The 62,323-nt window shown below is 41.0% G+C and overlaps 2 long non-coding RNA genes across 3 annotated transcripts; both read left to right on the top strand.

Annotated features, from left to right (window-relative positions):
- The first annotated feature begins 2,126 nt into the window (after positions 1–2,126).
- Positions 2,127–5,919, top strand: LOC125804868 (uncharacterized). 2 transcript variants are annotated; one of them, XR_007441090.1, is made up of 3 exons: positions 2,127–3,465; positions 4,646–4,680; positions 5,135–5,919. It is a non-coding gene; the product is annotated as an uncharacterized LOC125804868 (long non-coding RNA). The 2 variants fall into 2 exon arrangements; XR_007441089.1 differs by lacking the exon at positions 2,127–3,465 and having other exon boundaries at positions 4,454–4,680.
- A 12,394-nt stretch (positions 5,920–18,313) lies between these two features.
- On the top strand, positions 18,314–18,886 carry LOC125804869 (uncharacterized). The gene is made up of 3 exons (XR_007441091.1): positions 18,314–18,390; positions 18,704–18,714; positions 18,855–18,886. It is a non-coding gene; the product is annotated as an uncharacterized LOC125804869 (long non-coding RNA).
- The last annotated feature ends 43,437 nt before the right edge of the window (positions 18,887–62,323 follow it).

Here is a 62,323-nt window from a genome sequence, read left to right as displayed (position 1 = left end):
GTTGCTAAGTGCTTGCTAGGCAGTTGCTATCGATTCTAAGGTGGTTGCTAAGTGGTTGCTAGGCAGTTGCTAACGTTTTCCTAGTGGTTGTTAAGGTGTTGCTGAGTGGTTGCTAGGCAGTTGCTATCATTTCTAAAGTGGTTGCTAAGTGGTTGCTAGGCATTTGCTAACGTTTTCCAGGTGGTTGCTAAGTGGTTGCTAACCGGTTGCTAGGCAGTTGCTATCATTTCTAAAGTGGTTGCTAAGTGGTTGCTAGGCAGTTGCTAACGTTTTCCTAGTGGTTGCTAAGTGGTTGCTAACTGGTTGCTAGGCAGTTGCTAACGTTTTCCAGGTGGTTGCTAAGGTGTTGCTAAGTGGTTGCTAGGCAGTTGCTAACGTTTTCCTAGTGGTTGCTAAGGTGGTTGCTAAGCAGTTATTAGGTGGTTGCTAAGCCCTGGCTGGGGTGCCGGGGTGTCCAAACTTTTGACTGATAGCTGCTCCATACAGCAGCTCCTCCATACACTCACAGTACTAGAGGAGCAGGGGAGAGAAGGGGTTCCGTGCGCAGAGCTGCTCGTGTGTGAGTTAGAACTCTGGGCCCCCCATTCATTTCTATGGGAAAACTTCGTACGACATTTGTACGAAAACCGTACGACATATCGTCAAACCGTTAAAATTTTCGGAAAGAACACGGTAAGTTCTATAGACCGTCCGATTTTTGTCTTTGTATGTCAAAAATTGTTACCTACACAGTCGTTCAAAGTTGTCCCCCATTCATTTCCTATGGGAAAAAAAAGCGTACGTTTACGAAGTTTTTACGAAAACCGTACGATGTATCGCTTAAAAAAGCACAAGCAACCTATTCGGGTATAGGTCCTACGATACTGCAAAATTTCGTGGTTCTACGTCAAAAGCCCTAGGAGGAGATAGTGATTAAATTTTGCGAATAGAATAATAATAATAAGAAGAATAAGATTACGAAGAACAGTAAGTTGGCTTTTCCAAGCCAACTTAATAAAAAAAATAAGAAGATTACGAAGAACAATAAGTTGGCTTTTCCAAGCCAACTTAATAATAAAAATAAGAAGATTACGAAGAACAATAAGTTGGCTTTTCCAAGCCAACTTAATAATAATAATAACTAGAAAAGGTAAAGTTCGTGAACGAACTTTAAGTTGGCTTGGAAAAGCACACTAATAACGTTGAAAAATTAAATTGCTATGCTCTTAACTATTGGTTAAATGCTAAAGTCCAAAAACTTTAAGCGAAAATCCAAAGACAAAAATATTTCACTTAATGGTTCAATACCATCTACTTTAGCTGATAAAGCAGTGTCCAAAAACATTTGGATAAATAATGAAATGCCAATATTTTGGCCGATACTGTGAGATAAACTTGAAAAACCTACAAATGTTGTTTAACATTGTGTTACACACAATTCCTAAAGTAGAAATATTTGTATAGAATAATTGTAAAGCTGGAATAATGAGTTCTGGTTAAGGTGTTGCTAAGTGCAAATGCATTATGCTCACTGTAAAAAAAAAGTGTAAAAAAAAACATCTGGAAGCAGGGAGCGCCAGATTATGTCTATAAAAAACAGAAAAATACTGTCACATTTAAAACAGATATAAACTGTAAAAAAACAGTTATTGTATTTACTATGATTAACAACTATTACTGTCATTTTACAAGAACCTGTCCTATATGTACATTAAGTCTTTCACTTTTAACAGATTTTAAGTCTTATAAAAGTGTCATACACTCCTTATAATACGGAGTAATAGGTCATTTTACAAGAACTTGTCCTCTTGTCCTCTTACATGAAATATTTTCTTTTTAACATTTTTTTTTTTTTTAATGAAATGTCATACACTCCTTACAGAACGGAAGTTAGTAATTTTACAAGAATGTGTCCTATAATTACTTGAAATCTTTCACTTTTAACAGATTTTAATTATTTAAAAAGTATCATATACTTCTCATATGATATCTGTTATCTGAAGGTTGCCATCATATAAATAACATTGTATTTTGTTATTTGACAGAGTTTTCTAAACAATGTACAGCATGAAAATGTCAAAATACATGTATTTTGAAGTAAATGAAAGTATTTTTACAATAATTCGTCAATAAGATTCTTTTTGTTAAAATTACAGATTAATAACATTTATTTTAACAAAAGGAATCTCCCATCCCATTCTTTTCAATGGGGAGAAAGCCCCACTCTCTGACGAAAAAGTTCAACATAGCTCAACTTTATTCAAATGAATCCGGCGGCCGCGCTGCATTCAGCCAATCAGGGAACAGCAGGCTGTGACACCACCTACAGTCTAGCCTCACACACACAGAACAGCCACCTTTTAACCACAGAAGAGAAGATGAAAATGGCAGAATATAGATTTAAAGAACTACAGATTACAGTGAGGTTGAATAAAATTCAAAAATATTAAACTTATAATTGACTTCTTCTGTTGGTTCATTTGAATTAAAAAACGTCACAGACACGCCCACACGCGGAGAGCCGAAAGATCGGGCACAGTGACATGAGTTGAAGAAAAGTGCCAGTGGATGCATACCTTTATAAAAGAGACCAAAACTCCCATAAAAACACACACAAACACTCCTGCGCTGCCACAATACACTCCAGCCACAAATAAATGCTTGTGAACATAACAGTGTTTAAATAAATAATAATCTACGGTAAAGGAGCCCTTAAACTTAATTAAACAGTGAAACTGAAGATTATATCTGTGTTCCATTCGGTTTTAAAATGTGTGTCACTTCTTATTTACAGAAAATTGTAAAAAATATAAAACTACTTTACTGGTCTGTATATTTACACCAAAGCCTGTGTTCAATGAGTGTGTTTTTACACTAAAAGTGCATAAATTAACATTCCCTTTAAAAACAAACTGTACAGTTAAGTAAAAAACTGAGGATTCTTGTCATTTAAATTTATAGATTTTAACTGTGCTTTTACAGAAGATTTGTTGAAACAGGTGTTTTTACTGTGATTTTCAGGTATATTTTTTACATAAAATACAGCAAAAAACTTGTTTACGGTTATTTTCTGTAAAAAATATAGGTTTTTTTTTTACAGTGTAAGCTACAAGGTCTATATGGTGATAACTACAAAACTTTGTCACCTGTAGGTGGCAGTAAAGCAGTAAAAGACCCCTCCAACCTTAAAAACATAATGAAGGAGAGAGACCACTCATTTCTTCTGAAGTGCACTTGATTAGTTAATAAGCTTTTCATTTTACACCCACTGAAGCACTGAACTGTTTAACTGTAAGTCCTAAACCTCATTACCGTGTTACTCAGTGCCTTTTTCTCTGAAATAAAAATAACACTTTGTAAAAGGTATTTTACCTACATTACGGATTCATAGGGAGTAGGGAGAAGGGACCATGTTGTGAACTGGACGCGCCCCACAGACGTGCCCTAGCAGCGCGCGCAGAGGAGCGGCTTATTGCTTGGTCTGAGGTAGGTGTGGACTGGAATGAGTTTAATGTGTCATAAAGGTGAAAATACAACAAAAGACGCCACGTTTAATGTCTTCTTCGTATATTTAGTTAGAAATCCGACTAATAAATATAAATCATACCGAATTATTTAGAAAAAAAGGTTAAAATACTGTTATTTCTGTGTTTGTACAAACCTAGGTTGCTAGCGTGCTAGCTAACAGGCAGCTCAGAGTTAGCGGGCTAGCTAGCGTTAGCTCCCTCAGAATGATACAGGGAATTCTAACATTTACACTCGTACACAGACCTCAGACACCTGAATATTTGAGAAACAAAAGATAAAAAAGCATAATGAGCTAGCTAGCTAGTTAATTATTGGGTTTTTCAGTTTTTCAGGCAGTATTTTAGCTAACATTAGCAGTTAGCCATCCACTGCAGTCTGCCGTGCACTGGTTTAAACCGGTTTAATCTGGTTTAAACCAATGCAGAGTGTTCTAAAGACTGACTGAACACTACTGCAAGGGTGCTGCAAATTTTATCTTCCTCCATTATTATGTATGTTCAATTACAAGCATTTAAACAATATTTTCACAGTTTCTGTTCCTTACTGGAGTTATCTATTATCATCACTGTTCAAAACCTACCGCAGATACAATTAGTAACAAGCTCTCTGTTCTAAATATTTTTAATAAATGTATTTGACTAAAATATTCCAAAGTCTGTCTAAGGGGTGTTGTATTAGTCAGCATTAAACCTTATATGTTAATTTTAAATTATAGCAAATTAGGGTGTTAAACATCTATTTTGTTATAAATGTCATTAAATCTTAACTCAACATTGCAATTTAAAATATCACCAATTTCTTTAAAAAAGACGTGTAATAAAATTAATAAAGTAATTCATAACTAATTATTAACAATATTTTTTTAAATAGTTACTGCTGTTACAGTGTAAGTTAAAAATAATTAATTTATTTTCGGATTCTAAAAGTAAAAAAAAAAAAAGTTTTTGCCTGTTGACACACTAACAATGTTAACAACAGTGAAAATATGCCAGACGTTTTAAATGTAAATTTTACTCAGTAAATTGTGGAGTGTACTGTAATGATAAGTTTTCATCTGACATATAATTGACTTTAAATTATTTATTGTGGCTTTAAGCTCAAAAAGAGTTACTAATTACTTCCTTTTTTAATTGTACAGGATCAAGAAAGCTGTGGCGTTACAAGAAAGCACTTGTAAGTATAAACAATTGATCAATTCTAACAGTTAAATAATTCATAATTAGAAATGTTAAGATCTTAAAGGAAAGTAAAGTCGCTCTGGATAAGGGCGTCTGCTAAATACCTTAAATGTAATGTAAATGTAAAATCTGTGATCAGCCGATATTTCTCAATTTAGCCAATGCTCTGATCAGATCATATTAGGGAGATTAGGTTTATAGCAGCTCTGTAGCTCACTGTTCCATATTCAACAGCTAAATGTTACTCTTTACAAAATTCAATAGTATGTCTTTTTTTAAATCCTGCTTCACTAGCCTTAAGATTTACATTTGTTAGACAAATAATTTGTAGACTGTAATTTATGTATGTATAAAACTTTGATCTGAATGTAGTTTATTAGAAGTAGCTGTTAGAAGTTGTTAGAACAAAACCTAATGTTAGTGCAATTTGCATTTCTCTGTTTTTACAGGTCCCAAAAGTCCTTCTCCAAACTGACTCTGTTGAGAAAACGGCACCAAACTGACTCTTTTGAGAAAACGGCACCAAACTAACTCTGTTGAGAAAACGGCACCAAACTGACTCTGTTGAGAAAACGGCACCAAACTGACTCTGTTGAGAAAACGGCACCAAACTAACTCTGTTGAGAAAACGGCACCAAACTAACTCTGTTGAGAAAACGGCACCAAACTGACTCTGTTGAGAAAACGGCACCAAACTAACTCTGTTGAGAAAACGGCACTAAACTAACTCTGTTGAGAAAACGGCACCAAACTGACTCTGTTGAGAAAACAGAACAATTTGAGATAATATTGTTGTAAAACCATAACCATTTGAGATCAGACACTGTTGTGAATACAAAACACCCTTTGAAGACAGACATTTGTGAAAACTGAACCCCCTGAAAACGGAACCCTTTAAAAACACTGTTGTGACAAGATAATCCTTTGAACAGACCTTTTTCCTTATTTATCCTGTTAGTATTTTCTTGTGATTTGTTTCAGTTCTGGTGATCTAAAGAAGCAGACTATCTGAAGCTGAAGACCATCTCCATCTGGACCTTATCTGCATTTGAAGACTGTCAAACATCCACATCATTACATTTAGTTAATTTCCTTGCCATTTTATTGCTTATTCATAATTTTAATCCAACTTTCATTTATTAAAGACTGCATATTGCTTGTGGATTGGATTCCTTCTGTTTTTGAATTATATGTACACTTTATTGTTATATTAAATATTGTGTGTGGATACTAAGTTTTTTTCTGAATATATTTTAGATCTATTTAAGCCTTATAAATAAGGTTGTTTCACAAGAAACTATTTTTGCTTTTAGAAACTGACTCTAGTAAATTGATATCTTGAACCAACACACATCTTGGGTACTGAGTTTTGAAAAATAATTTGATTAAATTGAGGAAAAATATACATAGTCTTTAACGAAACGTTGTAAGGGATATATATATCTAATTTGGATAAAGGTTCTTCAATCAGAAAAGGTATTATACCCATTTCACTCTATATAGTTGTGGACATTTTGTTAGGTTGTTATTTGAGGTACTTGCTTTACAGCAGTAACAAACTAATCAAGCAAAAGTAGCTAAACAATATATTTGTGTACCCAACATTAAAACTGCAAGAACGTCTTGGACATTTCAGAGTTTACTGGGTAAGATCTGGACATTTTGTTAGGTTGTTATATATCTTGGGTACTGAGTTTTGTAAGTGTGAAAAATAATTTGATTAAATTGAGGAAAAATATACATAGTCTTTGGAAAAAACTGAAATTCTTTATTTAAAAAACATTGTAAGGGATATATATCTCAGCTGGGTAAAGGTTCTTCAATCAGAAAATTATACCTATTTCACTTCATATAGTTGTGGACATTTTTTTAGGTTGTTATTTGAGGTACTTGCTATACAGCAGTAACAAACTAATCAAGCAAAAGTAGCTAAACAATATATTTGAGTAGTGAACAATAAAATTGCAAGAACTTCTTGGACATTTCACTGGGTAAGATTTACATTTTTTATATCAAGGTTTACTGTGGTATACTGTTAAAACTAAAAAAATGCCGAAGAAAAGCAAGAAAGCCGTCGCAGCAAAGCAACGTGAGGCAGCAAAGGTAAAACCCGAAAGTGCTGAACAGCCGGTAAACAACGTTAGTACACACGTGGCCACAGTCTGTGCATTTCATAATCAAGACGATGACCGCTATGAGCTGTTTAGTAGAGGAGTTCAGTGTACCTGTAATTCACTTACATTTCTAGCAGTACACAGTGAAAATAACGACCTGACCAGCCTAAACCTTGACCAGATATTAACACAGGGTGATGCTGTTTATACTCAGGTTAAACAAACATTACTGAATGAAGGGAGGTTTCAGAGTAACCTGCTGGCATCTGATGAGCTTCCCTGTACAGTAGAGACAGACACGCAGTGTTATAGTGTTATCAAACACCCACAGAGATTTGGGTTTCTGAGAGATGAAGCCCCTCAGGGGATGGATGAGTATGTGAATTTGGAGAGAGCACTAAACTGTCTGACAGGCGATGTAACTGATGCTCTGCTGATCACTGGAGGAACGTGTGTTGCTGTGTTCAGAGATCGCTCAGGTAGATTCGGGTTCTTTGATCCTCACTCTAGAACACCTGAAGGACTAACAGCTGATAAGAATGCAGGTACAGCTGTGATGCTTACGTTTGCAAACTTAGAAGACATGACTGAAAGATTACTTATACTGTACCAGGTGTGTCTTAAACTGAAAGATTATCATCAGTATGAGCTCCTCCCCGTGTCTTTCATAAACAGAAACACAGCTACTGCTGCAGACACTACTGATAATCAAATAACAGCAGACCCCTGTCCTGATCTGCAGGCTGACATTAGACAATCTGTGGCACAACCTGTGACCAAATTAACTAAAACTCAAAAAAGGAGGCTATATTTACGTCAAAAGCACATTAAAAGAAAAGAGCAGTCCCTACAGACAGAAGGAGAAAAGAAAAGATTAAACCGGAAAAGCAAATATGCAAATGATCCTAAATTCAAAGAAATGATGAAACAGCGCAGTCGAGTGTTTTACACTGAAAATGTAAATTACAGACTTGCAAAGCAAAAGTCGGTGAAAGTGAATTACATAATAAACCCAACGTATAGAGCAAAGCAAAAACTGTACATTACCTACAGGTACAAAAATAATCCAGATTACCGAGAAAAACAAAGGTGGCATGTTACGAACAGCTACAGAAACAATCCAGATTACAGAGAAAAACAAAAACGTTATGTTACAAACAGCTACAGAAATAACCCAGATTACAGAGAAAAACAGAGACAGTACATTACAAACAGCTACAGAAAAGATGAGGCTTTTAGGCAAAGACAGAAGCAGTATTTTGCATATCGATACAGAACTGATCCGAATTTTTCTAATGTGCATTTCAGGATGAATCACAGAGAACAATGTTTACTGCGGTCAAAAAACAGAGCATCTAGACTTAATGCCCTACACAAGATACACTGTGCTCAACAAATACAGAGGAAATACAGACTAAACTACTTCCAGCTGCAGAGAAACAAACCATTACAAACACAACAACCACTAAACAATGAATGCCTGAATCCTCAAGTGCTGAAAGCTCTAGTTCAATTTAAGGAAATTATAAAAGCTGGTCCAAGTTACATTTGCACAGTCTGTCACAGAGCATTGTTTTCTGATCAGGTCCGTCTGTGTGATAACACAAACTATCAAAAAAAACCAGCAGTAGCTTCAAATTGCTTGACTGGAAAATATGTTCACATCTGTTCCTCTGACTGTAATGATAACTGTGCACCTGAGGAAAGGATAAATGAGTGGATTTGCCACAGCTGTCATGATAACTTGGGAAAAGGGAGAATGCCTTCCATCGCTTCTGCAAACAAACTCCAACTCACACCCATTCCACCTGAACTGTGTGATTTAAATATACTGGAGAGACATGTTATATCTAAATATGTGTGTTTCGCCAAGGTCATCAGTCTTCCCAAAGGTCAGCAGAGAGCCATTAAAGGTGCTGTTGTGTCGGTTCCTTCAGATGTTGAAACAACAGTAAATGTTTTACCCAGACCCAGCAGTGAATCACAGCTACTCACAGTGAAGCTGAAAAGACGACTGTGTTACTCAGGCCATTATCAGTTCCAGACCATATCCATGCAGAAGGTCCTGTCTGCCCTACAAAAACTGAAGGAAATCCACTCTGAATACAGAGACATTGTAATAAATAATGTGGAGCAGGATGAATTATTTGATGATTTTCCAGACCAAATAAATGCTGATGATATTCCAGATGAAATAGCCTTGAACATGAACTCTGACAATCAGGAATCAACAGAGCAGAACCCTGAGAGTGAACATGATGTAGATAATGAGGCTGAAAGCACAGAACAAACCACAGGTCTTGCATTAGACACATGTCTACAACCTCCAGATATCGGTCAGCATCTATTGTCGTTCAATGATGGAATATTTTGCATTGCTCCTGCTGAGAGAAACAATCCAGTAAGCATATTTAAAGTTCCTAAACTGGAAGCGATGGCTTTTCCTGTTCAGTTTCCAACTGGAGAAAACACATTTGATGAACCAGACAGACACACAGCTCTCTCACCCAGCAGATATTTCAATGCCAGACTGTTTTCTGCTGATAATCGCTTTGCAAGAGACACAAACTACATTTTCTTTGCCCAGTTTGTGACTGAAATGCATACAGCATCTTCCAGCATGTCGATCCAGCTGAGAAAAGCAAAATCAGTGACACGCGAAGGCCGAAAAATCAACAGTAGACTATTACAGGACAAACGTGAATTAGAGAAACTCATACACAATAATGAGGTCACAAGGTTCCTGCAACCAATCCGCGGTACACCAGCATATTGGCAGAAGACACTCAGAGACCTTTTTGCAATGCTTCGTCAACTGGGAACTCCCACATTCTTCTGTACATTTAGTGCTGCAGAGATGAGATGGCCCGAAGTGATCACAGCAATTAAAGCACAGCAAGGTGAATCTGTGGACTTTTCAGCCCTAGACTGGTCAGAGAAATGTGAGATACTGCGCAGTAATCCTGTCACAGCAATGCGCATGTTTGAGAAACGTGTAGAAGCTCTCATGAACCTCATTCACTCTCCTGCTCAGCCAATCGGTCCCGTCGAAGACAGTTTTTTTCGCGTTGAGTTCCAACAGAGAGGCTCTCCACACATTCACTGCTTATTCTGGGTAAAAGGTGCTCCAGAGTTTGAGAATGACCAAGATCAGGATGTTTGTGATTTCATTGACAGACACATTTCATGCAAACTGCCAGACCCAAACACAGACCCTGAACTGAACAGAATTGTATCAGAAGTTCAAACACACAGCAGAAACCACTCTAAATCATGCAAAAAGAACAATAAACACTGCAGGTTTGGATTTCCAAAACCCCCCATGAAAAAAACACTCATTACACGCCCCAGACCACCCCCTGACACTGACTCAGATGATGAAGGTGCAGAAAAAGATGAACCTGTGACACAAGCTAAATCAAAGCTTCAGCCAGTGTGGGATCTGCTAAATGATAAGACTCAGAACTTTGAAAGCATCACACAGCTGCTAGAAACTGTAAAAATGACATACAACGAATACAAAGAGTGTGTAAATTGTCTTACTGCAAGCAGTGTCATAATTATGCAACGTGAACCAAATGATTGCTGGGTAAATGGCTACAATCCATTGCTGCTCAGAGCCTGGGATGCCAACATGGATATCCAATACATCCTGAACCCGTACACCTGTATAATGTACATTCTGTCATACATTTCAAAAGGTGAACATGAGATGAGTGAATACCTGAAAGGAGTGATTAAAGAAATGTGTCCCACCACTTCTGAGAGAGAAAGCATGAAACAGGTGATGCATGCCTATTCTAAAAACAGAGAGGTCAGTGCACAGGAAGCTGTAGCTCGAACCTGCAGTCTAAAACTGAAATCATCATTCCGTGCTGTGATTTTCATACCCACTGATGATAATGCAGTAAAGATGAGTCTGCCTATGAGCTGCTTACAGGACAAAGCCCCTGATGATGAGAACGTGTGGATGACTGGATTAGCAGAAAAGTACATGGCCAGACCTGAAACACCAGAGTTTGAGAACATGTGCATGGCTGAATTTGCTAGTGAATATCGGGTTGTTTATGCAGATCAGAGAAAAGGTAAAAATGTACTTCCACTGCAGAATGACATGGGACACATCAAAAAGCGAACCAGAGGGAAACCTGCCATCATTCGATTTGCACGTTTTTCACAACAGAAACATCCCGAAAAAATTTTACGGAACACTGCTAAAATTGTACCTGCCACACCGCAGCAGCTCACAGCTTAAAACTGCTCAGTTCAACACGTATGAAGCCTTCTATGCTTTTGCCTCAGTTAAATTCCCAGGAACAGACACACTGCAGCGTGTTCACACCACTGTAAATGAGAACAGAAAAAAGTATGAAAAGCACAGTGAAGCTATTGATAAGGCTATTGAGAATTTTGAACAGAATGGTCCTATTGAAGATGCCTGGACTAACTTGGCTCCAACAAATGAACTGATCAGATTAGAGTGCATGATTGAGCAAGAACCCACAGATCCCACTGATATAACAGAAGCAGATGATGTTCCAGATTTCGCTCCATCCACATCTGATAACAGAACAGCCATGCCTGTAATAGAAGCTCCACAGGTGAATCCTGCAGTGATCAGAAAAATGTATCAGAGCCTGAATGAGACACAAGCTGCTGTGTTCTATAAGATAAGGGACTGGTGTAAAAGAAAAGTGCAGAATGAAAATCCAGAACCATTTTTTTATTATGTAGCTGGAACAGCAGGAACAGGAAAGAGTCACCTTATTAAGTCTGTGTTTGCAGAGGCCACTAAAATCTTACAGAAACTGCCATGTGTAAGAGAGGAAGCTGATATGTCCAAACCCACAGTGCTTCTGAGTGCATTTACCGGCTGTGCCAGTCATAACATTAATGGAAAAACACTCCACGCACTCCTGAAACTCCCAAGAAGCCTAAAACCTCCATATCAGGGACTTGGAAACAGTCTGGATGAGATCAGAGCAAACTTTTCTAATTTACAGATCATGATCATTGATGAAATATCCATGGTGTCTAAACCATTATTCGCCTATGTAAATTGGAGATTGCAGCAGATTAAGGGAAATGATAAACCCTTTGGTAACATTTCTATTATGGCTGTCGGTGATTTCCAGCAGTTACCACCACTAGGAAGGGCCAGGCCACTGTGTGTGTATGAGGATCATGTGCTGGACTTCTGGAGAGATCACTTTAAGATGATCACACTGACTGAAATCATGCGTCAGAAAGATGATCTTGCCTTTGCTGAGCTGCTGAACAGACTGAGAGTGAAACAGAAACATGAAGCTCTGACTGATGCTGACAGATGTATGCTGGAACAGGTCATTAAACCTATTGAAGACTGTCCCCAAGAAGCCTTACACATATTTCCTACTAATAAAGAGGTGGATGATTTTAACTCAGCAGCCATAACCACACGATTTTCAGATATCACTAATATAGATGCAGAGGATTATAAGAAAGACCCTCGATCAGGACAGATGCAGAAACAGGGTGCCCCTTTTAAAGGAGAGAAAGGTGATCTAATGGACAGACTACAGGTGGCAGTTGGTGCACGAGTGATGATCACCAGAAATATTGATGTAGAATCTGGGCTGGTGAATGGATCTTTTGGTAAAGTGGCTAAAATAATCACACAGACCCGTAACAGTGTTCCTGTGGTTCAGATGATCGGTGTTGAGCTGGATAATGCTGATGCAGGAAGGAAACACCGCAATAAAGTACCTGGAGAAACTGATAATCTCGTTTACATTGAGAGAGAAGAGGAAAGTCTGAAAAAGAAAGGAACAGTTCGAAGACAGTTTCCTTTAAAGTTAGCCTTTGCATGCACTGTTCATAAAGTTCAGGGAATGACAACTCATTCTGCTGTCGTGTCACTAAAGAAAATATTTGAACCAGGCATGGCTTATGTTGCACTGAGCAGAACTACATCACTTAGTGGACTACACATTATTGACTTTGATGAAAAGAAAATTTTCTGTGATCCTGAAATCAGCGCTGCACTGGAGAACATGCCCAAAGCTGACCTGTGTACTGTCCAGCCACTTCTGCACATTGCAAGAGACCCAAATCTGAGCTCAACACTGAAGATAATACATCACAACACAGAGGGTCTACAGAGTCATATTGAAGATATCAAAACCCATCATGAACTCCTCCTATCAGATGTTCTGTGTCTGACTGAGACTCATCTGACCGGTTCTGCTGTTCCTGACTGTCTTCAGTTAAATGGTTACAGAATGTATCAGCGTAACAGACATGTTTCCTACACTAACTACACTCATCTATCCAACAAAAGTGGAGGAGGGGTTGCCATTTATGTTAAAAATCACCTTCAGGCCCGTCTAGTGCAATATGTGCAGAATGTCACAGATCTGGAGTTTTTGCTATTAAAGGTTGATTCTCCAAAACAGGTTGTGATTGCAGTTGTGTACAGACCTCCAAACTACAGACTGTCAGACTTCATGCAAAACCTAGATGCCCTTTTGAACTTCCTGGAGATCATGGACTACAAACCTGCTGTGGTATGTGGAGACTTTAATGAAGATCAACTGAGTAACATGAACAAACCCATTCTAAACTTATTCCAATCAAAAGGATTCACACAGATTATTAATCATGCTACAACGGAGAAAAACACTATTAGATCCAGTTTTTATTTCTAACCCAAACAGTGTTGCATCAGGAATTCTAAATACATACTACAGCTACCATAATCCTGTATATTGTGTGGTATACTAAAATAGACATTATAACAAACGGAGTGTATGTAGTGCAAACCAGTATATTTAGAATACATAATAAAATCATGTATACATTTTTTTTAGGTATTAATAAAAAGAAAGTACTTACTTATACAAATAAAAACATTTATGTTGGAACAGGTCATTAAACATTAAAGAATGTCCTCCAGAAGCATTACACATATTTCCTACTACAGTTTTTTTTATAGCTGCTAAGAAAACGTTTACCAGTACTTTAGACACCATTTTTTCTTTAGTCAATCACTGTGCAACCACTGTGAAAAAAATAAAAGCTAGTGACATTACAGAAATGCATCACGTTTGTTTTTTTTAAGTACATTTTAAGTAATTGAGTGATATTTATTATATAGAACTACTGTGTAGACAAAAATAGCCTGTGGCAGTCATTCAGTAAAAAAGGAGCACGGTAGGGACATGACATTGTTGTCAAACTCTAGAAAAATGTTATTATAAATGTCATTAGCCTTAGTTCCATATGTGCACAATTAAAATACACAAATATAAAAATAATCCTTACTTTTATTTGAACACTGCCACACACTCTTTTTATCCTTCTCTCTTATTGTAGAAGAACTATTTATTTCCAGAGGTGTCAAATTATAAAGAACAAATACTTTGTTACTTTACTTAAGTAGAAATGTAGGTTATCTACACTTTATAGGAATAATTATTTTTACATCTTCATTTTTACTTTCTACTCCGTACCATTTAAAAATAGTTTGTACCTTTTCATTTTAGCTTGTTTTCAAATGTCTAACTAAGATTCTGTACAGTTTTTTACAGCTGCTAAGAAGCGTTTATCAGTACTTTAGACACTTTTTCTAAACTCTAAATTGATTTCCTGCACAAAAGCACATTTTGTTCTCACAACACAAAAACCTGGATCCACATTAACTAATTATTTCAAAACACTAACACATGTTCTCTGTTCCAGAACTACGTATAGTCAATCACTGTGCAACCACTGACAAATTAGTAAAAGCTACTGACATTATAGAAACAACTCAACATTTGTAAAAATATATGCCTAACACATCAGATGGTCAGCACGTGGCTAATGCATAGCTCCATTCAATCACAAGTGGCCAGGTGCACCAGAATGGCCCAAGGCTACACAGAGAGCCCCACCAAGCTCTCTGGCAGCCTGAGAAAGCTGTGAAAGTACCACAGTTGATCTCCTCCTGTTATTGTTTGGTGTGGGGAGGTGGGGGGGGGGGAGGGGGGTACACAGGTGTTCTTGGCTTAAATTTTCTGGTGGCAGTTGAATGCAGAGTGCTGAGAAAAGGCCAGAGACTTCAGTCAGCCAAGAGAGTTAGAGTGTTTACTCTGCATTGCTGGAATAGCCCAAGGCTACAAGCACGCCCAGTGCACCACCCAAGGCCAACCCCCTCTCTTTAAATTGAGGAACAGCAACACCTCAACAGCCACAATGGACACTTTATGGGCAGCACAGAGCAACAACCCCAACACTATGGAGACTTCAGTTGCACAGAGAACCCCTCCAACTTGCCAGGCACCCGGCTCCTCCAGAGCACTACCTAACCCTCCCCCCATCTCTCTACATGGTTTGAGGGATGGCAACACCTCAACAGCCACAGTGGACAGTCCAGGGGCTGCACAGACAACTCTGCCAAGCACCACCAGTCCACTACCAAAGCTCCCTATCTCTTTACATGGTTTAAGGGACAGCAACACCCCAACAGCCACAGTGGACAGTCCAGGGGCTGCACGGAGAACACTGCCAAGCACCACAAGTGCACTACCACCAGAAGTTTCCCATCTCCTTATCATCTCCCCATGTGGCTCATAGGAAAGCAACAACCCCAACACAACGGAGAGTCCAGGGGCTACACAGAGAACTTTGATAAGCAGCAACACAGAAAAAAACTGCATATTCCTGGCACCAAAGCAAAATACCTGAGCTGATCAGAATAATAAAACAGTGGGAATAAGTTACCCCTTTTGTTGTTGTTGCCCTTAAAAAGGAGGTGATTGTCAGTTGGGACTAGGACTATTAAGTCACACATTTACTGCACTTGAACAAAGTTGGGGGCAGTGTGACTTTGTTCTTTTGTTTTATTTAAATCACATGGCTTTTAGGTTATTTTTTGATGTATAATTTATTTGTTATTCACGTGTGTGGCAAGTGTTGTCTTGTATTATGTGTGTGTGATGTGATAAGTGAACAACACTATTTTTGCACAGTATTTATGTAAGTGTATGTTTTAGTGTGTGTGTGTGTGTTGAGTTTAGTGTGTGATGTGATAAGGCAACAACATTTTTGCACAGTATTTATGTGAGTGATGTGATTAGGCATCAACACTATTTTTTATTTAGACGTGTGTGTGTTGAGTTCAGTGTGTGTAATGTGCTAAGTGAAAAACACTTTTTTTCACAGTTTTGTATTTGAATATGTGTGTCAGTGTGTGTGTTGGTTGAGTTTAGTATGTGTGGTGATAAGTGAACAACATTTTTTGAACAGTATTTATATATGTGTGTATGTGTGTGTGTGTTGAGTTTAGTCTGTGTGATGTAATAAGGCATCAACTATTTTTGCATATTATTTATTTGAGTATGTGTGTGTTTGTTAATTTTACTGTGTGTTGTGATAAGTCATCAACACTCTTTGCACAGTATGTATATATATTTGTGAGGCTAGTATGTGTGATGTGATAAGTGAACAATACTATTCCTGCATAGATTTTTTGTGTGTGTGGGGGATGTGAAATGTGAACACCACTGTTTTTGCACAGTATTTATGCATGTGTGTGTGTGGTGGGGGGGGGGGGGGGTGTGTGATTGTTTCAATAAAAATAAATACTATGCAGAATATTTGTAAATTGTTCTCATTTTAGGGGGCCATGTTGCTTTTCCGAGTCTGAGAGAGTGTAGTTGGCCATGCTTATGTTCTTTCTGTACTTTTTTTTAAATAATACATAAGAATATGTAATTCCAAAATATTTTGGTTAAATGCTGAAATCTAAAAACTTTTGAAAATACTGAAATCTAAAAACTTTTAGTTAAATGCTGAAATCCAAAAACTTTTAGTTAAATGCTGAAATCCAAAAACTTTTAGTTAAATGCTGAAATCTAAAAACTTTTAGTTAAATGCTGAAATCTAAAAACTTTTAGTTAAATGCTGAAATCTAAAAACTTTTAGTTAAATGCTGAAATCTAAAAACTTTTGAAAATGCTGGAATCTAAAAACATTTGGTTAAATGCTGAAATCTAAAAACTTTTAGTTAAATGCTGAAATCCAAAAACTTTTAGTTAAATGCTGAAATCCAAAAACTTTTGGTTAAATGCTGAAATCTAAAAACTTTTAGTTAAATGCTGAAATCTAAAAACTTTTGAAAATGCTGAAATCTAAAAACTTTTGAAAATGCTGAAATCTAAAAACATTTGGTTAAATGCTGAAATCTAAAAACTTTTAGTTAAATGCTGAAATCTAAAAACTTTTAGTTAAATGCTGAAATCTAAAAACTTTTAGTTAAATGCTGAAATCTAAAAACTTTTAGTTAAATGCTGAAATCTAAAAACTTTTGAAAATGCTGGAATCTAAAAACATTTGGTTAAATGCTGAAATCTAAAAACTTTTAGTTAAATGCTGAAATCTAAAAACTTTTAGTTAAATGCTGAAATCTAAAAACTTTTGAAAATGCTGGAATCTAAAAACGTTTGGTTAAATGCTGAAATCTAAAAACTTTTAGTTAAATGCTGAAATCCAAAAACTTTTAGTTAAATGCTGAAATGTGTTGCTAGGTGGTTGCTAGGTGGTTGCTAAGGTGTTGCTATGGTATCCTGGGTGGTTGCTAAGGTGTTGCTAGGTGGTTGCTAAGGTGTTGCTATGCGGTTGCTAAGGTGTTGCTATGGTAACTGGGGTGGTTGCTAAGGTGTTGCTAGGTGTTGCTAGGCAGTTGCTAACGTTTTCCAGTTGGTTGCTAAGGTGTTGCTAAGTGGTTGCTAGGCAGTTACTATCATTTCTAAATTGGTTGCTAAGTGGTTGCTAGGCAGTTGCTAACATATTCCACGTGATTGCTAGGTGGTTGCTAAGCAGTTGCTAACATATTCCACATGATTGCTAAGTGGTTGCTAGGCAGTTGCTTATGTTTTTCAGGTGGTTGCTAAGCTGTTGCTATTTGGTTGCTAGGCAGTTGCTATCATTTCTAGAGTGGTTGCTAAGTTGTTGCTATGCAGTTGATAACGTTTTCCAGGTGGTTGTTAAGGTGTAGCTAACTGGTTGCTAGGCAGTTACTAACGTATTCCAGGTGGTTGCTAAGTGGTTGCTAGGCAGTTGCTCTCATTTCTAAAGTGGTTGCTAAGCTGTTGCTAGGCAGTTTCTAACGTTTTCCTGGTGGTTGCTAAGGTGTTGCTAACTGGTTGCTAGGCAGTTGCTATAATTTCTAAAGTGGTTGCTAAGTGGTTGCTAGGAAGTTGCTAATGTATTCCAGGTGGTTACTAAGTGGTTTCTAGGCAGTTACTAACGTATTCCAAGTGGTTGCTAAGTGGTTGCTAGGCAGTTGCTCTCATTTCTAAAGTGGTTGCTAAGCTGTTGCTAGGCAGTTTCTAACGTTTTCCTGGTGGTTGCTAAGGTGTTGCTAACTGGTTGCTAGGCAGTTGCTATAATTTCTAAAGTGGTTGCTAAGTGGTTGCTAGGAAGTTGCTAATGTATTCCAGGTGGTTACTAAGTGGTTGCTAGGCAGTTACTATCATTTCTAAATTGGTTGCTAAGTGGTTGCTAGGCAGTTGCTAACGTATTCCAGGTGGTTGCTAAGTGGTTGCTAGGCAGTTGCTAACGTATTCCAGGTGGTTGCTAGGCAGTTGCTAAGTGGTTGCTAGGCAGTTGCTAACGTTTTCCAAGTGGTTGCTAGGCAGTTGCTAATTGGTTGCTAGGCAGTTGCTAACATTTTCCAAGTGGTTGCTAAGTGGTTGCTAGGCAGTTGCTAATGTATTCCAGGTGGTTGCTAGGCAGTTGCTAAGTGGTTGCTAGGCAGTTGCTAACATTTTCCAAGTGGTTGCTAGATAGTTGCTAAGTGGTTGCTAGGCAGTTGCTAACGTTTTCCAGGTGGTTGCTAGGCAGTTGCTAAGTGGTTGCTAGGCAGTTGCTAACGTATTCCAGGCGGTTGCTAAGTGGTTGCTAGGCAGTTGCTAACGTATTCCAGGTGGTTGCTAAGTGGTTGCTAGGCAGTTGCTAACGTATTCCAGGTGGTTGCTAGGCAGTTGCTAAGTGGTTGCTAGGCAGTTGCTAACGTTTTCCAAGTGGTTGCTAGGCAGTTGCTAATTGGTTGCTAGGCAGTTGCTAACATTTTCCAAGTGGTTGCTAAGTGGTTGCTAGGCAGTTGCTAACGTATTCCAGGTGGTTGCTAGGCAGTTGCTAAGTGGTTGCTAGGCAGTTGCTAACATTTTCGAAGTGGTTGCTAGATAGTTGCTAAGTGGTTGCTAGGCAGTTGCTAACGTTTTCCAGGTGGTTGCTAGGCAGTTGCTAAGTGGTTGCTAGGCAGTTGCTAACGTTTTCCAGGTGGTTGCTAAGCAGTTAATAGGTGGTTGCTAAAACCTGGCTGGGGTGCCGGGGTGTCCAAACTTTTGACTGATAGCTGCTCCATACAGCAGCTCCTCCATACACTCACAGTGCTGGAGGAGCAGGGGAGAGAAGGGGTTCCGTGCGCAGAGCTGCTCGTGTGCGAGATGGAACTCTGAGCCCCCCATTCATTTCTATGGGAAAACTTCGTACGACAATTGTACGAAAACCGTACTTCGTATCACTTCGCAACCTTCTATTAATTTAAAGATCTCGATAAGATCTATAAGCTCGCCGAATTTGGTGTTCGTATCTCAAAAATTGTGGTGGTTACGGACGTTTAAAATTTGGCCCCATTCATTCCTATGGGAAAAAAATGCGTACGTTTACGAAGTTTTTACGAAAACCGTACGATGTATCGCTTAAAAAAGCACAAGCAACCTATTCGGGTATAGGTCCTACGATACTGCAAAATTTCGTGGTTCTACGTCAAAAGCCCTAGGAGGAGATAGTGATTAAATTTTGAGCGCGGAATAATAATAATAATAAGATTACGAAGAACAATAAGTTGGCTTTTCCAAGCCAACTTAATAACTAGAAAAGGCAAAGTTCGTGAACGAACTTTAAGTTGACTTGGAAAAGAATGCTAATAACGTTAAAAAGTTAAAATGGTTGCTAAGCTTTTTCCGTCTGAAGAGTGTGAAGAGTCATTGATATGCTGTTAACTTTTGGCTAAACGCTAAATGCTAAAAACGCTGAAATCTAAAAACATTTGGTTAAACGCTGAAATCTAAAAACGTTTGATTAAACGCTGAAATCTAAAAACGTTTGGTTAAACGCTGAAATCTAAAAACATGTGGTTAAACGCTGAAATCTAAAAACGTTTGATTAAACGCTGAAATCTAAAAACGTTTGGTTAAACGCTGAAATCTAAAAACGTTTGATTAAACACTGAAATCTAAAAACGCTTGTTTAAATGCTGAAATCGTAAAACTTTTGGTTAAACTTTTGATTGCTAATGTGTTGCTAGGCATTTCTGAAAAGTTTGCTAAGCTGTTGCTAGGCAGTTGCTAATGTTTTCCAGGTGGTTGCTAAGCTATTGCTAACTGGTTGTTACATATACCAGGTAGTTGCTAAGGTGTTGATGGGTGGTTGCTAGGGTGTTGCTAGGTTGTTGCTAAGGTGTTGCTATGGTATCTGGGGTGGTTGCTAAGATGTTGCTACGTGGTTGCTAGGGTGTTGCTATGGTATCCGGGGTGGTTGCTAAGGTGTCACTAGGTGGTTGCTAGGGTGTTGCTAGGTGGTTGCTAAGGTGTTGCTATGGTATCTGGGGTGGTTGCTAAGATGTTTCTAGGTTGTTGCTAGGTGGTTGCTAAGGTGTTGCTATGGTATCCGGGGTGGTTGCTAAGATGTTGCTAGGTGGTTGCTAAGGTGTTGCTATGGTATCTGGGGTGGTTGCTAAGGTGTTTCTAGGTGGTTGCTAGGTGGTTGCTAAGGTGTTACTATGGTATCCGGGGTGGTTCCTAAGATGTTGCTAGGTGGTTGCTAAGGTGTTGCTATGGTATCTGGGGTGGTTGCTAAGGTGTTTCTAGGTGGTTGCTAGGTGGTTGCTAAGGTGTTGCTATGGTATCCAGGGTGGTTGCTAAGATGTTGCTAGGTGGTTGCTAAGGTGTTGCTATGCGGTTGCTAAGGTGTTGCTATGGTATCTGGGGTGGTTGCTACGGTGTTGCTAGGTGGTTGCTAAGGTGTTGCTATGGTATCCGGGGTGGTTGCTAAGGTGTTGCTAGGTGGTTGCTAAGTGGTTGCTAAGGTGTTGCTAGGTGTTTGCTAGGTAGTTGCTAAGTGGTTGCTAGGTGGTTGCTAAGGTATTGCTAGGTGGTTGCTAAGGTGTTGCTATGGTAACCGGGGTGGTTGCTAAGGTGTTGCTAGGTGGTTGCTAGGTGGTTGCTAAGGTGTTGCTAGGTGGTTGCTAAGGTGTTGCTATGGTATCTGGGGTGGTTGCTAAGGTGTTGCTAGGTGGTTGCTAGGCAGTTGCTATCATTTCTAAAGTGGTTGCTAAGTGGTTGCTAGGCAGTTGCTAACGTTTTCCTAATGGTTGCTAAGGTGTTGGTAAGTGGTTGCTAGGCTGTTGCTATCATTTCTAAAGTGGTTGCTAGGCAGTTGCTATCGTTTCTAAGGTGGTTGCTAAGTGGTTGCTAACGTTTTCCTAGTGGTTGTTAAGGTGTTGCTAAGTGGTTGCTAGGCAGTTGCTAACGTTTTCCAGGTGTTTGCTAAGTGGTTGCTAACTGGTTGCTGGGCAGTTGCTATCATTTCTAAAGTGGTTGCTAGGCAGTTGCTAACGTTTTCCTAGTGGTTGCTAAGGTGTTGATAAGTTGTTGCAAGGCAGTTGCTATCATTTCTAAAGTGGTTGCTAAGTGGTTGCTAAGATGGTGCTAAGTGGTTGCTAGGCAGTTGCTAACGTTTTCCAGGCGGTTGCTAAGTGGTTGTTAAGTGGTTGCTTGGCAGTTGCTTTCATTCCTAAAGTGGTTGCTATGCAGTTGCTAACATTTTCCAAGTTGTTGCTAAGGTGTTGCTAAGTGGTTGCTAGGCAGTTGCTAACATTTTCCAGGTGGTTGCTAAGATGTGGTTAAGTGGTTGCTAGGCAGTTGCTATAATTTCTAAAGTGGTTGCTAGGCAGTTGCTAACGTTTTCCTAGTGGTTGCTTAGGTGTTGCTAAGTGGTTGCTAGGCAGTTGCTATCATTACTAAAGTGGTTGCTAAAGTGGTTGCTAGGCCGTTGCTATTGTTTCTAAAGTGGTTGCTAAGCAGTTGCTAGGCAGTTGCTAACATATTCCACTTGGTTGCTAAGTGGTTGCTAGGCAGTTGCTAACATTTTCCAGGTGGTTGCTAAGGTGTTGCTAAGTGGTTGCTAGGCAGTTGCTATCATTTCTAAAGTGGTTGCTAAGTGGTTGCTAGGCCGTTGCTATCGTTTCTAAAGTGGTAGCTAAGCAGTTGCTAGGCAGTTGCTAACATATTCCACATGGTTGCTAGGCAGTTGCTAACATTTTCCAGGTGGTTGCTAAGACGTTGTTAAGTGGTTGCTAGGCAGTTGCTATAATTTCTAAAGTGGTTGCTAGGCAGTCTCTAACGTTTTCCTAGTGGTTGCTAAGGTGTTGCTAAGTGGTTGCTAGGCAGTTGCTATCATTACTAATGTGGTTGTTAAGTGGTTGCTAGGCAGTTGCTTACATTTTCCTAGTGGTTGCTAAGGTGTTGCTAAGTGGTTGCTAGGCAGTTGCTATCATTACTAAAGTGGTTGCTAAGTGGTTGCAAGGCAGTTGCTAATGTTTTCCTAGTGGTTGCTAAGGTGTTGCTAAGTGGTTGCTAGGCAGTTGCTATCATTACTAAAGTGGTTGCTAAGTGGTTGCAAGGCAGTTGCTAATGTTTTCCTAGTGGTTGCTAAGGTGTTGCTAAGTGGTTGCTAGGCAGTTGCTGTAATTTCTAAAGTGGTTACTAAGTGGTTGCTAGGCAGTTGCTATCGTTTCTAAAGTGGTTGCTAAGTGGTTGCTAGGCCGTTGCTATCATTTCTGAAGTGGTTGCTAATCAGTTGCTAGGCAGTTGCTAACATTTTCCAGGTGGTTGCTAAGATGTTGTTAAGTGGTTGCTAGGCAGTTGCTATAATTTCTAAAGTGGTTGCTAGGCAGTTTCTAACGTTTTCCTAGTGGTTGCTAAGGTGTTGCTAAGTGGTTGCTAGGCAGTTGCTATCATTACTAATATGGTTGCTAAGTGGTTGCTAGGCAGTTGCTAACGTTTTCCTAGTGGTTGCTAAGTTGTTGCTAAGTGGTTGCTAGGCAGTTGCTATCATTACTAAAGTGGTTGCTAAGTGGTTGCAAGGCAGTTGCTAACGTTTTCCTAGTGGTTGCTAAGGTGTTGCTAAGTGGTTGCTAGGCAGTTGCTAACGTTTTCCTAGTGGTTGCCTAGGTGTTGCTAAGTGGTTGCTAGGCAGTTGCTATAATTTCTAAAGTGGTTACTAAGTGGTTGCTAGGCAGTTGCTAACGTTTACCAGGTGGTTGCTAAGGTGTTGCTAAGTGGTTGCTAGGCAGTTGTTAACGTTTTCCAGGTGGTTGCTAAGGTGTTGCTAAGTGGTTGCTAGGCAGTTGCGTACATTTTCCAGGTGGTTGCTAAGGTGTTGCTAAGTGGTTGCTAGGCAGTTGCTAACGTTTTCCAGGTGGTTGCTAAGGTGGTTGCTAAGCAGTTAATAGGTGGTTGCTAAACCCTGGCTGGGGTGCCGGGGTATCCAAACTTTTGACTGATAGCTGCTCCATACAGCAGCTCCTCCATACACTCACAGTACTGGAGGAGCAGGGGAGAGAAGGGGTTCCGTGCACAGAGCTGCTCGTGTGCGAGATGGAACTCTGGGCCCCCCATTCATTTCTATGGGAAAATTTCGTACGACAATTGTACGAAAACCGTACGTCGTATCATTTCGTAAAGCATATTTTCGGAAAGAATGCGGTAAGTTTTATAGACCAGCCGAATTACGTCTTCGTATCTCAAAAATTGTGACGTTCACGGCCGTTCAAAATTCTCGCCCATTCATTCCTATGGGAAAAAAACGCTCACGTTTACGAAGTTTTTACGAAAACCGTAAGATATATCGCTTCAAAAAGCACAAGCAACCTGAACCGGTATAGGTCCGACGATCCTGTAAAGTTTCAGGTTTCTACGTTAAAAGCCCTAGGAGGAGTAGTCGATTAAATTTTGCGAATAGAATAATAATAATAACTAGAAAAGGCAAAGTTCGTGAACGAACTTTAAGTTGGCTTGGAAAAGTACGCTAATAACGTTGAAAAGTTAAAATGGTTGCTTAGTGGTTGCTAGGCAGTTGTGATCATTTCTAAAGTGGTTGCTAGGCAGTTGCTATCATTACTAAAGTGGTTGCTAAGTGGTTGCTAGGCAGTTGCTAACGTTTACCTAGTGGTTGCTAAGGTGTTGCTAAGTGGTTGCTAGGCAGTTGCCATAATTTCTAAAGTGGTTGCTAGGCAGTTGCTAACGTTTTCCTAGTGGTTGCTAAGGTGTCGCTAAGTGGTTGCTAGGCAGTTGCTATCGTTACTAAAGTGGTTGCTAAGTGGTTGCTAGGCAGTTGCTAACGTTTTCCTAGTGGTTGCTAAGGTGTTGCTAAGTGGTTGCTAGGCAGTTGCTATCGTTTCTAAAGTGGTTGCTAAGTGGTTGCTAGGCCGTTGCTATCGTTTCTAAAGTGGTTGCTAAGCAGTTGCTAGGCAGTTGCTAACATATTCCACATGGTTGCTAAGTGGTTGCTAGGCAATTGCTAACATTTTCCAGGTGGTTGCTAAGATATTGTTAACTGGTTGCTAGGCAGTTGCTATCATTTCTAAAGTGGTTGCTAGGCAGTTGCTAACATTTTCCAGGTCGTGGCTAAAGTGTAGCTAACTGGTTGCTAGGCAGTTGCTTACATTTCCAAAGTGGTTGCTAAGCGGTTGCTAGGCAGTTGCTAAAATATTACACATGGTTGCTAAGTGGTTGCTAGGCAGTTGCTATAATTTCTAAAGTGGTTGCTAGGTGGTTGCTAAGGTGTTGCTATGGTATCCGGGGTGGTTGCTAAGGTGTTGCTAGGTGGTTGATAGGTGGTTGCTAGGGTGTTGCTTGGTGGTTGCTAAGGTGTTGCTATGGTATCCGGGGTGGTTGCTAAGGTGTTGCTAGGTGGTTGCTAGGCAGTTGCTATCATTTCTAAAGTGGTTGCTAAGTGGTTGCTAGGCAGTTGCTAACATTTTCCTAGTGGTTGTTAAGGTGTTGCTAAGTGGTTGCTAGGCAGTTGCTATTGTTTCTAAAGTGGTGGCTAAGTGGTTGCTAGGCAGTTGCTAACGTTTTCCAGGTGGTTGCTAAGTGGTTGCTAGGCAGTTGCTATAATTTCTAAAGTGGTTGCTAAGTGGTTGCTAGGCAGTTGCTAACGTTTTCCTAGTGGTTGCTATGGTATTGTTAAGTGGTTGCTAGGCAGTTGCTATCATTTCTAAAGTGGTTCCTAAGTGGTTGCTATGCAGTTGCTAACGTTTTAATAGTGGTTGCTAAGGTGTTGCTAGGCAGTTGCTATTATTTCTAAAGTGGTTGCTAGGCAGTTGCTATCGTTTTCCTAGTGGTTGTTAAGGTGTTGCTAAGTGGTTGCTAGGCAGTTGCTATCATTTCTAAAGTGCTTGCTAGGCAGTTGCTAACGTTTTCCCAATGGTTGTTAAGGTGTTGCTAAGTGGTTGCTAGGCAGTTGCTTTCGTTTCTAAAGTGGTTGCTAAGTGGTTGCTAGGCAGTTGCTAACGTTTTCCAGGTGGTTGCAAAGTGGTTGCTAGGCAGTTGCTAACATTTTCCAGGTGGTTGCTAGGCAGTTGCTAAGTGGTTGCTAGGCAGTTGCTAACGTTTTCCAAGTGGTTGCTAGGCAGTTGCTAAGTGGTTGCTAGGCAGTTGCTAACATTTTCCAGGTGGTTGCTAAGTGGTTGCTAGGTAGTTGCTAACATATTCCAGGTGGTTGCTAGGCAGCTGCTAAGTGGTTGCTAGGCAGTTGCTTACGTTTTCCAGGTGGTTGCTAAGTGGTTGCTAGGCAGTTGCTAACGTTTTCCAGGTGGTTGCTAGGCAGTTGCTAAGTGGTTGCTAGGCAGTTGCTAACGTTTTCCAAGTGGTTGCTAGGCAGTTGCTAAGTGGTTGCTAGGCAGTTGCTAACGTTTTCCAGGTGGTTGCTAAGTGGTTGCTAGGCAGTTGCTAACGTTTTCCAGGTGGTTGCTAGGCAGTTGCTAAGTTGTTGCTAGGCAGTTGCTAACGTTTTCCAGGTGGTTGCTAAGTGGTTGCTAGGCAGTTGCTAACGTATTCCAGGTGGTTGCTAGGCAGTTGCTAAGTGGTTGCTAGGCAGTTGCTAACGTTTTCCAGGTGGTTGCTCAGTGGTTGCTAGGCAGTTGCTAACGTTTTCCAGGTGGTTGCTAAATGGTTGCTAGGCAGTTGCTAACGTATTCCAGGTGGTTGCTAGGCAGTTGCTAAGTGGTTGCTAGGCAGTTGCTAACGTTTTCCAAGTGGTTGCTAGGCAGTTGCTAAGTGGTTGCTAGGCAGTTGCTAACGTTTTCCAGGTGGTTGCTAAGGTGTTGCTAAGTGGTTGCTAGGCAGTTGCTAACGTTTTCCATGTGGTTGCTAAGTGGTTGCTAGGCAGTTGCTATCATTTCTAAAGTGGTTGCTAAGTGGTTGCTAGGCAGTTGCTAACGTTTTCCAAGTGGTTGCTAGGCAGTTGCTAAGTGGTTGCTAGGCAGTTGCTAACATTTTCCAGGTGGTTGCTAAGTGGTTGCTAGGTAGTTGCTAACATATTCCAGGTGGTTGCTAGGCAGCTGCTAAGTGGTTGCTAGGCAGTTGCTAACGTTTTCCAGGTGGTTGCTAAGTGGTTGTTAGGCAGTTGCTAACGTTTTCCAGGTGGTTGCTAGGCAGTTGCTAAGTGGTTGCTAGGCAGTAGCTAACGTTTTCCAAGTGGTTGCTAGGCAGTTGCTAAGTGGTTGCTAGGCAGTTGCTAACGTTTTCCAGGTGGTTGCTAAGTGGTTGCTAGGCAGTTGCTAACGTTTTCCAGGTGGTTGCTAAGGTGGTTGCTAAGCAGTTAATAGGTGGTTGCTAAGCCTTGGCTGGGGTGCCGGGGTGTCCAAACTTTTGACTGATAGCTGCTCCATACAGCAGCTCCTCCATACACTCACAGTACTAGAGGAGCAGGGGAGAGAAGGGGTTCCGTGCGCAGAGCTGCTCGTGTGCGAGATGGAACTCTGGGCCCCCCATTCATTTCTATGGGAAAACTTCGTACGACAATTGTACGAAAACCGTACGTCGCATCATTTCGTAAAGCATATTTTCGGAAAGAACGCGGTAAGTTTTATAGACCAGCTGAATTACGTCTTCGTATCTCAAAAATTGTGACGTTCACGGCCGTTCAAAATTCTTCCCCATTCATTCCTATGGGAAAAAAAAGCGTACGTTTACGAAGTTTTTACGAAAACCGTACGATATATCGCTTCAAAAAGCACAAGCAACCTAATTGGGCATAGGTCCGACGATCCTGTAAAGTTTCGAGTTTCTACGTTAAAAGCCCTAGGAGGAGATAGTGATTAAATTTTGCGAAGAGAATAATAATAATAATAATAAAATGGAATAAGAAGATTACGAAGAACAATAAGTTGGCTTTTCCAAGCCAACTTAACTAGAAAAGGTAAAGTTTGTGAACGAACTTTAAGTTGGCTTGGAAAAGAACGCTAATAACGTTAAAAAGTTAAAATGGTTGCTAAGCTGTTTCTGTCTGAAGAGTGTGAAGAGTCGTGGATATGCTCTTAACTTTTGGCTAAACGCTAAATGCCAAAAACGCCGAAATCTAAAAATGTTTGGTTAAACGCTGAAATCTAAAAACGTTTGGTTAAACGCTGAAATCTACAAACGTTTGGTTAAACGCTGAAATCTAAAAACGTTTGGTTAAACGCTGAAATCTAAAAACGTTTAGTTAAACGCTGAAATCTAAAAACGTTTGATTAAATGCTGAAATCGTAAAACTTTTGGTTAATCTTTTGATTGCCAATTTGTTGCTAGGCAGTTGCTATAATTTCTAAAGTGGTTGCTAAGTGGTTGCTAGGCAGTTGCTAACGTTTTCCTAGTGGTTGCTATGGTATTGTTAAGTGGTTGCTAGGCAGTTGCTATCATTTCTAAAGTGGTTCCTAAGTGGTTGCTATGCAGTTGCTAACGTTTTAATAGTGGTTGCTAAGGTGTTGCTAGGCAGTTGCTATCATTTCTAAAGTGGTTGCTAAGTGGTTGCTAGGCAGTTGCTATCGTTTTCCTAGTGGTTGTTAAGGTGTTGCTAAGTGGTTGCTAGGCAGTTGCTATCATTTCTAAAGTGGTTGCTAGGCAGTTGCTAACGTTTTCCCAATGGTTGTTAAGGTGTTGCTAAGTGGTTGCTAGGCAGTTGCTTTCGTTTCTAAAGTGGTTGCTAAGTGGTTGCTAGGCAGTTGCTAACGTTTTCCAGGTGGTTGCTAAGTGGTTGCTAGGCAGTTGCTAACGTTTTCCAGGTGGTTGCTAGGCAGTTGCTAAGTGGTTGCTAGGCAGTTGCTAACGTTTTCCAAGTGGTTGCTAGGCAGTTGCTAAGTGGTTGCTAGGCAGTTGCTAACATTTTCCAGGTGGTTGCTAAGTGGTTGCTAGGTAGTTGCTAACATATTCCAGGTGGTTGCTAGGCAGCTGCTAAGTGGTTGCTAGGCAGTTGCTAACGTTTTCCAGGTGGTTGCTAAGTGGTTGCTAGGCAGTTGCTAACATTTTCCAAGTGGTTGCTAGATAGTTGCTAAGTGGTTGCTAGGCAGTTGCTAACGTTTTCCAGGTGGTTGCTAGGCAGTTGCTAAGTGGTTGCTAGGCAGTTGCTAACGTTTTCCAGGTGGTTGCTAAGCAGTTAATAGGTGGTTGCTAAAACCAGGCTGGGGTGCCGGGGTGTCCAAACTTTTGACTGATAGCTGCTCCATACAGCAGCTCCTCCATACACTCACAGTACTGGAGGAGCAGGGGAGAGAAGGGGTTCCGTGCGCAGAGCTGCTCGTGTGTGAGATGGAACTCTGAGCCCCCCATTCATTTCTATGGGAAAACTTCGTACGACAATTGTACGAAAACCGTACGTCGTATCACTTCGCAACCTCCTATTAATTTAAAGATCTCGATAAGATCTATAAGCTCGCCGAATTTGGTGTTCGTATCTCAAAAATTGTGGCGGTTACGGACGTTTAAAATTTGGCCCCATTCATTCCTATGGGAAAAAAATGCGTACGTTTACGAAGTTTTTACGAAAACCGTACGATGTATCGCTTAAAAAAGCACAAGCAACCTATTCGGGTATAGGTCCTACGATACTGCAAAATTTCGTGGTTCTACGTCAAAAGCCCTAGGAGGAGATAGTGATTAAATTTTGAGCGCGGAATAATAATAATAATAACTAGAAAAGGTAAAGTTCGTGAACGAACTTTAAGTTGGCTTGGAAAAGAACGCTAATAACGTTAAAAAGTTAAAATGGTTGCTAAACGCTAAATGCCAAAAACACGGAAATCTAAAAACGTTTGATTAAACGTTGAAATCTAAAAATGTTTGGTTAAACGCTGAAAACTAAAAATGTTTGGTTAAACCCTGAAATCTAAAAACATTTGGATGAATGCTAAAATCTTGAAAGTGGTTGCTAGGCAGTTGCTAACGTCTTACAGGTGGTTGCTAAGCTGTTGCTAAGCGGTTGCTAGTTATTTGCTAATGTATTACACATGGTTGCTAAGTGGTTGCAAGGCGGTTGCTAAACAGTTGCTTACGTTTTCCTAGTGGTTGCAAAGGTGTTGCTAAGTGGTTGCTAGGCAGTTGCTATCGTTTCTAATGTGTTTGCTAAGCTGTTGCTAGGCTGTTTCTAACGTTTTCCTGGTGGTTGCTAAGGTGTTGCTAACTGGTTGCTAGGCAGTTGCTATAATTTCTAAAGTGGTTGCTAAGTGGTTGCTAGGCCGTTGCTAATGTTTTCCAGGTGGTTGCTAAGGTGTTGCTAAGTGGTTGCTAGGCAGTTGCTAACGTTTTCCAGGTGGTTGCTAAGGTGTTGCTAACTGGTTGCTAGGCAGTTGCTATAATTTCTAAAGTGGTTGCTAAGTGGTTGCTAGGTAGTTGCTAACGTTTTCCTAGTGGTTGCTAAGGTGTTGCTAAGTGGTTGCTAGGCAGTTGCTATCGTTTCTAAAGTGGTTGCTAAGCTGTTGCTAGGCTGTTTCTAACGTTTTCCTGGTGGTTGCTAAGGTGTTGCTAACTGGTTGCTAGGCAGTTGCTATAATTTCTAAAGTGGTTGCTAAGTGGTTGCTAGGCAGTTGCTAACGTTTTCCAGGTGGTTGCTAAGGTGTTGCTAAGTGGTTGCTAGGCAGTTGCTATCGTTTCTAAAGTGGTTGCTAGGCAGTTGCTAACGTTTTCCATGTGGTTGCTAAGTGGTTGCTAGGCAGTTGCTATCATTTCTAAAGTGGTTGCTAAGTGGTTGCAAGGCAGTTGCTAACGTTTTCCTAGTGGTTGTTAAGGTGTTGCTAAGTGGTTGCTAGGCAGTTGCTATCATTTCTAAAGTGGTTGATAGGCAGTTGTTAATGTTTTCCATGTGGTTGCTAAGTGGTTGCTAGGCAGTTGCTAACGTTTTCCAAGTGGTTGCTAGGCAGTTGATAAGTGGTTGCTAGGCAGTTGCTAACATTTTCCAGGTGGTTGCTAAGTGGTTGCTAGGTAGTTGCTAAGATATTCCAGGTGGTTGCTAGGCAGCTGCTAAGTGGTTGCTAGGCAGTTGCTAACGTTTTCCAGGTGGTTGCTAAGTGGTTGCTAGGCAGTTGCTAACGTTTTCCAGGTGGTTGCTAAGTGGTTGCTAGGCAGTTGCTAACGTTTTCCAGGTGGTTGCTAGGCAGTTGCTAAGTGGTTGCTAGGCAGTTGCTAACGTTTTCCAGGTGGTTGCTAAGTGGTTGCTAGGCAGTTGCTAACGTTTTCCAGGTGGTTGCTAAGTGGTTGCTAGGCAGTTGCTAACGTTTTCCAGGTGGTTGCTAGGCAGTTGCTAAGTGGTTGCTAGGCAGTTGCTAACGTTTTCCAAGTGGTTGCTAGGCAGTTGCTAAGTGGTTGCTAGGCAGTTGCTAACGTTTTCCAGGTGGTTGCTAAGTGGTTGCTAGGCAGTTGCTAACGTTTTCCAGGTGGTTGCTAGGCAGTTGCTAAGTGGTTGCTAGGCAGTTGCTAACGTTTTCCAGGTGATTGCTAGGCAGTTGCTAAGTGGTTGCTAGGCAGTTGCTAACGTTTTCCAGGTGGTTGCTAAGTGGTTGCTAGGCAGTTGCTAACGTTTTCCAGGTGGTTGCTAAGTGGTTGCTAGGCAGTTGCTAACATTTTCCAGGTGGTTGCTAAGTGGTTGCTAGGTAGTTGCTAACGTTTTCCAGGTGGTTGCTAAGTGGTTGCTAGGCAGTTGCTAACGTTTTCCAGGTGGTTGCTAGGCAGTTGCTAAGTGGTTGCTAGGCAGTTGCTAACGTTTTCCAGGTGGTTGCTAAGTGGTTGCTAGGCAGTTGCTAACGTTTTCCAGGTGGTTGCTAAGTGGTTGCTAGGCAGTTGCTAACATTTTCCAGGTGGTTGCTAAGTGGTTGCTAGGTAGTTGCTAACATATTCCAGGTGGTTGCTAGGCAGCTGCTAAGTGGTTGCTAGGCAGTTGCTAACGTTTTCCAGGTGGTTGCTAAGTGGTTGCTAGGCAGTTGCTAACGTTTTCCAGGTGGTTGCTAAGTGGTTGCTAGGCAGTTGCTAACGTTTTCCAGGTGGTTGCTAGGCAGCTGCTAAGTGGTTGCTAGGCAGTTGCTAACGTTTTCCAGGTGGTTGCTAAGTGGTTGCTAGGCAGTTGCTAACGTTTTCCAGGTGGTTGCTAAGTGGTTGCTAGGCAGTTGCTAACGTTGTCCAGGTGGTTGCTAGGCAGTTGCTAAGTGGTTGCTAGGCAGTTGCTAACGTTTTCCAAGTGGTTGCTAGGCAGTTGCTAAGTGGTTGCTAGGCAGTTGCTAACGTTTTCCAGGTGGTTGCTAAGTGGTTGCTAGGCAGTTGCTAACGTTTTCCAGGTGGTTGCTAGGCAGTTGCTAAGTGGTTGCTAGGCAGTTGCTAACGTTTTCCAGGTGGTTGCTCAGTGGTTGCTAGGCAGTTGCTAACGTTTTCCAGGTGGTTGCTAAGTGGTTGCTAGGCAGTTGCTAACGTTTTCCAGGTGGTTGCTAGGCAGTTGCTAAGTGGTTGCTAGGCAGTTGCTAACGTTTTCCAAGTGGTTGCTAGGCAGTTGCTAAGTGGTTGCTAGGCAGTTGCTAACGTTTTCCCGGTGGTTGCTAAGTGGTTGCTAGGCAGTTGCTAACGTTTTCCAGGTGGTTGCTAGGCAGTTGCTAAGTGGTTGCTAGGCAGTTGCTAACGTTTTCCAAGTGGTTGCTAGGCAGTTGCTAAGTGGTTGCTAGGCAGTTGCTAAGTGGTTGCTAGGCAGTTGCTAACGTTTTCCAGGTGGTTGCTAAGGTGTTGCTAAGTGGTTGCTAGGCAGTTGCTAACGTTTTCCAGGTGGTTGCTAAGGTGGTTGCTAAGCAGTTATTAGGTGGTTGCTAAGCCCTGGCTGGGGTGCCGGGGTGTCCAAACTTTTGACTGATAGCTGCTCCATACAGCAGCTCCTCCATACACTCACAGTACTGGAGGAGCAGGGGAGAGAAGGGGTTCCGTGCGCAGAGCTGCTCGTGTGTGAGATGGAACTCTGGGCCCCCCATTCATTTCAATGGGAAAACTTCGTACGACATTTGTCCGAAAACCGTACGACGTATCGTCGAAACGTTAAAATTTTCGGAAAGAACGCGGTAAGTTCTATAGACCGTCCAATTTTTGTCTTTGTATGTCAAAAATTGTTACCTACACAAACGTTCAAAGTTGTCCCCCATTCATTTCCTATGGGAAAAAAAAGCGTACGTTTACGAAGTTTTTACGAAAACCGTACGATGTATCGCTTAAAAAAGCACAAGCAACCTATTCGGGTATAGGTCCTACGATACTGCAAAATTTCGTGATTCTACGTCAAAAGCCCTAGGAGGAGATGCGTATAGAAATTTGAGCGCGGAATAATAATAATAATAATAATAATAATAATAACTAGAAAAGGTAAAGTTCGTGAACGAACTTTAAGTTGGCTTGGAAAAGAACGCTAATAACGTTAAAAAGTTAAAATGGTTGCTAAGCTTTTTCCGTCTGAAGAGTGTGAAGAGTCATTGATATGCTGTTAACTTTTGGCTAAACGCTAAATGCTAAAAACGCTGAAATCTAAAAAATTTGGTTAAACGCTGAAATCTAAAAACATTTGGTTAAACACTGAAATCTAAAAACATTTGGTTAAACGCTGAAATCTAAAAACGTTTGGTTAAACGCTGAAATCTAAAAACGTTTGGTTAAACGCTGAAATCTAAAAACGTTTGGTTAAACGCTGAAATCTAAAAACGTTTGATTAAACGCTGAAATCTAAAAACGTTTGGTTAAAGGCTGAAATCTAAAAACGTTTGATTAAACACTGAAATCTAAAAACGCTTGTTTAAATTCTGAAATCGTAAAACTTTTGGTTAAACTTTTGATTGCTAATGTGTTGCTAGGCAGTTGCTATCATTTCTGAAAAGGTTGCTAAGCTGTTGCTAGGCAGTTGCTAATGTTTTCCAGGTGGTTGCTAAGCTATCGCTAACTGGTTGCTAGGCAATTGCTAACATATACCAGGTAGTTGCTAAGGTGTTGCTAGGTGGTTGCTAGGGTGTTGCTAGGTTGTTGCTAAGGTGTTGCTATGGTATCTGGGGTGGTTGCTAAGATGTTGCTACGTGGTTGCTAGGGTGTTGCTAGGTGGTTGCTAAGGTGTTGCTATGGTAACCGGGGTGGTTGCTAAGGTGTCGCTAGGTGGTTGCTAAGGTGTTGCTAGGTGGTTGCTATGGTGTTGCTATGGTATCCAGGGTGGTTGCTAAGGTGTCGCTAGGTGGTTGCTAGGGTGTTGCTAGGTGGTTGCTAAGGTGTTGCTATGGTATCTGGGGTGGTTGCTAAGGTGTTTCTAAGTGGTTGCTAGGTGGTTGCTAAGGTGTTGCTATGGTATCCGGGGTGGTTGCTAAGATGTTGCTAGGTGGTTGCTAAGGTGTTTCTATGGTATCTGGGGTGGTTGCTAAGGTGTTTCTATGTGGTTGCTAGGTGGTTGCTAAGGTGTTGCTATGGTATCCGGGGTGGTTGCTAAGATGTTGCTAGGTGGTTGCTAAGGTGTTGCTATGGTATCTGGGGTGGTTGCTAAGGTGTTTCTAGGTGGTTGCTAGGTGGTTGCTAAGGTGTTGCTATGGTATCCGGGGTGGTTGCTAAGATGTTGCTAGGTGGTTGCTAAGGTGTTGCTATGGTATCTGGGGTGGTTGCTAAGGTGTTTCTAGGTGGTTGCTAGGTGGTTTCTAAGGTGTTGCTATGGTATCCGGGGTGGTTGCTAAGGTGTTGCTAGGTGGTTGCTAGGTGGTTGCTAAGGTGTTGCTAGGTGGTTGCTAAGGTGTTGCTATGGTATCTGGGGTGGTTGCTAAGGTGTTGCTAGGTGGTTGCTAGGCAGTTGCTATCATTTCTAAAGTGGTTGCTAAGTGGTTGCTAGGCAGTTGCTAACGTTTTTCTAATGGTTGCTAAGGTGTTGGTAAGTGGTTGCTAGGCTGTTGCTATCATTTCTAAAGTGGTTGCTAGGCAGTTGCTATCGTTTCTAAGGTGGTTGCTAACGTTTTCCTAGTGGTTGTTAAGGTGTTGCTAAGTGGTTGCTAGGCAGTTGCTAACGTTTTCCAGGTGTTTGCTAAGTGGTTGCTAACTGGTTGCTAGGCAGTTGCTATAATTTCTAAAGTGGTTGCTAAGTTGTTGCTAAGTGGTTGCTAGGCAGTTGCTAACGTTTTCCAGGTGGTTGCTAAGGTGTTGCTAAGTGGTTGCTAGGCAGTTGCTAACGTTTTCCAGGTGGTTGCTAAGCAGTTAATAGGTGGTTGCTAAAACCTGGCTGGGGTGCCGGGGTGTCCAAACTTTTGACTGATAGCTGCTCCATACAGCAGCTCCTCCATACACTCACAGTACTGGAGGAGCAGGGGAGAGAAGGGGTTCCGTGCGCAGAGCTGCTCGTGTGCGAGATGGAACTCTGGGCCCCCCATTCATTTCTATGGGAAAACTTCGTACGACAATTGTACGAAAACCGTACGTCGTATCTCTTCGCAACCTCGTATTAATTTAAAGATCTCGATAAGATCTATAAGCTCGCCGAATTTGGTGTTCGTATCTCAAAAATTGTGGTGGTTACGGACGTTTAAAATTTGGGCCCATTCATTCCTATGGGAAAAAAATGCGTACGTTTACGAAGTTTTTACGAAAACCGTACGATGTATCGCTTCAAAAAGCACAAGCAACCTAATCGAGTATAGGTCCTACGATACTGCAAAATTTCGTGATTCTACGTCAAAAGCTGTGGGAGGAGTAGTGTTTTAAATTTTGTTGCGAGAATAATAATAAGTAGAATAAGAAGATTACGAAGAACAATAAGTTGGCTTTTCCAAGCCAACTTAATAATAAGAAGATTACGAAGAACAGTAAGTTGGCTTTTCCAAGCCAACTTAATAACTAGAAAAGGTAAAGTTCGTGAACGAACTTTAAGTTGGCTTGGAAAAGAACACTAATAACGTTAAAAAGTTAAAATGGTTGCTAAGCTTTTTCCGTCTGAAGAGTGTGAAGAGTCATTGATATGCTGTTAACTTTTGGCTAAACGCTAAATGCCAAAAACGCTGAAATATAAAATCGTTTGGTTAAACGCTGAAATCTAAAAACATTTGATTAAACGCTGAAATCTAAAAACATTTGGTTAAACGCTGAAATCTAAAAACGTTTGATTAAACGCTAAAATATAAAAACGTTTGATTAAACGCTGAAATCTAAAAACGTTCGGTTAAACGCTAAAATCTAAAAACATTTGGTTAAACGCTGAAATCTATAAACGTTTGATTAAACGCTGAAATCTAAAAATGTTTGGTTAAACGCTGAAATCTAAAAACGCTTGTTTAAATGCTGAAATCGTAAAACTTTTGGTTAAACTTTTGATTGCTAATGTGTTGCTAGGCGGTTTCTAATTTTTTCCAGGTGGTTGCTAAGCTGTTGCTAACTGGTTGCTAGGCAATTGCTAACATATACCAGGTGGTTGCTAGGTGGTTACTAGGGTGTTGCTAGGTTGTTGCTAAGGTGTTGCTATGGTATCCGGGGTGGTTGCTAAGATGTTGCTAGGTGGTTGCTAACGTGTTGCTAGGTGGTTGCTAAGGTGTTGCTATGGTATCCAGGGTGGTTGCTAATGTGTTGCTAGGTGGTTGCTAGGGTCTTGCTAGGTGGTTGCTAAGGTGTTGCTATGGTATCTGGGGTGGTTGCTAAGGTGTTGCTAGGTGGTTGCTAGGGTGTTGCTAGTTGGTTGCTAGGTGGTTGCTAAGGTGTTGCTATGCGGTTGCTAATGTGTTGCTATGGTATCCGGGGTGGTTGCTAAGGTGTTGCTAGGTGGTTGCTAGGTGGTTGCTAAGGTGTTGCTATGCGGTTGCTAAGGTGTTGCTAGGTGGTTGCTAGGGTGTTGCTATGGTATCCAGGGTGGTTGCTAAGGTGTTGCTAGGTGGTTGCTAGGTGTTGCTAGGTGGTTGCTAGGTGGTTGCTAAGGTGTTGCTAGGTGGTTGATAAGGTGTTGCTATGGTATCTGGGGTGGTTGCTAAGGTGTTGCTAGGTGGTTGCTATGTGGTTGCTAAGGTGTTGCTATGCGGTTGCTAACGTTTTCCATGTGGTTGCTAAGTGGTTGCTTAGTGGTTGCTAGGCAGTTTCTATAATTTCTAAAGTGGTTGCTAGGCAGTTGCTAACATATTGCACGTGGTTACTAAGTGGTTGCTAGGCAGTTGCTGTCATTTCTAAAGTGGTTTCTAAGCTGTTGCTAGGCAGTTGCTAACGTTTTCCAGTTGGTTGCTAAGGTGTTGCTAAGTGGTTGCTACGCACTTACTATCATTTCTAAATTGGTTGCTAAGTGGTTGCTAGGCAGTTGCTAACATATTCCACATGATTGCTAAGTGGTTGCTAGGCAGTTGCTAACGTTTTTCAGGTGGTTGCTAAGCTGTTGCTATTTGGTTGCTAGGCAGTTGCTATCATTTCTAGAGTGGTTGCTAAGTGGTTGCTATGCAGTTGATAACGTTTTCCAGGTGGTTGCTAAGGTGTAGCAAACTGGTTGCTAGGCAGTTGCTAACGTATTACAGGTGGTTGCTAAGTGGTTGCTAGGCAGTTGCTATAATTTCTAAAGTGGTTGCTAAGCAGTTGCTAATGTTTTCCTAGTGGTTGTTAAGGTGTTGCTAGGCAGTTGCTATCGTTTTTAACGTGGTTGCTAAGTGGTTGCTAGGCAGTTGCTTTCATTTCTAAAGTGGTTGCTAAGCTGTTGCTAGGCAGTTTCTAACGTTTTCCTAGTGGTTGCTAAGGTGTTGCTAACTGGTTGCTAGGCAGTTGCTAACGTTTTCCAGGTGGTTGCTAAGGTATTGCTAAGCGGTTGCTAGGCAGTTGCCAACGTTTTACAGGTGGTTGCTAAGGTGGTTGCTAAGCAGTTAATAGGTGGTTGCAAAGCCCTGGCGGGTGTGCCAGGGTGTCCAAACTTTTGACTGATAGCTGCTCCACACAGCAGCTCCTCCATACACTCACAGTACTGGAGGAGCAGGGGAGAGAAGGGGTTCCGTGCGCAGAGCTGCTCGTGTGCGAGATGGAACTTTGGGCCCCCCATTCATTCCTATGGGGAAACTTCGTACGACAACTGTACAAAAATCCTACAATGTATCGTTTCGTAAAGCATATTTTCGGAAAGATCTCGGAAAGTTCTATACACCGTCCAAATTTTGTCTTCGTATCTCGAAAATTGTGGCGTTCACGGGCTTTTGAATTTCTCCCCATTCATTTTCAATGGGAAAAAATTCCTACATTTACGAAGTTTTTACGAAAACTGTACGACATATCGTTTCAAAAAGCACAAGCAACCTAAGTTGGCATAGGTTCTACGATCCCTCAAAATTTCGTGATTCTACCATAAAAGCTGTAGGAGGAGTAGTCGATTAAATTTCGCGAATAGAATAATAATAAGAATAAGAACTAGAAAAGGCAAAGTTCGTGAACGAACTTTAAGTTGGCTTGGAAAAGAACGCTAATAACGATAAAAAGTTAAAATGGTTGCTAAGCTGTTTCTGTCTGAAGAGTGTGAAGAGTCGTTGATATGCTGTTAACTTTTGGCTAAACGCTAAATGCCAAAAACGCTGAAATCTAAAAACGTTTGGTTAAACGCTGAGATCTAAAAACGTTTGGTTAAACGCTGAAATCTAAAAACGTTTGGTTAAACGCTGAAATCTAAAAACGTTTAGTTAAACGCTGAAATCTAAAAACGTTTGTTTAAATGCTGAAATCGTAAAACTTTTGGTTAATCTTTTGATTGCCAATTTGTTGCTAGGCAGTTGCTATCATTTCTGAAGTGGTTGCTAAGCTGTTGCTAGGCAGTTGCTAATGTTTTCCAGGTGGTTGCTAAGCTGTTGCTAACTGGTTGCTAGGCAGTTGCTAACATATTCCAGATGGTTGCTAGGTGGTTGATAACTTGTTGCTAGGTGGTTGCTAAGGTGTTGCTATGGTATCCGGGGTGGTTGCTAAGGTGTTGCTAGGTGGTTGCTAAGGTGTTGCTATCATTTCTAAAGTGGTTGCTAAGTGGTTGCTAGGCAGTTGCTAACGTTTTCCTAGTGGTTGTTAAGGTGTTGCTAAGTGGTTGCTAGGCAGTTGCTATTGTTTCTAAAGTGGTTGCTAAGTGGTTGCTAAGCAGTTGCTAACGTTTTCCAGGTGGTTGCTAAGTGGTTGCTAACTGGTTGCTAGGCAGTTGCTATAATTTCTAAAGTGGTTGCTAAGTGGTTGCTAGGCAGTTGCTAACGTTTTCCTAGTGGTTGCTATGGTATTGTTAAGTGGTTGCTAGGCAGTTGCTATCATTTCTAAAGTGGTTCCTAAGTGGTTGCTTTGCAGTTGCTAACGTTTTAATAGTGGTTGCTAAGGTGTTGCTAGGCAGTTGCTATCATTTCTAAAGTGGTTGCTAAGTGGTTGCTAGGCAGTTGCTATCGTTTTCCTAGTGGTTGTTAAGGTGTTGCTAAGTGGTTGCTAGGCAGTTGCTGTCATTTCTAAAGTGGTTGCTAGGCAGTTGCTATCGTTTTCCTAGTGGTTGTTAAGGTGTTGCTAAGTGGTTGCTAGGCAGTTGCTATCATTTCTAAAGTGGTTGCTAGGCAGTTGCTATCGTTTTCCTAGTGGTTGTTAAGGTGTTGCTAAGTGGTTGCTAGGCAGTTGCTATCGTTTCTAAAGTGGTTGCTAAGTGGTTGCTAGGCAGTTGCTAACGTTTTCCCGGTGGTTGCTAAGTGGTTGCTAGGCAGTTGCTTTCATTTCTAAAGTGGTTGCTAAGCTGTTGCTAGGCAGTTTCTAACGTTTTCCTGGTGGCTGCTAAGGTGTTGCTAACTGGTTGCTAAGCGGTTGCTATCATTTCTAAAGTGGTTGCTAGGAAGTTGCTAATGTATTCCAGGTTGTTATTAAGTGGTTGCTAGGCAGTTGCTAACGTTTTCCATGTGGTTGCTAAGGTGTTGCTAAGTGGTTGCTAGGCAGTTGCTAACGTTTTCCAGGTGGTTGCAAAGGTGGTTGCTAAGCAGTTATTAGGTGGTTGCTAAGCCCTGGCTGGGGTGCCGGGGTGTCCAAACTTTTGACTGATAGCTGCTCCATACAGCAGCTCCTCCATACACTCACAGTACTGGAGGAGCAGGGGAGAGAAGGGGTTCCGTGCGCAGAGCTGCTCGTGTGTGAGATGGAACTCTGGGCCCCCCATTCATTTCTATGGGAAAACTTCGTACGACAATTGTACGAAAACCGTACGTCGTATCACTTCGCAACCTACTATTAATTTAAAGATCTCGATAAGATCTATAAGCTCGCCGAATTTGGTGTTCGTATCTCAAAAATTGTGGCGGTTACGGACGTTTAAAATTTGGCCCCATTCATTCCTATGGGAAAAAAATGCGTACGTTTACGAAGTTTTTAAGAAAACCGTACGATGTATCGCTTAAAAAAGCACAAGCAACCTATTCGGGTATAGGTCCTACGATACTGCAAAATTTCGTGGTTCTACATCAAAAGCCCTAGGAGGAGATAGTGATTAAATTTTGAGCGCGGAATAATAATAATAACTAGAAAAGGTAAAGTTCGTGAACGAACTTTAAGTTGGCTTGGAAAAGAACGCTAATAACGTTAAAAAGTTAAAATGGTTGCTAAGCTTTTTCCGTCTGAAGAGTGTGAAGAGTCATTGATATGCTGTTAACTTTTGGCTAAACGCTAAATGCTAAAAACAGTGAAATCTAAAAACATTTGGTTAAACGCTGAAATCTAAAAACATTTGGTTAAACGCTGAAATCTAAAAACGTTTGACTAAACGCTGAAATCTAAAAACGTTTGGTTAAACGCTGAAATCTAAAAACATTTAGTTAAACGCTGAAATCTAAAAACGTTTGATTAAACGCTGAAATCTAAAAACGTTTGGTTAAACGCTGAAATCTAAAAACATTTAGTTAAACGCTGAAATCTAAAAACGTTTGGTTAAACGCTGAAATCTAAAAACGTTTGATTAAACACTGAAATCTAAAAACGCTTGTTTAAATGCTGAAATCGTAAAACGTTTGGTTAAACTTTTGATTGCTAATGTGTTGCTAGGCAGTTGCTATCATTTCTGAAAAGGTTGCTAAGCTGTTGCTAGGCAGTTGCTAATGTTTTCCAGGTGGTTGCTAAGCTATTGCTAACTGGTTGCTAGGCAATTGCTAACATATACCAGGTAGTTGCTAAGGTGTTGCTAGGTGGTTGGTAGGGTGTTGCTAGGTTGTTGCTAAGGTGTTGCTATGGTATCTGGGGTGGTTGCTAAGATGTTGCTACGTGGTTGCTAGGGTGTTGCTATGGTATCCGGGGTGGTTGCTAAGGTGTCGCTAGGTGGTTGCTAGGGTGTTGCTAGGTGGTTGCTAAGGTGTTGCTATGGTATCTGGGGTGGATGCTAAGGTGTTTCTAGGTGGTTGCTATGCGGTTGCTAAGGTGTTGCTATGGTATCCAGGGTGGTTGCTAAGGTGTTGCTAGGTGGTTGCTAGGTGGTTGCTAAGGTGTTGCTATGCGGTTGCTAAGGTGTTGCTATGGTATCCAGGGTGGTTGCTAAGGAGTTGCTAGGTGGTTGCTAGGGTGTTGCTATGGTATCCGGGGTGGTTGCTAAGGTGTTGCTAGGTGGTTGCTAAGGTGTTGCTATGCGGTTGCTAAGGTGTTGCTATGGTATCCAGGGTGGTTGCTAAGGTGTTGCTAGGTGGTTGCTAGGGTGTTGTTAGTTGGTTGCTAGGTGGTTGCTAAGGTGTTGCTAGATGGTTGCTAAGGTGTTGCTATGGTATCCGGGGTGGTTGCTAAGGTGTTGCTAGGTGGTTGCTAAGGTGTTGCTATGGTATCTGGGGTGGTTGCTAAGGTGTTGCTAGGTGGTTGCTAAGTGGTTGCTAGGTGGTTGCTAAGGTGTTGCTATGGTATCTGGGGTGGTTGCTAAGGTGTTTCTAGGTGGTTGCTACGTGGTTGCTAAGGTGTTGCTATGGTATCTGGGGTGGTTGCTAAGGTGTTGCTAGGTGGTTGATAGGTGGTTGCTAGGGTGTTTCTAGGTGGTTGCTAAGGTGTTGCTATGGTATCCAGGGTGGTTGCTAAGGTGTTGCTAAGTGGTTGCTAGGCAGTTGCTAACGTTTTCCAGGTGGTTGCTAAGTGGTTGCTAACTGGTTGCTAGGCAGTTGCTATAATTTCTAAAGTGGTTGCTAAGTGGTTGCTAGGCAGTTGCTAACGTTTTTCTAGTGGTTGCTATGGTGTTGTTAAGTGGTTGCTAGGCAGTTGCTATCATTTCTAAAGTGGTTGCTAAGTGGTTGCTATGCAGTTGCTATCGTTTTCCTAGTGGTTGTTAAGGTGTTGCTAAGTGGTTGCTAGGCAGTTGCTATAATTTCTAAAGTGGTTGCTAGGCAGTTTCTAACGTTTTCCTGGTGGTTGCTAAGGTGTTGCTAACTGGTTGCTAGGCGGTTGCTATAATTTCTAAAGTGGTTGCTAAGTGGTTGCTAGGACGTTGCTAATGTATTCCAGGTTGTTACTAAGTGGTTGCTAGGCAGTTGCTAACGTTTTCCAGGTGGTTGCTAAGTTGTTGCTAAGTGGTTGCTAGGCAGTTGCTAACGTTTTCCAGGTGGTTGCTAAGGTGGTTGCTAAGCAGTTAATAGGTGGTTGCTAAACCCTGGCTGGGGTGCAGGGGTGTCCAAACTTTTGACTGATAGCTGCTCCATAAAGCAGCTCCTCCATACACTCACAGTACTGGAGGAGCAGGGGAGAGAAGGGGTTCCGTGCGCAGAGCTGCTCGTGTGTGAGATGGAACTCTGGGCCCCCCATTCATTTCTATGGGAAAACTTCGTACGACAATTGTACGAAAACCGTACGTCGTATCACTTCGCAACCTCCTATTAATTTAAAGATCTCGATAAGATCTATAAGCTCGCCGAATTTGGTGTTCGTATCTCAAAAATTTTGGCGGTTACGGACGTTTAAAATTTGGCCCCATTCATTCCTATGGGAAAAAAATGCGTACGTTTACGAAGTTTTTACGAAAACCGTACGATGTATCGCTTAAAAAAGCACAAGCAACCTATTCGGGTATAGGTCCTACGATACTGCAAAATTTCGTGGTTCTACGTCAAAAGCCCTAGGAGGAGATAGTGATTAAATTTTGAGCGCGGAATAATAATAATAACTAGAAAAGGTAAAGTTCGTGAACGAACTTTAAGTTGGCTTGGAAAAGAACGCTAATAACGTTAAAAAGTTAAAATGGTTGCTAAACGCTAAATGCCAAAAACACGGAAATCTAAAAACGTTTGGTTAAACGTTGAAATCTAAAAATGTTTGGTTAAACGCTGAAAACTAAAAATGTTTGGTTAAACCCTGAAATCTAAAAACATTTGGATAAATGCTAAAATCTTGAAAGTGGTTGCTAGGCAGTTGCTAACGTCTTACAGGTGGTTGCTAAGCTGTTGCTAAGCGGTTGCTAGTTATTTGCTAATGTATTACACATGGTTGCTAAGTGGTTGCAAGGCGGTTGCTAAACAGTTGCTTACGTTTTCCTAGTGGTTGCTAAGGTGTTGCTAAGTGGTTGCTAGGCAGTTGCTAACGTTTCTAATGTGGTTGCTAAGCTGTTGCTAGGCTGTTTCTAACGTTTTCCTGGTGGTTGCTAAGGTGTTGCTAACTGGTTGCTAGGCAGTTGCTATAATTTCTAAAGTGGTTGCTAAGTGGTTGCTAGGCCGTTGCTAACGTTTTCCAGGTGGTTGCTAAGGTGTTGCTAAGTGGTTGCTAGGCAGTTGCTAACGTTTTCCAGGTGGTTGCTAAGGTGTTGCTAACTGGTTGCTAGGCAGTTGCTATAATTTCTAAAGTGGTTGCTAAGTGGTTGCTAGGCAGTTGCTAACGTTTTCCTAGTGGTTGCTAAGGTGTTGCTAAGAGGTTGCTAGGCAGTTGCTATCGTTTCTAAAGTGGTTGCTAAGCTGTTGCTAGGCTGTTTCTAACGTTTTCCTGGTGGTTGCTAAGGTGTTGCTAACTGGTTGCTAGGCAGTTGCTATAATTTCTAAAGTGGTTGCTAAGTGGTTGCTAGGCAGTTGCTAACGTTTTCCAGGTGGTTGCTAAGGTGTTGCTAAGTGGTTGCTAGGCAGTTGCTAACGTTTTCCAGGTGGTTGCTAAGGTGTTGCTAACTGGTTGCTAGGCAGTTGCTATAATTTCTAAAGTGGTTGCTAAGTGGTTGCTAGGCAGTTGCTAACGTTTTCCTAGTGGTTGCTAAGGTGTTGCTAAGTGGTTGCTAGGCAGTTGCTATCGTTTCTAAAGTGGTTGCTAAGCTGTTGCTAGGCTGTTTCTAACGTTTTCCTGGTGGTTGCTAAGGTGTTGCTAACTGGTTGCTAGGCAGTTGCTATAATTTCTAAAGTGGTTGCTAAGTGGTTGCTAGGCAGTTGCTAACGTTTTCCAGGTGGTTGCTAAGGTGTTGCTAAGTGGTTGCTAGGCAGTTGCTAACGTTTTCCAGGTGGTTGCTAAGGTGTTGCTAACTGGTTGCTAGGCAGTTGCTATAATTTCTAAAGTGGTTGCTAAGTGGTTGCTAGGCAGTTGCTAACGTTTTCCTAGTGGTTGCTAAGGTGTTGCTAAGTGGTTGCTAGGCAGTTGCTATCGTTTCTAAAGTGGTTGCTAAGCTGTTGCTAGGCTGTTTCTAACGTTTTCCAGGTGGTTGCTAAGGTGTTGCTAACTGGTTGCTAGGCAGTTGCTATAATTTCTAAAGTGGTTGCTAAGTGGTTGCTAGGCAGTTGCTAACGTTTTCCAGGTGGTTGCTAAGGTGTTGCTAAGTGGTTGCTAGGCAGTTGCTAACGTTTTCCAGGTGGTTGCTAAGGTGTTGCTAACTGGTTGCTAGGCAGTTGCTATAATTTCTAAAGTGGTTGCTAAGTGGTTGCTAGGCAGTTGCTAACGTTTACCAGGTGGTTGCTAAGCAGTTAATAGGTGGTTGCTAAACCCTGGCTGGGGTGCCGGGGTGTCCAAACTTTTGACTGATAGCTGCTCCATACAGCAGCTCCTCCATACACTCACAGTACTGGAGGAGCAGGGGAGAGAAGGGGTTCCGTGCGCAGAGCTGCTCGTGTGTGAGATGGAACTCTGGGCCCCCCATTCATTTCTATGGGAAAACTTCGTACGACAATTGTACGAAAACCGTACGTCGTATCACTTCGCAACCTCCTATTAATTTAAAGATCTCGATAAGATCTATAAGCTCGCCGAATTTGGTGTTTGTATCTCAAAAATTGTGGCAGTTACGGACGTTTCAAAATTCGCCCCATTCATTCCTATGGGAAAAAAATGCGTACGTTTACGAAGTTTTTACGAAAACCGTACGATATATCGCTTCAAAAAGCACAAGCAACCTAAGTTGGTATAGGTACTACGATACTGCAAAATTTCGTGATTCTACGTTAAAAGCTGTAGGAGGAGTAGCGTTACAGAAATTGTGGCGAGAATAATAATAATAATAATAATAAGAAGAAGATTACGAAGAACAATAAGTTGGCTTTTCCAAGCCAACTTAATAAGATTACGAAGAACAATAAGTTGGCTTTTCCAAGCCAACTTAATAAGATTACGAAGAACAGTAAGTTGGCTTTTCCAAGCCAACTTAATAAGAATAAGATTACGAAGAACAATAAGTTGGCTTTTCCAAGCCAACTTAATAAGATTACGAAGAACAGTAAGTTGGCTTTTCCAAGCCAACTTAATAAGAATAAGAAGATTACGAAGAACAATAAGTTGGCTTTTCCAAGCCAACTTAATAAGACTAGAAAAGGCAAAGTTCGTGAACGAACTTTAAGTTGGCTTGGAAAAGTACGCTAATAACGTTGAAAAGTTAAAATGGTTGCTAAGTGGTTGCTAGGCAGTTGTGATTATTTCTAAAGTGGTTGCTAAGCAGTTGCTAGGCAGTTGCTAACGTATTCCACACGGTTGCTAAGCAGTTGCTAATGTTTTCCAAGTGGTGGCTAAAGTGTAGCTAACTGGTTGCTAGGCAGTTGCTATCATTTCTAAAGTGGTTGCTAAGCAGTTGCTAGGCAGTTGCTAACATATTCCACATGGTTGCTAAGTGGTTGCTAGGCAGTTGCTAACATTTTCCAGGTGGCTGATAAGATGTTGTTAAGTGGGTGCTAGGCAGTTGCTATAATTTCTAAAGTGGTTGCTAGGCAGTTGCTAATGTTTTCCTAGTGGTTGCTAAGGTGTTGCTAAGTAGTTGCTAGGCAGTTGTTATCATTACTAAAGTGGTTGCTAAGTGGTTGCTAGGCAGTTGCTAACGTTTTCCTAGTGGTTGCTAAGGTGTTGCTAAGTGGTTGCTAGGCAGTTGCTATCATTTCTAAAGTGGTTGCTAAGTGGTTTCTAGACCGTTGCTATCGTTTCTAAAGTGGTTGCTAACATTTTCCAGGTGGTTGCTAAGCTGTTGCTAAGTGGTTGCTAGGCAGTTGCTTTCATTTCTAAAGTGGTTGCTAGGCAGTTGCTAACGTTTTCCAGGTGGTTGCTAAGTGGTTGCTAACTGGTTGCTAGGCAGTTGCTTTAATATCTAAAGTGGTTGCTAAGTGGTTGCTAGGCAGTTGCTAACGTTTTCCTAGTGGTTGCTAAGGTGTTGCTAAGTGGTTGCTAGGCAGTTGCTAAAGTTTTCCTAGTGGTTGTTAAGGTGTTGCTAAGTGGTTGCTAGGCAGTTGCTATCGTTTCTAAAGTGGTTGCTAAGTGGTTGCTAGGCATTTGCTAATGTTTTCCAGGTGGTTGCTAAGTGGTTGCTAACTGGTTGCTAGGCAGTTGCTATAATTTCTAAAGTGGTTGCTAAGTGGTTGCTAGGCAGTTGCTAACGTTTTCCTAGTGGTTGCTAAGGTGTTGCTAAGTGCTTGCTAGGCAGTTGCTAACGTTTTCCTAATGGTTGTTAAGGTGTTGCTAAGTGGTTGCTACGCAGTTGCTTTCATTTCTAAAGTGGTTGCTAAGCTGTTGCTAGGCAGTTTCTAACGTTTTCCTGGTGGTTGCTAAGGTGTTGCTAACTGGTTGCTAGGCAGTTGCTATAAATTCTAAAGTGGTTGCTAAGTGGTTGCTAGGAAGTTGCTAATGTATTCCAGGTGGTCACTAAGTGGTTGCTAGGCAGTTGCTAACGTTTTCCAGGTGGTTGCTAAGTTGTTGCTAAGTGGTTGCTAGGTAGTTGCTAACGTTTTCCAGGTGGTTGCTAAGGTGGTTGCTAAGCAGTTAATAGGTGGTTGCTAAGCCCTTGCTGGGGTGCCGGGGTGTCCAAACTTTTGACTGATAGCTGCTCCATACAGCAGCTCCTCCATACACTCACAGTACTGGAGGAGCAGGGGAGAGAAGGGGTTCCGTGCGCAGAGCTGCTCGTGTGTGAGATGGAACTCTGGGCCCCCCATTCATTTCTATGGGAAAACTTCGTACGACATTTGTACGAAATCCGTACGACGTATCGTTTCGTAAAGCATATTTTCGGAAAGAACTCAATAAGTTCTATAGGTCATCCGAATTTCAGCTTCATATCTTAAATATTGTGACGTTCACGGCCGTTCAAAATTTTCCTAGTTCATTGTCTATGGGAAAAAGGGCGTACGTTTACGAAGTTTTTACGAAAATCGTACGATGTATCGCTCCAAAAAGCACAAGCACACCCCGCGGCTATAAGTTCTACCATCCTGTGAAGTTTCGTGGTTCTAGCTTGAAAGCTCTAGGAGGAGTAGTTGTTTATAAAACGTGGCGAGAATAATAATAATAAAAATAAGAAGATTACGAAGAACAATAAGTTGGCTTTTCCAAGCCAACTTAATTACGAAGAACAGTAAGTTGGCTTTTCCAAGCCAACTTAATAAGAAGAAGATTACGAAGAACAGTAAGTTGGCTTTTCCAAGCCAACTTAATAATAATAATAAGAAGATTACGAAGAACAATAAGTTGGCTTTTCCAAGCCAACTTAACTAGAAAGGGAAAGTTTGATAACAAACTTTAAGTTGGCTTGGAAAAGGCTTATAATTACTTATAATAATTATAGATAAAATATAAAATAAATTAAAATGGTTGCTAAGCTGTTTCTGTCTAAATAGTGTGAAGATGTTTGTTACCAATAACGTGTTTAATAGAGCAGTGTCCCAAAACTTTTTGATAAATGCTGCAAAGCCAATGCCTTTGCTGTATCCAAAAAGTTTTAGCTAAATGGTAAAATACCGTTGCTTTTGGCTGACAAAGCAGTGTCCAAACAGTTTTGGCTAAATGGTGGAATATGGTTGCTTTTGGCTTACAGAGCAGTGCCCTAAAACCTTTGGATAAATAAGGGAAGTGTCAAGATTTTGGATGATAAACTTAAAAAAAAAAACACCAAATGTTGTTTAATTTTGTGTTACACACAATTCATATAAGTAGTTATATTTTATTAATTGTAAAGCTGAAATAACAACTCGGTAAAGATGTTAAGGTGGTCAATTCAAATGTATTATGCTTTTAGTTCTATGATGTGATGACTACATAATGTCACCTGTTGGTGGCAGTAAAGTAGTAAGCGTACAGTCAAACCTTAAAAACATAATAAAGGAGATAGTCCACTCATTCCTTCTGAAGTGCACTTGATTAGTTACTGAACTTTTAATTTTACACCCACTGAAGCACTGAACTGTTTAACTGGAAGTCTTAAACCCTATTACTTTGTTCCTCATTGCCTTTCATCTGAAATAAAAAGAAAATTGTGTGAAAGGTATTTTACCTATTTTAAGAAAACACAGGGCGTAGTGAGGAGGGACCACGTAGTGAATTGAACTGACCCAAGGACGTGCCCCAGCAGCGCGCGCGCAGAGGAACGACATTCCTTCGCCTGAGGTAAGTGGGAGTAACAGTCACTGGAATGAGTTTAAAGGTGAAAATACGACAAAAAACGCCACTTTTAATGTCCACTTCATATATTTGGCTAGAAATTCAACTATTAAATATGAATCATACTAAGTAATGTATTAATAATGTTAAAATACTGTTATTTCCGTGTTTGTATAAAGCTAGGTTAGCACGGAAGCTAACAGGGACCTCGGAGGTAGCAGGCCTGCTAACAGGGCCGCCGCTCTGCATACGCAGACAACGCAGCCAGCGTTAGGCCTCAACCATTTTGCAGTTGCAGGGAGCCAAATTGACTGAGAATGAAATGTGTTGAAATTATGACATTATTAAATTTAAAACCCAATGTGAATTATTTATGACACGCTCATCTTTTTTGTCTTTAAACATTGCATGGGGCACCTACTCTACTACTTAAAAGCGGCACGTTATTATTTTTGTGCATAATATAATGCCCCCACCCCTATTGCCTGAAATGGCACGGCTCGGTTTGCTCTGTTGGTTGTTGCCAGATGTGACATTTTCCAGTCAAATAAATAATCAAAAAATGCATGGAGGCGCTAAATCTTGCGCATGTTTAACCATTTTTAAAGTGTATGTGGCCATTCTATACAAAAACTTGTCCAGTGCAATATTTGTGTAAGTTAAAAACTTAAAATAAAATAAACAAATAGGATGAAAAATCGTAACTTATCTGGCAACCTTAGTCCTAACTAAAGTAGCAACGCTACTTGAGTTTGGCAGGAGACAAGTTCACCGCGCGAAGTTGCTACTAAATGGCAGTGTTGGGCACGTTACTTTGAAAAAGTAATTAGTTATAGTTATTCGTTACTTCTCCAAAAAAGTAACTGAGTTACTAACGGAGTTACTCCACTATAAAATGTAATTAGTTACCAGTAAAAGTAACTATCGCGTTACTTTTTATTATTCGCCCGTCAAAAAAAAAGGAAATCAATTATGCATTTACTATTATTATTAGAAAAATAACAAACGAAAATAAACCCAAAATGTTGACAAAAATATAATCTAACGAATTTCAAAAAAACAAAACGAAATTCTCCACAGAACCAAAGAAAATTACTAAAACTTGTAATACTGAAAAAAACGGAAAAAACGGAAAAACGCGTCTGGGGATGAAATTAAACAAACCAAGCCACACTCAAAGGAAATATGTATATATAAACAAAACAAAATAATGGACAAAAACAACAATTTAATGCCCGTTAAAATGGTATTAATATAACAGCTTCACCAAAAGAGAATAGAGCTTAGATCGGGCAAAAAATCCGACCCGATCCAGCCGGAGCCCGTGCACATTCTGCCCAAGCCCGAACCATGAACTGAGCCGGACCCGATCCGCCCCATAAACTGTCTGTTTTCGGGCTGATTGAATGAGCGAAATATAATCAGAATTATGTTAATTAACACTGAAACATAAAAGCATAGAACTATTATTTAATTTAAATGTTTTTTAAGAACAGCTACACACAATGCTGCAAGTCAAACGCGGAGGCGTTCACGTGCGCCCAGAGCTACGTGATTACATTTTTCATTTTTATTATAGTTTAATTTTATTTTGTTTTTATTTTTTCTGTTCAGTAAGTTTTTAGGGTGGGCTTGCTAGCGCGAGCGCTTTACACAAGAACTAAAGGACCACGAGGTGCCGCGCGCTCGGCACAACAACTCCCGCTGTACAACTCCGCTGTACAACAGCGCTTATAAATAAATTAAACACGAAAATGAGGGTATTCTATCTGTAATTTCAGTTCGTTTTAGTTAGTTTTATAAACACAAAATACAGTTCCAGATAGTTATGTTTTTTCCTTTTAATTACCTTTTTTATTAGATTCAGTTAACACAAATGTTTTTTTCACTTTCAGTTTTCGCTATTTCGTTCGCTGTAATGAACAATAATAATTGGTTACTTAGCAACATTGTGATTATCACATCAGAGCTTTATATAAAATAAAAAATAGGAGCTAATAGGAGCTTTCTCTAAAAGAGAAAGCAGCAGCACCACAAAAACCGGAGCAGCTAAAAAGAGTTTAACGTCCTTAATTCGGAACTTGGGCTGTCCACGGCAATCACTGAATTGATTAGAGCACGCAAATCGTCACAATTGTGCCTCACTTCACCACGCCAAGGCTGATATAAATACACCACGAATATAAACGATAATTTCATAACCTTTAAGGCTGGCTTGTGTAAATGACGTGTCCACTGCTTAAAATAGACATGCATCGTTTCATTTATTATTTATACATTATAAATAGTACTCTTGTGCTGTTCTTCACTGTTATTGGCCTTACTTATAACGTTGTAAATATTCACAGTTACATGTGTAATTTTAATAAATAGTAAAATTTTGCGTAAACCTTTTGTGTTTGTGTGTGTGTGTGTGTTTTTTTTGTGGTTTTTTTTTTTTTTGGGGGGGGGGGGGGGGGCCTCCCTGACCAGTTATGCTTAGGGCCTCCAAAACCTTAGCAGCGGCCCTGATACTCACACTGATTATGACTCCAGTGAGACTGAAGAAATCGCCACTGGACCCCAGTGGGCCTGAGGCTGGGTGGACAGTGTGGTGGCATTTTTCTTTTATTTCAGCCGAAATTGCCAGGTCGGCTGTTTTGAAGACTATTGTGCTCGAATTGAAAAATAGACTTTTGTGGCCATATTTGTCTGTTACATTGGGGTTCTTTATAATATATGAGCCACCTTCCTCCATGCGTCCACATTCTTCATTTTTTAAATGAGCGACAATGATCTCCTGCCCATCAGTCAACGCACAATTGGCCACCAGTTTTTTGTTTTTTATGACCACCACACTGTCCACCATTTCAAAGCTCTCTGCCCTGGTCATGAGTCGCATTGCAGCACACTTTACTTTAAGTGGTGCAGGTCTGTTGTAAAACATGCTGTGAACAAGACAAGGAAAAAAAGTTAAAACAAGATCACATTACATTAAACTTCAATACATATTTATTCAATACCTACACTGCACTGACAAAAGTATCTGATTGCCTACATTGTTTGGTGATCTATTTCATGATGCTCTCTACACTCTTCTGTTCTTGAGCTAATCTAAAGCTGCGTAGAGTTAGAAAATCTTTATCAGTTGATTCTGCAGAAAGCTGGAGACCTATGTGCACTATGAACCACACTGGAATTCAGTGAGCTCCAGAGAGCGACCCATTCTTTCACTAGTGTTTGCTAGCTAAGTGATTGGATTGGATTATTTGGATTGGTAATCTAATACTTTTTGCAATATGGTGTATACCTTATTTTTTAATGCAATTTTTAACTCATTTTTAATGCAATAAAGTAGTAAAGATAATTAAGATTTTCAGTAATAAAGATTAGCAGCTGTAGAAATAATTTGTGCATGTGCGCACCCAAATATAATTTATCATTTGTAAAAAATATTTTATTTATGCAGAAATACTGTGGGTAGTTCATTTTAAAGTGGAGTTTCACAAGTCAGAGGTACGGAAAGACAAATCTCCTTCCTTTGAACATGGCAATTACATAGTGTTGTCACGATATCAAAATTATGACAATATCTGCCTAAATATTGCAGTACCAATACTGAAATGATTCACGACCCTAAAACATCAAAAATTACTGAAATAAACAAACATGGATTTTTTTTCATTAATAAAACAGAGAAGATTAACAGTGTGATTATGTTTATTCTTCATTTCAAGTAAGAATATAAGTTAACTTTCTCAGGGTATTTCACATATGGCTGGTGCAGACAAAGACGTTGTCCCAAAATTCAGCAAAGCAATTCCAATATCCGCATTATTAAAAACATTATCAGTAATGTAGTTACATAATTGTCAGTTAGCTAAGTCAGAAAACTGATTAAAAAAACTGTAGTTAGCTAAGTTGCTAATCTGACTAAAATACTGTGGTTAGCTGCTTTACTAATTTTACTAAAATACTGTGGTTAGCTGAGTTACTAATTTTACTAAAATACTGTGGTTAGTGTAGAAAAGCTGTCTCTTAGCCTTTCTGTTGCATGTTTGTTGATCCAAGGAGTTCAGACGACACGGAGATTGAGAGTGAACAAGTATGATTTATTTCAGAATTCTGGGAAGAACATTTACAGGCATGCATCCTAGTCTAAGCTAGAAGTCGCCCCAAGTTCTTCTGAACCTCGTGCTTCTCTGACTCCAATTATATACCCTTCTCTGACGTATCTACGTTGCTAGGTGGTTGCTAGGCAGGAATGAGTGATACTTCTCATTTTATGCTTATTCTTCCAAATATGGTATCGTTATGCATTACTCTTTAGTTTAATTAGACCTTCTCGGAACCCGTGAAATGTATTAATTGACCTTTGTCCAGTAAGCCTTCTGGGGAATCGTGGGTTGCTAAAAACACTGCTCGGGAAGTTTCACTTCCCCTCAGTGGCGGGCCTTTGGTTAAACAAGGTTCTATTATTGATTATTAATTTTCCCCTGCTCGGTATCCAGGGGAAGATTCACTTCCCCTTTGTGACAGGCCTCGGGTTAATTAAAATTCACATTCTCTCTTGATCATGCTTTCTTACATCTCCAGTAGCCAAGTTCGTACTCTCTGTTGATAATGGTTTTGCTACTTCTACCGTAAGATTAGTTAGTTAGTATATCTTAAACAAAGCTTGAAGCTGTATGTATAATTTTTGCAGAGCAATCTTTTAATGTAAGGTTACAAAATGTACTTTATTCCTTGGTTTCAATCTAGCTGTCCCCTGCTTGACCATAGGAGTAAAAGAGGAACCCTGTAGTCTGCTAACCTCTGTAACCTCAAGATGTTTACCATTAAAAAGAGGAAGTATGCTTTCTGCAGTTGACCCGGTCCAGGGTCTCTTGGGTCAGTGCTGCTGATATGAGAGAATCATTTAAGCAAGTATATAATGTGTCTACGTGTGGATTATTGACTAACTCTTAATTCAGTGATTAATGATTACTAGAATATAGATGATAGCTTACATAGATATATTTGTGTAATATGTGCTTTAATTATAGGTTAAGGCTTTTGCTATCATGATTATTTTAAGCTAAGCTAGTTATTTTAAGGCCAATCTTCCACATTAGCTAAGTAGGTAATTTAACTAAAATGAGTCAAATTAGTAACTCAGCTAACCACAGTGTTTTAGTCAAATTACCTACTCAGCTAACCACAGTATTTTAGTCAGATTAGTAACACAGCTAACCACAGTATTTTAGTCAAATTACCTACTCTTACCTACTGTTACCTTTTGCCTGATTTCTACCCCCAGACCGTGGTCTCGGAGCTCAGGGGAGCTAGCGTTTACTGTAGCTCCGTGGGCCAGAACTAGGTGCGTTTTTCTTACCACCCGTTCTGGGGTAATACCCAAACTTGAGGATTCTCCAGCGGAAAGATGAGAGGAAGCTGACTTGCAATGGAGTACTGGCATTTATTGATAGCCTGCTTGCATCGTGAAGCGAGATATAAACCGGGTGGCCGTGCTAAACAAAAAGAACAGAGAGAGAGAGAGCGGAGCCGCGTGCTGCTCCCGCTGCTGCAACAGGGCGACTACACATACACACTACAACACCCAGAATACCATGCGTCTTTCAGCATTTACCCATTATTTCCCAACACTACCCCCACTCTGGATGGTGATTAAACCTAACACCAATCCAGCACCAATAATCTGTTACAGATATGGACAGTCAAAATAACAGTTGCCCCTTTTTTTCTTATAAAGCAGTCCATTTTCAGTAGTCCACTAACTCCACTTGACGGAGCAAACAGTCCATAGACCATGGATTAGGTGTCCATGAGGTGGTGGGTAGCACAGTATTAGGGTTTGGTCCTGAGTAGCAAGAAGAAGGAGGTGAGCTAGTGAGTTCAGTACTTAAACAGTTCAGACAGAGCGTAGGTGCTCTTTTCCTTTGAACGTTTTTCTGCTTTTCCTGAAAAAGAAGAGATTAGTGAATTTTGACCTAACACAACTCTCTCTTATTATACTTTAGACAACTTAAACTTACACTATACAGCTCACATCCAGTACATTACTTAACATGTGCATACATATTCAAAACAAAATAAACACGGCCACCCAACAAGTTTTAGACAACAGTATCACAAATTACTCCATTTTTCTTTCTTTTTTTTTTCACAAAATAACAAGACTTTTTTTTTTTTCTCAATACAAAACTCTCTTTTTTTTTTTTCTTTGAACAGTTCTACTTTCCCCTTTTTTTTGTAGGGAGATAGCCAGTCCCCGTATCTCTTGGGTGGTTTGATGTTTCTTTTGGGTCTTTTGGGTGTTTGACCCTGAGCAGAATTAGCAACAGTCCTTGTTTGTTCTTGTTGTACTGTGCTACCCCCACTGAACTGAAGTTCATCTGAACCCTCAGAACTAGGAAGGGCAAACAGAGGGGTGGTTGCATTGCTGGTGTCCCCACCACTTTGTTGGTCCATAAACAGGTTGGACAGATTCAGATCAGATGGCACACTCTCATCAAGAGTAGGCGGTGGTACTTCCACTGGCTGCCATGCTTCTGCATGCTTGAGTACCCAGGAGTTGTCCAATGGAATGCGAGAGTGGTAAGGCTTGAGCTTGTCATGATGGACCACCTTTGCTCTGGTTTTTGGATTTTTCTGAATCCGATACACTAAATCGTCTAGCTGACCTAGGACGAAGTAGGGTCCTTCATATGATGGCAGGAACTTCCTGACTTTGTTCCGCACACGCTTGGTTCCCTTTACTAGGTGCCATACTGCTTCGCCAACTTCGTAGCGGTTCTTTAAGACATTCTTGTCGTACTGTTTCTTGGCCCGCTCAACAGACTGACCCAATACTTCTCTGGCAATGTTGTGAGCAAGTTCAAGTCTGTTGCGAAGTTGTATAACATATTCTGGAGGTGTCTTAGCATCGTCATGATCAGGTGGCAATCCCGCAACAAGGTCAATTGGCTCTGTAAGCTCCCTGCCAAAGAGCATCATGTTTGGAGTAAGTCCAGTTGAACTATGCTTGGTGGCTCTGTAAGCCATGACAGCAAACGGGGTCATCAGGTCCCAATCCCAGTGACAGCGTTCGGCAGTAGTGGCCAGAATTTTCTGTAAAGTGGCATTGAATCGTTCGACCTGTCCATCTGATTGTGGTCTGAATGGAGTTGTACGGGTTTTCTCAACACCCAGGAGTTCACACATCTTTTGGAAGACTTCTGATTCGAAATTAGACCCCTGGTCGCTGTGAAGAGTCTGGGGTGCTCCATAACGACACACCCACTCAGAAGTTAGAACTTCAGCCACGGTGACAGCTTGGTCGTTGGGCAACGCATAAGCTTCCACCCACTTCGTGAAATAATCTTGTGCCACTAAGATGTAACGATTATGGCGATCAGTCTCATTCATGGGTCCCATAAGGTCGATAGCGATTCTTTCCATTGGAGCTCCCACACGCACAGTACCCATTGGAGCCTGGGGTGTCTTGGGAGGACGAGCCTTTGCAGCACAGCTGGTACAGGTGCGGCACCACAGGGTGATGTCTTCCCTCATTTGGTACCAGTAGTACCGTGTCTGTACTCTTGCCAATGTCCGTTCCACACCAAAATGACCACCCACTGGACCATCATGCATCTGCTGCTGTACATCTTGGCGGAACACACGGGGAAGAATCATCTGTGGATGGAACTCAGTCTCATTGTTGGAGTAAAATCGGCGGACAAGGACACCATCTCGCATGTACAGACGTTTCCACTGGCTCCAATAAGCTTTGATTGCTGGTCCCAAGGGCGACACATCTGCCCAGGTGGGACGCTCACTTCCTTCATCCAGCCAGCGCCAGAGAGGTCCGATATCGGGATCAGCTTTCTGGGCCGCGCGCAAGTCTTCCAGACTCCAGCCCTTAAACAGAGTGCTTGCTTGGTCTTTATCTAACTGGGAAACGGTTGTCACGGTTCTCACCCCGGCCTTATGATGTTCCTCTACCCCCACTACTCTGAGCTCCGGGGGAGTAGCTGCATCACTGTTCTGAGTGATATGGGGTTCAAGATCGCACTGTACTCCTCTGTGGGTAACTTTGCAGGCTACATCAGCAGGATCTGTCATGTTGCATGGGCATGTGGTGCGACATGGACGACAAGACATAACATCTGCATTCTGGTGGTGGTGTCCAGGGCGATGTACTACTTGAAAGTCATATTCAGCGAGCTTCTCAAGCCATCTTGCCAACTGGCCCTCAGGCTCTTTGATGTTGACCAGCCAGCGCAGGCTGCTGTGGTCAGAGCGCACAATGAAAGGTCTTCCTAGAAGATACTGACGGAAATGTCTGGTGAACTCTACCACTGCGAGTAGTTCTCTCCGGGTGGTGCAGTAATTTTGTTCGGTGGAGGACAGTCGCCGGCTCCCATATGCTAGTACTCGTTCGGCACCGTCCTGCACTTGGGATAAAACTGCACCAATTCCGAAATTACTGGCGTCTGTGTCAAGGATGAGATTGCCGTGGTCACGTGGGTAGCCCAGGACAGGTGTACTAGTGAGTGAGCTCTTTAGTTCCTCAAAGGCGGCTTGGCATTCGGGCGTCCACTGGAAGCGAACATGTTTTTTGGTCAGTTCGTGAAGAGGCTTGGCAATAGTAGCGAAATCTTGTACAAATCGGCGATAGTATGCCGCTAGGCCAACAAATTGACGCACTTCAGACACACAAGTAGGCTGTGGCCACTGCTGAACCTTCCGGACTTTCTCTGGGTCCGTGGCAATGCCTTGTGCAGAGACGATGTGGCCCAGATATGACACCTGACGGCGGAACAGGCAGCACTTAGTCGGCTTTAGTTTCAGATTGGCTTGGCGGAACCGGTCGAACACTTGGGCCAGGCGTTGGAGCATTTCTGGTACATCTTTTCCCAAGAGGATGATATCATCCAAGTAAACCAGGCATGTTTCCCACTGCAACCCGGCCAGCACGCGATCCATAAGGCGCTGGAATGTTGCCGGCGCGTTACACAACCCGAACGGCATAACATTCCAAGTAAATAGCCCTTTACGGCTGCAGAAAGCGACAGCTTTACGTGCCCTAAGTGTAAGTGCAACTTGCCAATAGCCAGAGGCTAAGTCGAGGGTGCTGAACCATTTGGCAGTGGACAGAGTCTCCAGTGTGTCTTGGATGCGGGGGAGCGGATACGCATCCTTTACCGTGCGTGCGTTGAGGGCCCTGTAGTCCACGCACAGGCGGTACGTCTGGTCTTTTTTCCGTACAAGGACTATTGGCGCTGCCCAGCTGCTATTGCTTGGAGAAGCCAATCCACTTTCAAGACTCTGTTGGATCTGAGCGTCAGACTCAATTTGTTTTTCAAATGCCATACGCCGTGGTTGTTGCTTCACGGGTGGACCAGGCAAGAGTTGGATGTCGTGCTGGACAAGGCTTGTGCGACCCAGGTCGGTTGGTCCAGTAGAGAATACATCACCATATGTACTGAGCAGTTGGGCCAACTCAAGACGATCGTTAGCACTCAGCACAGCAGCACTGTCTCTATACAGGGTTTGCAGATGTGGAGGAATAACTGGAAAACTTGGACAAGCTTTGGGTGGCTCGGCAGGTGGAACACTTGGAGTGAACTGGACAACATCAGCCGCTTGAAGGAAACCAGCGATAGCACCTTTGTTGACTTTTACTGAAGTTGTTCCAGGGTTGAAGAGTCGGATTGGAACATGCTCATTTGGCTTGGCGTCGACAACAACTCTCGCCACTAGGAGGCCATGTTTTTCAACAAAACCTTTGGTTGGGTTGAGCATGACTTCACCTCTGACGCATACCCAGGAAGGATGTATTCGCATCCCGATTCAAGGATAGTGGTGCGTGCCACCCGAACGACATGCACTCTGGGTTTGTTTTCGGGGCTGAAGTAAGGCACTTGTTCTCCAAACAACACAATCTTTTTGCTGCCAAAGTCTAGATGAGCTTTTGCTTGCTCCAGAAAAGGGTGACCAAGGATAGCTTCAGTGTTCTCTGCTATGTCGGCCACAATGAAGTTAACACTTACTGTGCGAGTGCCAATCTGGACTGGGAGGTCGACTTCTCCACTAACATCTACGTTCTCCGAACCGATGCCTTGTAACGACTCCACAGTGGAGAACTGCAAGGGAGGCCTAATATTGTCATCAATCACTTTATAGCATCGCAAGGGTAGCACGTTTCTGCGAGCTCCACTGTCTAACAAAGCACATACTTCCATGTTGTAGAGCAGGCTGTTACGCTCTCAAACTCGTGTGCTGTTCTGTCTCGGGTAGCCGCCATGCTCTCTCTCTCTAGCTGCAACTCACTGAACTCGCGGTTAGCTTTAGCCACTCTTCACCTGCAGCTATTTCAACAGTCCGTTTTATTTTTCACTCGTTTCAGCAGTCCAGTATAATTTTAACTTCATCCACTCACCAATGCCGGTTGAACAATCCCAGGACGAGCCCCCAGTGTTACCTTTTGCCTGATTTCTACCCCCAGACCGTGGTCTCGGAGCTCAGGGGAGCTAGCGTTTACTGTAGCTCCGTGGGCCAGAACTAGGTGCGTTTTTCTTACCACCCGTTCTGGGGTAATACCCAAACTTGAGGATTCTCCAGCGGAAAGATGAGAGGAAGCTGACTTGCAATGGAGTACTGGCATTTATTGATAGCCTGCTTGCATCGTGAAGCGAGATATAAACCGGGTGGCCGTGCTAAACAAAAAGAACAGAGAGAGAGAGAGCGGAGCCGCGTGCTGCTCCCGCTGCTGCAACAGGGCGACTACACATACACACTACAACACCCAGAATACCATGCGTCTTTCAGCATTTACCCATTATTTCCCAACACTACTCAGCTAACCACAGTATTTTAGTCAAATTAGTAACTCAGCTAACCACAGTATTTTAGTCAAATTACCTACTCAGTTAACCACAGTATTTTAGTCAAATTAGTAACTCAGCTAACCACAGTATTTTAGTCAAATTACCTACTCAGTTAACCACAGTATTTTAGTCAAATTAGCTAGTCAGTTAACCACAGTATTTTAGTCAAATTACCTACTCAGCTAACCACAGTATTTTAGTCAAATTACCTACTCAGTTAACCACAGTATTTTAGTCAAATTAGCTACTCAGCTGACCACAGTATTTTAGTCAAATTACTTACTCAGCTAACCACAGTATTTTAGTCAAATTAGCTACTCAGCTAACCACAGTATTTTAGTCAAATTACCTACTCAGTTAACCACAGTATTTTAGTCAAATTACCTACTCAGCTAACCACAGTATTTTAGTCAAATTACGTACTCAGCTAGCCACAGTATTTTAGTCAAATTACGTACTCAGCTAGCCACAGTATTTTAGTCAGATTAGTAACACAGCTAACCACAGTATTTTAGTCAAATTACCTACTCAGCTAACCACAGTATTTCAGTTAAATTAGTAACTCCGCTAACCACAGTATTTTAGTCAAATTAGTAACTCAGCTAACCACAGTATTTTAGTCAAATTACCTACTCAGCTAACCACAGTATTTTAGTCAAATTAGCTACTCAGCAAACCACAGTATTTTAGTCAAATTACCTACTCAGCTAACCACAGTATTTTAGTCAAATTACCTACTCAGTTAACCAAAGTATTTTAGTCAAATTACCTACTCAGTTAACCACAATATTTTAGTCAAATTACATACTCAGCTAACCACAGTATTTTAGTCAAATTACATACTCAGCTAACCACAGTATTTTAGTCAAGTTACCTACTCAGCTAACCACAGTATTTTAGTCAAGTTACCTACTCCGCTAACCACAGTATTTTAGTCAAATTAGTAACTCAGCTAACCACAGTATTTTAGTTAAATTACCTACTCAGCTAACCACAGTATTTTAGTCAAATTAGCTACTCAGCAAACCACAGTATTTTAGTCAAATTACCTACTCAGCTAACCACAGTATTTTAGTCAAATTACCTACTCAGTTAACCAAAGTATTTTAGTCAAATTACCTACTCAGTTAACCACAGTATTTTAGTCAAATTACATACTCAGCTAACCACAGTATTTTAGTCAAATTACATACTCAGCTAACCACAGTATTTTAGTCAAGTTACCTACTCAGCTAACCACAGTATTTTAGTCAAGTTACCTACTCCGCTAACCACAGTATTTTAGTCAAATTAGTAACTCAGCTAACCACAGTATTTTAGTCAAATTACCTACTCAGCTAACCACAGTATTTTAGTCAAATTAGCTACTCAGCAAACCACAGTATTTTAGTCAAATTACCTACTCAGCTAACCACAGTATTTTAGTCAAATTACCTACTCAGTTAACCACAGTATTTTAGTCAAATTACCTACTCAGTTAACCACAGTATTTTAGTCAAATTGTCTACTCAGCTAACCACAGTATTTTAGTCAAATTACATACTCAGCTAACCACAGTATTTTAGTCAAGTTACCTACTCAGCTAACCACAGTATTTTAGTCAAGTTACCTACTCAGCGAACCACAGTATTTTAGTCAAATTAGCTACTCAGCTAACCACAGTATTTTAGTCAAATTACCTACTCAGCTAAACACAGTATTTTTGTCAAATTACCTACTCAGCTAACCACAGTATTTTAGTCAAATTACCTACTCAGTTAACCACAGTATTTTAGTCAAATTAGCTACTCAGCTGACCACAGTATTTTAGTCAAATTACCTACTCAGTTAACCACAGTATTTTAGTCAAATTAGCTACTCAGCAAACCACAGTATTTTAGTCAAATTACCTACTCAGCTAACCACAGTATTTTAGTCAAATTACCTACTCAGTTAACCACAATATTTTAGTCAAATTAGTAACTCAGCTAACCACAGTATTTTAGTCAAATTACCTACTCAGTTAACCACAGTATTTTAGTCAAATTACCTACTCAGCTAACCACAGTATTTTAGTCAAATTACCTACTCAGTTAACCACAGTATTTTAATCAAGTTACCTACTCAGCTAACCACAGTATTTTAGTCAAATTACCTACTCAGTTAACCACAGTATTTTAGTCAAGTTACCTACTCAGCTAACCACAGTATTTTAGTCAAATTACCTACTCAGTTAACCACAGTATTTTAGTCAAATTACCTACTCAGTTAACCACAGTATTTTAGTCAAATTAGCTACTCAGCAAACCACAGTATTTTAGTCAAATTACCTACTCAGCTAACCACAGTATTTTAGTCAAATTACCTACTCAGTTAACCAAAGTATTTTAGTCAAATTACCTACTCAGTTAACCACAGTATTTTAGTCAAATTACATACTCAGCTAACCACAGTATTTTAGTCAAATTACATACTCAGCTAACCACAGTATTTTAGTCAAGTTACCTACTCAGCTAACCACAGTATTTTAGTCAAGTTACCTACTCCGCTAACCACAGTATTTTAGTCAAATTAGTAACTCAGCTAACCACAGTATTTTAGTCAAATTACCTACTCAGCTAACCACAGTATTTTAGTCAAATTAGCTACTCAGCAAACCACAGTATTTTAGTCAAATTACCTACTCAGCTAACCACAGTATTTTAGTCAAATTACCTACTCAGTTAACCACAGTATTTTAGTCAAATTACCTACTCAGTTAACCACAGTATTTTAGTCAAATTGCCTACTCAGCTAACCACAGTATTTTAGTCAAATTACATACTCAGCTAACCACAGTATTTTAGTCAAGTTACCTACTCAGCTAACCACAGTATTTTAGTCAAGTTACCTACTCAGCGAACCACAGTATTTTAGTCAAATTAGCTACTCAGCTAACCACAGTATTTTAGTCAAATTACCTACTCAGCTAACCACAGTATTTTTGTCAAATTACCTACTCAGCTAACCACAGTATTTTAGTCAAATTACCTACTCAGTTAACCACAGTATTTTAGTCAAATTAGCTACTCAGCTGACCACAGTATTTTAGTCAAATTACCTACTCAGTTAACCACAGTATTTTAGTCAAATTAGCTACTCAGCAAACCACAGTATTTTAGTCAAATTACCTACTCAGCTAACCACAGTATTTTAGTCAAATTACCTACTCAGTTAACCACAATATTTTAGTCAAATGAGTAACTCAGCTAACCACAGTATTTTAGTCAAATTACCTACTCAGTTAACCACAGTATTTTAGTCAAATTACCTACTCAGCTAACCACAGTATTTTAGTCAAATTAGCTACTCAGCAAACCACAGTATTTTAGTCAAATTAC

This window comes from Astyanax mexicanus, chromosome 10 (assembly GCF_023375975.1).
Source record: "Astyanax mexicanus isolate ESR-SI-001 chromosome 10, AstMex3_surface, whole genome shotgun sequence".
NCBI classification, from domain to species: Eukaryota; Metazoa; Chordata; class Actinopteri; order Characiformes; family Acestrorhamphidae; genus Astyanax; species Astyanax mexicanus.
This window is presented reverse-complemented; position numbering and strand designations above follow the sequence as displayed.